This window comes from Clarias gariepinus, chromosome 25 (assembly GCF_024256425.1).
Source record: "Clarias gariepinus isolate MV-2021 ecotype Netherlands chromosome 25, CGAR_prim_01v2, whole genome shotgun sequence".
NCBI classification, from domain to species: domain Eukaryota; kingdom Metazoa; phylum Chordata; class Actinopteri; order Siluriformes; family Clariidae; genus Clarias; species Clarias gariepinus.
Window position 1 is genome coordinate 10,427,501 of NC_071124.1, and position 55,000 is coordinate 10,482,500.

General features: G+C 38.1%; 2 protein-coding genes across 2 annotated transcripts in view; one reads left to right on the forward strand and one right to left on the reverse strand.

The window, feature by feature from the left end:
* Positions 1 to 2,865: 2,865 nt before the first annotated feature.
* basp1 (brain abundant, membrane attached signal protein 1) lies at positions 2,866 to 30,712 on the reverse strand. The gene is made up of 2 exons (XM_053486930.1): positions 30,606 to 30,712; positions 2,866 to 5,083 (listed from the first exon to the last, which is right to left on the reverse strand). Exon 2 carries the CDS (start codon positions 5,067 to 5,069, stop codon positions 4,461 to 4,463), a length of 609 nt encoding a protein of 202 aa, XP_053342905.1. The 5' UTR covers positions 5,070 to 5,083; positions 30,606 to 30,712; the 3' UTR covers positions 2,866 to 4,460.
* A 17,129-nt stretch (positions 30,713 to 47,841) lies between these two features.
* The window catches only part of myo10 (myosin X), a 64,608-nt gene continuing 57,449 nt past the window's right edge, over positions 47,842 to 55,000 (forward strand). Inside the window, exon 1 of the mRNA XM_053486565.1 lies at positions 47,842 to 48,010. Coding sequence (XP_053342540.1) covers positions 47,990 to 48,010 — 21 coding nt within the window. The 5' untranslated portion in view covers positions 47,842 to 47,989. The remainder of the gene's footprint in view (positions 48,011 to 55,000) is intronic.

Consider the following 55,000-nt stretch of genomic DNA (forward strand, 5'->3'; position numbering starts at 1 on the left):
GTTGAATGTTGTATTCAATATTCTCTAATGATAGCATTACTGTAGTAATCATTTTGAATCATAAAGTCAAATTAAGTCAGAAGTCAAGTCACATCAAGTTTAAGACTATGTCTCAAACACAAAAGTGCAGAGAGACACAAAAACAGTGAAACATCCTTGGACTCGGGAAACTACTCAAGGTGCTCTGTTGTGGTCAGTCAAAACAATTACCTCTTCAGCTTCCTTAAATCAGTCACCACAAACACTCAGCACCAGTTTGTTAAGTTAGTATGTTGAAAATACCCTGATTTTTGGTTTGCATAAATAATAAACAAACATGTATTTGGTGCTGCTGGGATCATTCTCATCCATAAATATTAATAAATATTAAACACAGATGATGATGAATTGACATAGTATCATGATAAATATAATAGTTTGCATAAGTAGCAGTCAGTGAGTGGTACATGGGCAAAGTGTGAGCCGGACAGAGGCAGGGAGTAGGTGGTGCAGGGGTGGGTCAAGGCTGTGAATGGCAGTTTAGTAGAGATCAGTCTAAGCTTTTATAAGAATCACACCTGCCTCCAGCACACACATGCACACACAGCTGTGTTACCATAGAAATGCAGCCAACCAATGACAGGCACTGATTTTCCCCCCAGGGACTCTGTTGATCTTAGAGAGCCGGGGGTGGAGTTTTACCATTAAAACCAGCTTTAGTGACTCTGAAATGTAAATTATACCAATCTGGATTTACCATGGCTAATTTTACTCTCAAAGGTTAAAGATTGAGAGAGAGAGAGAGAGAGAGAGAGAGAGAGAGAGAGAGAGAGATGCAATGAGTAATGCATCTCTCAATGTGTGCTTGAACATGTGTGGTTGTGTGTGCATGCCTGTTTGTGTTTGTCTTGTCTGATGGGATTTAAAATCACCTTTGTATGTTTCAGGGTATTAATGTTTTTAGTTTTTTATACAGGTTGATATAGTTTGCTGCATTTACACACTTTCTCTCCTATTATGTCTGTGTTCAAGTGTGTTGCTAGGCAAAAATCGTAACTATGGTTAGCCTTCAAACAATCAGATCTTGTCGCACAGTACTTTTAATTAGTGTGTCTAAAATCTGTTGGTTGATCATATAGCTGTTCACTATATAACTGTGTGTGTATGTGTGAGAGAAAAAGCATGAGAGAGAGAGAGAGAGAGAGAGGTTCATGAAAGCACGACAGAATATACGTGATTAGCTTTAGCTTGAGTGTCTTCTTATGCAAGGATTAGAAAATTCGGCTTTGATTAGGGCTTTCATTCAAGACACTCATTCTGATTTTAATCAGGAATTGTTTTAATCAGGAATGAAGCAGAGAATAATTTCTAATCTGATTTAAATCAGTATTTGTTTTAATCAGGAATCAGAGTAAAGAATCAGTTCTGATCTGGCTTAAATCAGTAATCGCTTTAATTAGGAACTGGAGCATAATGAGAGAATCATTTTAAATCTGATGCTGTTAAGGATTATGGTTTTACATGACTGAGTTTACATGAATCACTGGATAGACTTAGATTAGACAGAAGACATTCAGGAGAGTGAAATAGAAATGATTTAAAGATGGTTTGGTTTGGTGGTGTAGGGCTTCGATTCCCGGCCAGGCTCGATTCCCATCTCTGTGTGCATGGAGTTTGCATGTTCTTGGTGGGTTTTCTCAGGGCACTCCGGTTTCTCCCACAGTCCAAAGATATGCAGGTTAGGCTAATTGGCGTTCCAAAATTGCCTGTAGTGTGTGAGTGTGTGTATGTGTGTGTGCTCTGCGATGGATTGGTCCAGGGTGTACCCCGCTTCGTGCCCTAGCCCTCCTGGGATAGGCTCCAGGTCACCATGACCCTGAATACAGGATAAAGTGGTATAGAAGGTGAATAAGTGAGTGGTTGGTTTGGTTTGCAATTAATGCCTAATTTCGTGTTTAGGTTATTTGCTTTGCATATACTGTATGATGTCTTTTTTATTCAAAATGATTTTTTTACTATTTACTATCATTGTGGCAGCCTGTGAATCCATTCAAGTGGTTTGATTTTTTACATTCTATAAAACATCCATCCATTCATTACTTTATACTGCTTATCCTGTATACGAGTCCCGGGGGGCCTGGAGCCTATCTCAGGGAGCTTAGGGCATAAGGGGGGGTATACCCTGGATAGGATAGGTTAGGGTTGGGTTAGGGTCCATCACAAGATACAAGCATACACTAAGGAAAATTTGGAATCACCTACACTACAGCCTGCAATGTATGTCTTTGGATAGTGGACGATAATCTGAGTAACCAAAGGAAACCCAAAACGCTCAAGGTGAAGATGCAAACTCCACTTACACAAACTAGAGCCAAGATCCAAACCCCAAACTTGGTGGTACAGTATGAGGCAACATATACAGATTACTACTAGTATACAGTATATATACAAAATATATCCTTCTTTTTTTATATAAGGTTAATAACACATTATTCACACTGGCCTGTTCTTTTCACCCAACTAATCTGATTTATCTGCATTAAACTGTGACCTTTTTTAGGCCATTTCAACTTTTTTAAACTATTACCTATACAATGTGTGCACATACATAATCTGCAAAAGATTGTAATTGGTTATGGTGTGTGTGTGTGTGTGTGTGTGTGTTTCAAAACAGCTTTACCTATCATAAACCCTCAGGATCTTGTGAGAAAATCATATTTAGAATGTAATATTGACCACATAAAGTACAGAATTTGCTGTATTTGTTAAACTGGCTAATGTAATGATGTGGTGGCCATAGCAAGATTAAAAGTCGATTTGTAGAATTGTAGTCATTGTTTTCTTAAACTAAAAAATACATTTAAAAGAAAGACATAATCACAGCGGTTGTCAATCAGTTTCTTACATTTTATTAGTTTTTCCATCTATACAAGAACATATAATTTCAAATCATCCAGCTTATGTTCTGCTTCATTTTGGCAAGGGATGTTAAGAGGAATAGACAGAAAGAGAGAGAGAGAGAGAGAGAGAAAGAGAGAGAGAGAGAGAGAGAGAGAGAGAGAGAGAGAGAGAAAGAGTGTCTGTTTTTTGTGTTCGTGCACTGTTAATGAAATAGAGTAATAGAATATCGTCAACATTATTTCCACAGCAACCAAAATACATTACAGGGCCACTCAACAACTGACATGCAAGAAGTCTGTTACAACACACTCACACACACGCTCTCTCACACACACACACACACACACACACATACATGCACAAAACCAGGTCATGTTGTATTGAGGGAAGTTATTTTGTCTAGTAATTGTTGGTGGATCACACTCCCAAATCCCTCTTTATCTCACACTCCTACTGTCCGTATATTCGCTCGTTCTCTCTCTCTATCTCTCTCTCTCTCCTGTCATGCATGGACACCATGTCAACTGCTGCTTAATCATTAAGTAGGCAGACTGGGTCCTTAGGCATGGCCACTTCAAAACTTACACACAGAGATACAGAGACACACACACACACACACACACACACACACTCGTACATGCACACATGCGCACAGGATTTAATTTGTACATATAATACCAATGAAGATTTAAACAAACACTGCGAATGTGTACGCACATTTAAATGCATCAATTCTTTTTAGCACAGACTCTCTCTCACTCTCACGCCCTCTCGCTGTGGTGTGTGTGAATGTGTGTTTTCTGGGTTTTTTTTCATTATTATTATTATTATTATTATTGTTATTATTATTCCATCAATATAAAGGATATCAATGAAAGGTATGGAAAGTTTAGGAAGGACTAGAGAACAAAGGCCAAAACACAACGTCAACCACTGCAAATGACCAAAGCACAAACCAGACGGCTGCAAAGAGAAGATACCCAATAGAATGTGAGACCACCATACAGACACACTCACGCACATCGGTCGCACTCCTCTCGAACAAGAGTGCAACGTAAAAAACAGACGGGTGAGGACTGTGTGTGTGTGTGTGTGTGTGTGGCCTGCAAATAAGCCAGTTTCAGACTTTCATTTCAGTCCCCTATTAAATAGAGGGTTAAATAAGGAGCGTGAGCTAGGTGGGAAGATAGAGAGAGTGAGAGAGAGAGAGAGAGAGACGTTAAGAGTTAGACTTTGGGGGCTGGTGGTAGATTCGGTCTTGTGTCAGTGTTTAAATAACAATAATAACTGTGACAACAGAAATCAACAGCACCAAGATTATCATCATCATCATCATCATCAATATTATTTTAGGTCATATTCTACTTATACATCATTAGTACCTCATAATTGCTCTCCGCTCATTAAAAACCCAAGAAAAAATTGCTGAGCAATGTTGTCAAAGTCAATATTATTATTCCAATTTTTTTATATTATAGTGGTTGTCATTTAAGAAGGGCTAATTTAATCTGATCTTATTTTAATTATTTATTTATTTATTTATTTATTTTCTCCTTTATTTGTTTGTTTGCCTCTGTTCGTTAATCTTGCACAGCAACTGTCTGCTCCTTACTGGGGGCAGGGCTGGTCTCCGTGGTTACAGGCTGTGCAGAAGCCGTCCCTTTGGCAGGTGGAGCTTCAGTCTTTTTAGCCTCAGCGTCGGCCTTGCTCTCCACCGCGGAGGCGGGCTCCTTAGCTGGGACAGGCTCTTTGACTGACTGGGCGGTATCTTTCGCTGGTTCTTTCTCATTGGCCGCTGCTGGAGTAGAGGCGGGCTTTTCTTCTGCCTTGGTGGGTGGGGCCTCGGGACTCTTAGCAGGTTCCACTTTGGTGGAGTCGGCGCTCTTGGCATTGGATGTGGAGGTGGCGCTAGGTGCTGATTTCTCTTCCTTGGCCGCTGGGGCACCACTCTTCTCCTCTTCTTTCGACACGGTTGCGCTGCTATCTGCAACAGGAGTGGCTTCCTTGGTAGCTGCCGCCGTGTCGTTGGCTGTCTCGGTGGTTTCCGTGCCAGTTGGTGCTTCCTCCTTGTTGTCTTTAGAAGCGTCGTTCTCCTCTGCTGATGCTCCCTCTGTTTTGGCCTCCTTTTCTTTTGCCTTCTCATCGTTCACATTGTATCCCTTCTTCTTCTTGCTCAGTTTTCCTCCCATGGTAACTTAGACCTCTAAAACACAATCGGAGAGATAAACAGACTATTAATGTATTTTGAGAGCAAATATAATATTACTTACTTTCATTCATTTCAAGTCATGTATTTCCAGATTCAATATGGTCACCAAAGTACTCATCAATATCATCTTTGAGTAATGTGTACAATCAGTCTCATCCCTGGTTCAAGTGTGTGTAATAATCTACCCGAAAAAGCATGATTCAATAAATATATAAGACTCCATTAAAATAAATTATAAAATTTTAATTATATTAAATTTTTTACTGCAGCAGGCTGCAAAGTACTTAAGATACAGTGCAATAAAAAAATGGTTGTTTATGTAACAACCTCAGCAGCAGCCTCATTTCCCCTCTCGTCTGTTCCAACCACTCAGCATTCAGCATCATCAGTATATTAATCACCGACCTGATCATCTGTCATCATCTACACCTGTTTCTCACTGGTGCATGCTTTAGCTGTTCGACTTTTTTGTGTGTGTTTAAGTGATTCATAAGTCACTGTGTGGCTTAACAAACAAAAAACTTACATACAGAGACTAACAGAAGTCTAAAACTTGCAAAAAAATAAGAGAGAATTTTTTTTTCCAGGAAACCTGGAGTACAAGAAAGTCTGAAGCAAAATATTTAGAAATAAGCAGTGGCTCAAGACTTTTGTGCAGAAATGTATGAAATATTTATATACAGCATGTTTTTTTACTCTATTTTAAACTACTACCATGAAGACCTATGACTGAAACTGTTTCCCCTGACAATGTGGTTTTTATGATTTTAAACGGTGGAAAAGTGAAATGTTGAAATCAGCAGCAGTTGTGTGAAAGCTGTATGCACACAGATGAAGATGTGTGACTCGCTGCATGACGTTATCCTAAACAGACTGCTCCAATCACAGTTTAACAGTTTAAAGCCCCTATAATAGAGCTGTGTGTCTGAAAGCGAAACTGGAGAGAGAATAAGAACATTTCGCTTGCCGAGGAGGCAGTAAAATATAAAAAAAAATATTAAAGATAATTCTGCCTTACTCTTACCTCTAAAAAGTTAGTGGAGGCATTGTGTGAAAGCAGCAATGCCACCTGTCAGTTTGCTGCACAATTATTTTAATGTGTGTGCCAGGAATGATGGCCACAACTGAGTGAATCCATGAATGCAGCTTGTCTTTGGTTGGTTTCACACTGCGTATGAATGTGCGCATGATCTGCAGTGCTGTAAGAGCAAAGCTTAATTAATTATTTCAGAGACTGTCAGCTGTGTCACTTTTTCAAAGCTGCATCTTATCTGTTACTAAAAACACTTACAGTATCAGTCACCTGGGGTGACAGCATACGACATGTTCGTTATTTGGAGCAGTTACATTCCACACCGAGTGATTAAAAGAAAAAGAAAAAAAAGCCTTCCATTTTTGTCCAAACGGATATTTTATGAGCTCTGTGATGATTTCCTATTTTAAGATTCTTGATAAATAGCTTTTACTCCTACTCCTAAAAGGTTTTTTTGGCCACTTAGGAGCGATTTCCTACTTTGAGACGCTTAGTAAATTTAGGCGCAGATCACGAATTATATACTTTAATAATAATAATAATAATAGTTTTGATTTGCTTAACACTATTCCCGGTCCCTGCTTTATTTAATGTCAACAAGTTTCATTTATAAACCTAATTTTTTTTTTCTTTGAACGCATTTATACAATAAATTTGAATGTAATTTATGCATGATCCTAGGCATATGTACATTTAATAATGATATCAATGGTATCATAAACCTTTAGTACATAAGCGCCTGTGTTTTCTTTTTTACCCTTTGAACAAATGTTTGTGATAGCTTTACTGTACATATAATAAATGTCTATGCAAGCCTAGTAAGCTGAAATGACCAGGTCATGCCTTGAGGTTTTTCTAATCATCATGCTTGTATTGCGCTTGCAGCCGTGAACATTATACCAGCGTGTGTAGACACAGCCAACAGAACCAGCGGACAGATTTCACTATATTTTTTGCATTCTTGCAGCAAAGATTGTGTGTCAGGGGACTGACCGCCAAGATAATAGCTGAGCTAGCTCGAGTAAAAGAATTTATTATTCATGGAGCACATTTACTTGTATTATAATACAGCAGACAGTCCCTTTTTAACTGAATGTAAAGTGTAACTGCTGTGCCTTGACATTATACATTTATACCGTGCAGCCTGAAAACAGAATGTAACGCAGTGTTAACTAGGGGATGTTGTATCAGTAAGACATGTCTGGATAAAGACTAAACCCCAGAAACCAAGACTCAGAATAGCAGTTACCATAGCAACCAGTCACATGACCTACTCACAATGAAAAGAACATGGACACACATGCACACACATACTGTACAGTTAAAATATACACATGCATGTGTATTTTATACATGCCCGTAAAAATGGTTTCTGTTTAGCGCTGTTGTGTGCGTGTGTGTGTGTGTGTGTGTGTGTGTGTGTGTGTGTGTTTCAGAAAACAATAGAGCCAGTCTCCCCCATCCCCATAGTAAGAATAATGTGCCATTCCTCTATCCAGCTCCAGTGAATATTTATGTCTGTATGCAATCCAAAAGCTGTATGCATCAAAAACATGATCAGTGAGCAAAATACAACATAGTGAGCGTCATGCCACATGGTTTTAATAACCACTGATACAATGTGGTACAACCAGCTCTGTACTAAATTCTAAAAGTGTACATTATAGTATACAAGTTATCAGCTTCATTTTAGCTTCATTATATCAAAGACTTTGGAATTATATAGATTGAATCTTGAACCTTTGGTAAATTTTCAGAAGTCCAAACCCTGCACACAGTGCAAGTCATAATGAATTAAATACACACTGCCTGGCCAAAGAAAAAAGTTGCATTTTCATTCATACTGCCATTACATAGTTTTTTATTTTATTTTATTAGCTTTCATTTGCCAAGGCCTTGCTTCATCATCCTTATGCACCATCACAGCTTTTATTTCTATTCAGAGTTGCATGACTTTTTAGCTGAGATCTCGTATTATTGAGAAACTGAGTAACTATGGATTACTCAATAAAAGTAACTATGGACCACTTTATAAAGTCTTCTCCAGCACATTCCATAAACCCTCAAAAGAGCTCGGATCAAAAAGATCCAAACCTTGTGATCAAAAATCAATCACTGCTTACAGTATGTGTGAAAATAATTCCTCATGCTGACAGAACCATTATTTCACAATTTGAGCCCATTGACTAGTGACATTGTTGTCCTGGAATATTCCTATGCCTTTAGGTAAGAACAACCCTGGTCAATCAGCTGACTTTATTTTATTACCCCATAATGTTGAGTCCAGCCCTGACCGATGGAAGCAACCCCAGATAATAACCCTGCCTCCAGAGGCTTGTACAGTGGGCACTATGCATGACTGGTGCTTGGTATCATGTGCTTTGCTTCTTACCCTGACACACACTGCTCTGGAATAGTGTCAATCCGCACTTTTTAGTTCACATGACCTTTTTTTTTAATTGCTAAAAATGTTTGTGCTCTCTAGCACAATGTACACATTTATAAACTGATAAGCCTCACCGACAAGTGGTTTTCATACGGGGATATTCAGCTGTTCCATACTGCAGTTCATTGAGTTTTGAGTTTTCCAATGTCATTGTGTGTAAGGAGATTCTTTTACTTTCAATATTAAACATAGCTGTGATTTCTACTGTCCATTTTCTAGATGCAACTCCTCATCAACAAGTATATCAACAACAGTCATTTATTCAGTCCTTTCAGCAATCTCCTTAGTTGTTTTCTTTGCTTGATGCAGGTCAATAATTTGAACATCTTTTCCACCACCACCGGATACATCTCCTAATATTGTTGTATAAAAAATAAGATTCTAGTCAATGCATCAGTTAGAGTTTAAAGGATTGCTGCATAAATTAAACATAATCACTTTAATTATATTTATATATATGATATTGCACACCTTATATATCCATGTATATGAAGCTAGAAGCTAATGGTTTATTGTGATAAAAAATGCTGCACTTCCCTAGTTTACATCAGAACTCATAAGCATACAATGCGACAATGCTCGGTTTACAGTTCTGCAAGGGCGAATGGTGTCGTTAGAGGACACTTGCACAGGTGTCTGCTTTCATACTTGCATGCCACGTGAGTACTTACTTGTCACGTGAATGTGTCCACTAGCGTACCAAAGTGTACAGAAAAGGAATCAGGGGGAAAAAAAGAATAGTTTCGGCAGCAATAATAATAATAATAATTATTAAAAAATAACATAAAATCTGTTATTTTTAAACAATATTGCATTCCCTTATTGAATACTAAAGTGGGATTAAAATTGTATTTTGTGCATTTTCGTTATGCTGTACTGTACATTTACAACTGTGGGTATGAAAAGGAATTTAGATTCAACTGTTATAATAAAATGGTATAAAAACACCATTAATAGAACGTGTTTTTCTGTGCAGTAGACTGTAATTACAGGCTGGAACACACAGCTGTAATAAAGCAAACTGCAAACTGGCCTAATACTATAATCCTGCCCTGTATAGTACCACAGCTGACAGTATGCCATCCAAATACTACACTTTCGCAAATCTTTCTGTTAGTATGAGAGTGAAATACAATACACTGACGCACACTGCTCTGTGATAATAGACGGAGACGGAGAGAGAGAGACACAGAGGCAGAGTGCTGCAGACTGTGATTCAGACAGAGAACAACAGACCCGAACCAAGACAAAGACAGAGTGACACAGAGAAATGTGAGGAAGAGTGAAAGCTTGTCATGGTTATTCTTTCAACTCCTGCCATGGTGTGTGTGTGTGTGTGTGTGTGTGTGTGTGTAAGAGAGAGAGTGAGAGATAGAGAGAGAGAGATCACATACAGTAAACAGGTTGAGCAACGCAATGACAAAGTTCTAGAAACAGTAATCAAGATCTTGTTTGTGTATGCATCTGTGTGTGTGTGTGTGTGTATGTGTGCATGTGAGTGAGTGAGGGAGGGAAAATAAAGCAGAAACCTTGGCCCATTCAAAAAATCATCTTATAAAAAAATACGAGAAGAGATGTCTAGAGTGGAGAGGAAAATTCAAACAGAATATGGGGTGCGGGAGGAAGCCCCACGTGGCAGAGGAGGGTGCCTAAGGGCCTTTTTAAGCCCTTATCCAGGAGTTTGTTGTTGTTGCTGAGGAGCCTAAGGTGCCTTGCTTTTCTCCAGGTGGAAGTGCCGACTTTAAAGTTATGAAGAAGACTATATCTATGTCTGGCTACTCAGTGTGGACAACCGAGAATCGTTTTCATAAAAAAGACGATGGAAAGTAGAACAAGGAGGAGCACACTTTAAAGTGAAAAAGGGTTCCTTGTAGCAGTTGCAGTTGAACATGGGTCCATTGATCCTGAGGAACGGACACAAGCTGAAAAAGAGTGGGGTTCAGATCCCGGAGTGACAGAGATAGACACCGTGAGGCGTCCAGTGCGGTAAGGCAAATGAACCCAGACATGCTGGCAGGGAACCTGGGAACGGTTCTCTTTTCTTTTTCGACAGGCAAAGCATTGGTTCACCCTGAGATTCAGTGGGTTCACCCTGAGGTTCAGTGGGTTCACCCTGAGGTTCAGTGGGTTCACCCTGAGATTCAGTGAGCTCTCACTGGCCCTTGAAAATTCGGGGGACAAGGTGTAATTCTAGATCCAGGCTGTACTCATATCAGCAGGTCTCCAGGATGAACATCCTCTGTCATGGGGCACAATGTAAGTAAGACAAGATCTGCAATTTACAGATAAGGATTGGCTTTAAGGACTGGGTCAGATGAGTCGGTGAGCAAAAATGTTGCATGTGGCTGGTCGGGAGGTCTGAGCCCAGGGCTTAAACAGTAGGATGATGGAGATTTCTACTGTTTTTACCTACTATCTAGTGAAACCACACCCAATGGAATTCAAGACCCTGTTAAGCTTGACTCCAGTTTGGCACTGTGAAAAAACATGAAGGTTGTGTAATAAGTGGAAGGAAAGATGCAAGGTGGAGCCTCCGTTTAGAGGACTTGTACAACAATTTCCACAGAATTTTGCTCGGATTGAGATCTTGAAAATTTCAAGGTTTTGTCAGGTGCCTTAAACCATTCCTGAACAAATTTTTTAAAGTGTGGTGGAGCTCATTATTCTGATGAAAGAGGTCGTTTCATTAGGGAGTAATGTACGGTTCCCATGTAGAAGTGGACATGGTAGTAGGTAGGTGGTATGTGTAAAAGTAACATCCACATAAATGGCAAGGCCCAAGATTTTCCCAGCAGAACACTGTCCAGCCATGACACTGCCTCCACTTACATGCCTTCTTTCCATAGTGCATCTCTTTCCCAGGTAACCATCCACACGATGTTAAAGAAAATGAGATTCATCAGGCCAAGCCACCTTCTTCCGTTGCTTAATGGTCCAGTGATGATGCTCATGTGCATGTTTTAGGTGCTTTCGGCAGTGGACAGAAGTCAGCATGGACACACTGACTGGTCCACACATACTGTACCTTTAAAGGTCTAGTGGAGTTCATGTCTTGATGGGTCAGGCCTGTTTGGGTACCAACAGGGGGACCGACGCAATAGTAGGTTCATAGATAGATAGTAGATCTATAGTAGATGGTCATAATGTTATGTACAGTATGGTGTGTGTGTCTGTGTGTGTTAAACTTGAAAAATGCAACCTTTGGCAGAGAACCTGACTTTTGTGTGCATTGGAAAAGATAGTCATAAAGTGAATAACCCTTTATATTGGGTTGCATATCCCTTGCTTGCAATAACCATATCACCAGTGATAAACTGCCATCACCAAACTGCTATGCTCTTGTTTTGTGATGCTTCTCTGTTCTTCAGTCTTGCATTTTCTTTACACTAGATGTTGCTTGTTTAAGGCTTTGTTCTCTCGTCACCTCTTCAGGAGCTGAAATTTGGGTTAAGGTCTGGTGATTTATTTGGCCAGTCTAAAACCTTTTAAACCTTTTCCCCCTGTTGCCGTCCTTTGTATCCTTTGACTTCATTCTGCTGTTACCTTTATGAATTACTGTACAGTACATCATCATTATCATGATGATTTGTGAGTCTGTTCGAGAAGCAACCATCCAAGCCCAAGCCATGACACTAAATCCACTGTGCTTAATAGATGAGTTTATATGGAATTTATTATTGGAATGAACATATCCTGTACAGTAAGGTTATTTTTTTCTTCAAAACTTTATACTTTGCACTACTGATTCTAAAAGCCAAGTGAAATACAACAACATGAGTTAACTGCCAGATGTTATCTATGTTTCTATCTCTCTCTCTCTCACACACACACACACACATACACAAAGTTGGCAAAGTGATGTAAAGCCTTAAACACAGAATGAATATTGATTGAAATAGCAGCCAAGAGGCCTATATACAAACCCGCTTGGAGGTCCATGTGAATTTAAACACGTTGTGGTAAACTCAGTCCTATTAATCTAACTGTTTTGTTTCTTTATTTGTCAGTTTGTATTACACATTAGCATAAAACCTCTCTGGAGTGACTTATTGTAAAAGGCTTGATTATAACGAACTTTAATTGAGGAAAGTTCCGGCTGCATTAAGTGTTCCCAGCCAACAGATTGCACCGGATTATGACCAAAAGTAGCACTGAATCCACTCCAGATCCACATAACTCAAGCAGCCAGGTGTCTTTTAGCACAATGGCCCAGTTTCAGTGTTATCAATTTATAGTGTGCCAGAAAGATTCACACCTTCCTAATAATTTAATTAGGGGTTTTGTTCATACTGAAAAATCTATTTTGGCCTAAACGTACAGGCGTAGACCTGACTCAGAACTCAGTGGGACCAAATTATCAAACATATGCATTAGAAAAAAAAAATTAATGATGAGAGTCAAGCAGCAAATTTATGCAAAATGTAATTTTTAACAGGGTTGAACAAGTGCCCTAATAGACCTAGTTGCATAATGCTCAACTCTTAATACTCAAACTGTCAGCCCCAAAATATGACTACCAATTGAATAAAAATGAAAAATAAAAACTTACACTAAACCAAACCATTAACTATAATATTGAGGAAAAGCTGTAGTTATATATAGTATATGGCATGGTTGCTAATGTTTCTACCACAATTTGGCGCATCATTTTATAGATGTGGCCCATATGCGCTGGCTGACTGAGTGCTCAGTACCATTAACAGATGCTTTGTCCGATTGCCAGGACTATTTTACGACTCTGATGGCCAGCCAACTCAAACATGATTGCTGTCAGAGTTGTTGCTGTTTCTAACAGAGCCATTCAGTAAATGAGATCTGTGGCAATTTTCGACCAATCTCACGATTGACCAATTTCAAGTTCTTACAAGTACAGTTTTTTTGTTGGATTTCTGATGTATTCTGTAACTGCGAGGAATGGCCTATTTTTTTTTCCTGTTGTTGTTATTATCGAAAGGATGTTGGATGGGTGTGCTCTGGGTTTTGGTGCTCGATTATATGCTTTCTTAGTGCCACATGTAAAATTATTAATTATGTGATGCATTTTTGGAGCCAGTTCCTGCATATTTCAAGAGCCTCAGAGGCACATTAATAATCCACTTCATTCCATGTGTATGATCACGGTGACCATAGCAATCCTTGTTTCAAAACTGTAATTCCTATTCATTCTGCTATTTAATGATTAGCTTTTATTGCTGGGCACACCTGGTCCACCTGTGTATACCCTGTCAAACAAGCACAAAAAATATGCACGTACTCTTGCACACACACATACACACACGCACACATACTCTTACACATGACGGATCTCTGCTCAAACACTGCTTCAGGTTAACTCAAAAGAGATCATGGTTATTGGAGTCAAAGCCAGCGTCAGAGGAAGAGAATTGTTTTTGTTTCCTTTATTTTACTATGTTTGCCCTGCTGATATAATCTCGGATTGGGTTACCGAGAGGGCAGTCGCATTATGGGCATGTGCGTGAGACTGCTATAAACACCAACTGATAAAAATCGTTAATGATTATTAAGGGTCCAAGCACTGGAGCACTGGTGATTTTCTTAGGATAATTATTTTATTTTAAAGCAAAAGCATATAAGATGGTGTCTTAGTGGTTAGCACTGTTGCACTTGCACCTCCAGGTTCCGGGTTCGATTCCTGCCTCAGGTCTGTGTTCATGTACTCCCGGGTACGCCGTTTTTTCCCCACAGTACAAAGATATGCAGATTAGTCTAACTGGTGTTCCCAAATTGCCTGTAGTATGTGCCTTGCAATGGATTGGCACCCCATCCAGGGTGTACCCTGCCTCGTGACCTACTGTACAGTAAGTCTCCTGGGATATGCTCCAAGCCCCTTTATACAGGATGTGAGGGAGTGAGCGAATGACTGAAGTATATCTTACACTATTAGTCAGGGACAAACATCTTCCTGCAGGGGATGTGGTGAAGAATTAAATGAGAAGAGGTGAGAGATGACAGAAAAGGAGGTGTTATGGTTTTAGCTTAAAACTAATGTGTCATACCTGAGCCCCATCTTCCTACAAATATTCATGTGATCTTTCTCTAAGTAGCGAGCTGAGCATGTGCGTGTCAGTGCACCGAGCAAAGCGGAAGTCGAGAAGATGAAAGTTATTTGATCCCCCATAAGTTTTACATATCTGTCTGTCAGCCGTTGCACACTCTTCCCTTGGCTTTGCTGTCAACACCTTTACAGTTATTTTTGCCTTTAGCTCTCGAAAATGTTCACTTTGACTGTCTAAATTATTAAACTCCTACGATCCTGAAATTATGCATGCTACACGTGCTAGCTGATGTGCAGCAGAGTAAGGATGGTGCAGAAGTTGTTAAAGCACTGGCAGCCGCTAGCGTTTTTTTTCGTGCTGTGCCCCTTCAGCAGGCTTTCAGCAAGAACACCAGCTTTTCCCGGCGATGTGTCAAGTTTGAAGCTCCAGAAACAAAGCCTGGTGCTCGAAGAAAAAGACACTTTTTTGTTTTTTCTTTATATATATATATATATATATATATATATATATATATATATATATATATATGTATATATATATATATATATATATATATATATATATATATATATATATATATATATATATACTGTATATATGCTTTCTCATTAAAAGAAGTTAATTTTCGAGTTGTAAAACAATTAATCTCTATTTTGCAAAATTTGGACTGAACCTGACAACGGTTATCAAATTGACTCTGACATTTAAAAGGGTTTACCGCTAATACAATAACAAAATAAGAAAACAATAAGTGTCCTTTGACCACGAGATAGTGCTATAACAATAAATGTGCCATAAACTGCAAAGGTCAGAGTCAATTCAAAGTATTTACAGTGGGGCAAAAAGTATTTAGTTTGCCACCAAAGTTGCAAGTTCTCCCACTTTAAAAGATGAGAGAGGCCTGTAATTTTCCTCCTAGGTATACCTTAACTATCAAAGACAAAATAAAATAAAAAAAAATCACAGAAAATCACATTGTAAAATTTTTAAAGAATTTATTTGCAAATGGTGGAAAATAAGTATTTGGCCAATAACAAAATTTCATCTCGATACTTTGAGGTTTAGAGGTTTTCTGTAAGTCTTCACAAGGTTTTCACACCCTGTTGCTGGTATTTTGGCCCGTTCCTCCATGCAGATCTCTTCTACAGCAGTGATGTTTTGGGGCTGTCGCTGGGCAACACAGACTTTCAACTCCCTCCAAAGATTTTCTATAGGGTTGAGATCTGGATACTGGCTAGGACAGTCCAGGACCTTGAAATGCTTCTTACGAAGCCACACGTTGCCTGGGCGTGTGTTTGGGATCATTGTCATGCTGAAAGACCCGGCCACATTTCATGTTCAATGCCCTTGCTAATGGAAGGAGGTTTTCACTCAAAATCTCACGATACATGGCCCCATTCATTCTGTCCTTTACACGAATCAGTCGTCCTGGTCTCTTTGCAGAAAAACAGCCCCAAAGCATGATTTTTCCACCCCCATGCTTCACAGTAGGTATGGTGTTCTTTGGATGCAACTCAGCATTCTTTCTCCATCAAACACGAAGTTCTATTTTGGTTTCATCTGACCATATGACATTCTTCCAATCCTCTTCTGGATCATCCAAATGCTCTCTAGCAAACTTCAGACGGGCCTGGACATGTACTGGCTTAAGCAGGGGGACACGTCTGGCACTGCAGGATTTGAGTCCCCGGTGACGCAGTGTGTTACTGATGGTAGCCTTTGTTACTTTAGTCCCAGCTCTCTGCAGATCATTCACTAGGTCCCCTCATGTGGTTCTGGGATTTTTTCTCACAGTTCTTGTGATCATTTTGACCCCACAGGGTGAGATTATGAGTGAAGCCCCAGATCGAGGGAGATTATCAGTGGTCTTGTAGGTCTTCTATTTTCTAATAATTGCTCTCAGAGTTTCTGTACACCAAGCTGCTTACCTATTGCAGATTCAGTCTTCCCAGCCTGGTGCAGGTCTACAAAGAGCTTTGACAGCTCTTTGGCCTTGGCCATAGTGGAGTTTGGAGGGTGACTGTTTGAGGTTGTGGACAAGTGTTTTTTGTAATGATAATTGATGTAATTAATACAGGTAACGAGTGGAGGACAGAAGAGCCTCTTAAAGAAGAAGTTACATGTCTGTGAGAGCCAGAAATCTTGCTTGCTTGTAGGTGACCAAATACTTATTTTACAGAGGAATTTACCAATTTAAATGCATTTAAAATACTACAATGTGATTTTCTGGATTTTTTATCATAGTTGAGGTATACCTATGATGAAAATTACAGGCCTCTTTTATCTTTTTAAGTGGAAAAACTTGCACAAAAGGTGGCTGACTAAATACGGTTTTGCCCCACTGTACATCTGCTTACTTCTATGTTGAATCAAACCCTTTACACAATTTTTTTGCTCATCTTTTTATGTTTTACTTCAAACATCGGATTTTTTTAACGGCGTCAGTAAAACATTTTAAGATGGCAAACTGGAAGGTGGGACAGACCTTACCATATCCTTTTGGGTATTTACAAACATCTTGGCACCTGTCTCAACATCATGATCCAAAGCCAGGAAATACAAGCTATGAATTTTGTATTCTTGGTAATTGAATTATAATTGTACCCTATTTTGATTTATTTTTTGTTCTAAAGGTAATGTGTATTCCTAATAATTACACTTCCTCCTAAAGTGACATGGAAAAAAAAATACATAGAACGAAAAAAAAAACATACTTCCTAAGCAATAATAGATGAGAATGATTTCTTGTACCCAGTCATAACACAGGCTAACATGTTCCCAATAATTCTTTTTCAACTATTAAAATAATCATAATCACACTTGCACAAAGTCAGGGATTTTGTCATATGTCTATGATTTACCAACTATACTGATTTGCCAATTATATTTATTATACCTTAGTGAGGAAAAGACAAATTATGGTACTATGGTGAGGTTCTGGAGGACAAAATTTGGGGGCAGCAACATACAAGGTAGTGACAGTATACTGCATAAGCAAGAGCCCTCCCAGGCAATGATTTCAAACCAGCTTGGGGTTCAGGATGTGCTGTTCAACCTCAAAGAAATGGCAATGTTTAGGACGATAGACGCAGTGGTCACCCAAGGAAACTTTATGCAGTAGATGAAAGACAAATCATGCTTACTTCCCTTTTTTCTCCCAGAACTGACATCAACAAAATGCTGGCAGAAACCAGTTGGTACATCCAGCAACCCAACTATGCATAATAATGTAGGAACTGGGGTGGAGAAAAAATATTTTAAGTAATCTGAAATAATCTGAATAATCTGAAATATACTGTATAGCAGTAGGCAGGTTGTTTGCTAAAAGGCTGTAAAACTGTGCTTTAATGAGAATCTAAATCTGACCAATTTAGTTCGAGATGTAGTCAGTCCTCATTTCTGTGAAATAAACACAGCTATTTATCCCTCATGCAATAAAATCAGGGAGGCATCTGAATGGCCCCAAATGTGTTCTACAGCAGAACAACAACCCCAAAGATACGGTCAATGTCATTAAGAATTATCTTCAGGGTAGAATAGAACAAGGAGTCTTGGAAGGGTGGTTTTGGTCTGTCTGGGATTACACGAGGGGACAAAGGGTTTAAAGCAGTCTACATCCACACAATTATCATAATCTGCATGTCTTCAGACTGTGGGAGGAAACTGGAGCGCCTAGAGGAAACCCAGCAAGCATGAGGACACGGTTTGTGTTACACAGCTTTAAATCCGCAACCCTGGAGGTGTGGGGCCACAGTGCTAACAGTGCCTCTACTAAGATTTATTAATTATTAAATGTTGTGCTAAACTGGGCTAAAAAACCTTTGTTCTGTAGGATTCTAATAGAAATTAGACAAGAACAAATTATTCTAACCAATCATGATTAAGAAGGTGAGATTTCTCAACCACACTCAGAGACTAGATAACAGTTTTAACAGACAAATTTTGTCATTTACTTTGCAAAGAGAATTTGTCGAGCAGTGAATCTTCCTAGCTTGACCTGGATAAACGCTCACCCATCTTGGCAAAAACCTTTTCTTTTCTCTGTTATGTCTCTCTTTTTTAATAATTTTTTTCTCTCGTGTGCTGTGGAGATACTGTTCATAAATATGTACATATCTTTATAACTACATATCTTCTTTGTACTTTTGCAATTACAGTAAGTTCCCAGCATACAAACAGGATCCATTCTGATATAATAAGTCCAACAAACATTGTCTAGGTACTAGGAAATACTAATACAATTGGCTATACATAGTATGAAACTATCACGTTCCAATATCTTGTCCTTGTTCTTTAGAATCGGACAGGCACAAACTTAAAAGTTTATAACTCGAATGCTTGTATGTAGGGGACGGTATTTTTTTCTAGAAAATGTAGAAGTAGTAAATACTATAAGGCCTAGAAGCTCTACATATAATGAAACAAAGATATCTCAAGGACTTTACACTTCAATTTTAAGCTACACAATCAGCAGGAGGTAAGCTGTCCAAAAATGGTCTGACCCTGCAAACTGCCAATCAAAATTTTGACAAATCATGTCAGATCCATGTTAAATGTGATATTGCACACATACCAAAAAAGTGAAACAATTATGATGTAAAATTTCAAACAGAGAGAGAGAGAGAAAGAAAGAGAAAGGAAAACCCTTACAATAAACGTAACTAACTCAAACCATGTGATGTTTCGGTTTGATTAAAACAAGGAACTTGTACTTGTAGCATGGTGGTGGTAGCATCATGCTCTAGAACTGTTTCTGCTTAGCTGGCACTGGGGCTCTAGTCAAGATAGAAAGCATTATGGAAAGGTCCAAATAAGAATCTAATGTCACACAAAACCTGCAGGTCTCTGTTAGGCAGGTGAAAGATGAAGAAAAAATTTACCTTCCTGCACCATAATGACACAAAGCACAAATCCGGGTCAACAAAGAAACGGCTTCGGAAGAAATAGGTCAGTGTTTTAAAATGAGCCAGCCGGAGCCGGGATCAACATCTACATCTAGACATTTGGCAGACGCCCTTATCCAGAGCGACTTTTGTATTTTATTATACTGTACATATGAGCAGTTGAGGGTTACGGGCCTTGCTCAAGGGCCCAACTGGGACAACTTAGGAGAGGACAGGAGATCCGCTCACAAATAGATAGATCCAATGCATTTTTTTTACAATGAAGGTAAAAATTGTCAAAATTAAAAGGATGAAGTTGGTAGACTCTTGCCTGAAAGACTGTGTTATGAGTAAAATGTGCATTAACAAAGTACTAGGTCAATGGTGTGCACTTATTCAACTAAAACCCTTTCCCTAAATAAATAAATAAATAAAATCTTTTTTTTTAATGCAATTCGTGATGCATTGTGTGTGTGTCTGTCCGTGTGCTTCCAAATCTGTGGAGCGTTTCCTAATATGTATGGACAGTGCCTGAGAAATTTGTCAACTGCGACATAGCAAAATCTTGTACACACACACACACACTGTCTCACAAAGAGAGGAGAGGAGAGAGAGAGAGAATCTCAGGCTAAATGTTTAGTAACAGAAACAACAGAGATCAGAATATAAACACCAGAAAAAACTCTCTCTCTTTCTCTCTCTCTCTCGCTCAGCAACAAGCACTTAAAGCAACATTTATGTAATTTGCTTTCATGAAGCATTCCAGAATTAAACGTAACCGGATTTATGAATGTATAGGTAAGATCTTGTAGGATTATGTACTGTATGTACTATAGCACTATTAACCATAAGTAGAACATCATGCTCAAACTAAACCTTAAGTATCCTCTTTATTGCTCCTGGTCTCTGAGAGTTACCAAACAAATAACACTGTATTACTACAATGACAATGAAGGACTTTTATCTTCAGGTACAGTTTATTTTTATAATAATAAAATATTATAGAGTACGACCTACAGTATAATGCAGTATAAAAATACATTTCCTTCCTGTGTGTGTGCAATGCAAAAACGTCCACAAATCCAGAGCTTGTGATGGAGCCCTGACCAAAATCGAACTATAGATAGGCTTTACTACCTTATCTGTTGCTAGGTGATGTGTTTTGGTTTTTTTGTGTATGAGCAATGTCAGATAGCCCCTCCAGCCTAAAAACTGTCAGGGTGAGTGACAGCTATCAAACACTGCTACTAGGCCTGTTTCACACATGGAATGATGGACAGTATGCAGTCATTCTGTAATAATAATAATAATAATAATAACAACTAAGATTCTACATTTAAAGATTTGTATGTTTCCTACGGGCTAAAAATCTTATGAAGAATGTGTTAAAGGAGCTGTGTGAACAGTACACTCCTATTGTGTGGAATCGTGGTCGTTCGTGTCATTTCTGCAAAAGTGATGGTCATCCGACGAAGCCAAAGAAATGCCAGTAGAAATGTCTCCTAATCTGGGTCATGCTACACAAGAAACCATGAATGTGCTAACTCAGAAAGTTTCTGGTTTATAACGTGTTTACTATTATTTATTATTATGTTTATTATTATTATTATTATTATAAGTTATCATTAGCCAAGTGAGCTATCATTTATCTTTTTGTTCACACCTATATAAAGATTAGACGTTTTCCTTTGCCTACAACAAATGACCTACAACATGATGCAAAATTTACTATTTCGTTACATATACTGTAGGCACTCAGTCTCTAATATGTGTGTACAAAAAAAAAAAATTTTTAAAGAAGAAAGCGAAAACATATAAAAATTTTTTGTATTGGCATGTGGTTTAAACAAGCCAATTAGATTTTCCCCTACTGTGAGCTCATATAAAAATAGCCCTTCCCCCAGCTTGTTGCTCAGCTCTGCTGTTCTCTGTAGGGGTGTGGCTCAGCGGTAGCTCATTTACATAAACACTGAAAAGTCGCATTTGGATCCTCTTATTCAAAGAAAATATATTTCCCTATATATTAACTGTCAGTATATTAAATGATTAGTGTTCTTATCTACGGTTAGTTAAATTGAAAAGATTTAATAATGTTAATATTCCTCGTCGCTACACTAACTGATACTAACTAATAATTAACAGAAAAAAATATTCACAATATACAGAATAATATATTGTATTAATTTACAAAAATTCATTGAAAATACATATTTTTAAATATTCAAATGTATACCTTAATGTATGTAATTTTATATTAAATAATATATTTTATAATATATTTAATTTTATTTAATATATATAATCTTTTTTTTTTACAATATGCCAAATGTATTTCAAACAAATTGGACTTCATAGGCATTAATAAGAGCACACTGACAAAATAAAAGTGTGTGTATAATTCTTAAACAAGCATAAAGTTTCAATAAAGTTTAAATATAATGGTATTTGTCTTTATTGCAATATATATCCATATGGTCCATTCATATATTGCAATATATTTAGAAAAATAAGCACTAGATTGCGTGATATGGAAATGTATTATTTTATATATATATATATATATATATATATATATATATATATATTATATATTATATTAGGAGGGAGAGTGAATTAGCGATCTCTGAGATCTGTTTAACTTGGTAAATAAATACTACAATATGGAATAATTTAATGTGTGTTACAGGTACAATATTATGTTTAGTTATTACATATTTATTATCACACAGCAGGGTATCTATAATTCAAGCCGTGATGATAGACGAGCTCCAGAGCAGTCGCAGTGACTCCGCTGTACAGAGAGAGATTTTTTCCAGCTCACCTTCAAGCCTGAAAAATGACCATGTTCAGAAAGTAATCTTCAAGCTGGCAATATCCAAAAGGAAGCAAGATGACTAAGTGTTCAAGTGGTAATATCTGACTGATTTGTGCTTTGGGGTTGGAGGCATGGTGCAAACAAATGATCCGTATTTCACGTGTTCATAAAAGAGCCTTCGAAAGACTACATTTCTTTGCTGCTTTTGTCATTGTTATACTGGCAAAATCTTTACATATCTAACTCAACTAAATGATTTAAAAAATACAAGAGAAACTATTTGTTCTTGACACTAAGCGACACCAACACCAACCTCCCCAAGACTGAACAAGCCTTATCTCAAAGAAACACTCACACACACATACATTATAAACACACATGCAAAGAGGCATCAGCGACATCATACTCAAATGCCTGGTAGACTGTTCAGTATCATAAAGATATTAGTTGTGTGACACTGTGGTGCATCCAATTATTGACTCATTTCACGCTCATGATGGTCCTCGTTTGTAGCATTAAATCATCGCCACTCAGTAACACACACACTCACACACTCACATGTCTGGCTTCGCAGTGAGTGACCATTAAAATAACTAGTTGTATATTATTGCTGATGTTTAATCTGTAGAGTTAAAGACAACACACACACAAACACACACTCACGCCTCTATGACTACTGATATAACCTAAAAATTAGGTTTAGCAATGAAATTAATTTTAGCTTGAATTTAGAAAATTCACTAAAAGCTTTTAGAACATTTTTAGTAAAGATAAATAGAGAAACAGATGGACAGACACCAGGTGGAAGCAACATCTCAAGTTGCATTATTAGATATAGACATATACACTTCCTAGAAAGCAAGAAGCAGCTTAATCACACTAGATCTGTTTGTTTCTGCTATGATACACTACGATACCCCAGTCTGAAGATGAGCAACTCCTTCTGGAGCTGTGTTGTTATTTATGAATATAGTGGCATACTGTTGGCTGTGATGCTCCAATTACTTAACTCTCAGTAAAACACATTTTACAAGAACACGTAGCATAAAGAAGCAACACGCCCCATTACAAGTGGTATTATTTGCTAATTAAATTCAAGGAAAATGATCAATATTAATATAGGATATAAAATTCAGCATGTTTTTAGAGCACATATTCATATTCGTTCAATAAACAAAATACATACACTTCAATGGAAGGGTTTAAGGATGATGATATATTTAGAGCATCTGTTAGATATGATGTCGATTAACCATTTGTATCTTCTTTTCCAACTAAAATGCAGGAATATCTCAGTTTGGATATACCCAAGAGAACACAGCATCTATTTTGAATATGTAACATAAGTTAGACAAGTTGAGCTGCATGAAGGATTGTTTTGTTTGTGGGTTTTGCATATCTGTTTTATTTTTAAATCTCACAATTTGTTGCTCAGCATGTTTTCATGGCCCATGCATTACTGTAGCGAATTCTTCAGCTCAGCAAACACCAGAAAATATTTTGCATTGCAGTTCTTAAATAAAACCTAACGTATATTTTTGTCTTGCTCATGCAGTCTCATTAAATGGTCTTGCCATTGTCTGGACACTTTTTGTCTTCAACAAAAGGTCTAAGCCCACACACACATACTGTACTGTATATACAGTACACACACACACACACATTCACATAAGAGTGGACGGACAGGTGGGGTCAGTGGGGCTCTGCTCACTCATTGGCTGTTGCCGTAGGAACCATAAGATAGCTGCCATGCTGGCTCATCATCCAGGTCATCATCATAACTGGGCAGAGAAAAATTCCATGATGACACACACCCTACAGCGTAGTATATCCCACTCCTGTTCATGCACACATGTCGGGAAGATCCACTGATTGAGGGCTAACTGTCCTTTTTGGTTCCTCGTTTTAAATTGACAAATGCACGCAGACAGCACTCTTCTCTACCAGGCTGTCTCTACCTGTCAGCACAACTCTAACTCTCACTGCCTCTCTCCAGTTCGCATCCTCTGATTCACTTTTGTTTTGACACATCAATCATACCCACAGCCCTTCTCTCTTCTGTACCTTCACCGCAATCTCGTTCGCAATTCTAGCAGCCGGAACTCACACTGAAATCACTGAACACATTTTACTTAAATGTAAGATAAAACCAAAAAAACCAACACCAATAATCTAATGTGAATTATGAATTAATATCATGCAGATTCTAATCTACAGGTTGTGTTTTTTCTGCCGAGGATGTGCAAAGACATTATGAGTCCGATTTGGCTGCACACTTGAAAATATAGTGAATTTTATAGAGTGCAAAAGATATTATTAACTATTACTGTGCAATATAAGGAATAGGCAACCATTTTATATTTAGTAATAAACCTCCTCAAGGGGAGTCATAGCAACCATTTCCAGGCATGCTGTGTGTGTGAGTGTGTGTGTGTGTGTGTGTGTGTGTGTGTGTGTGAGTGTGTGCGTGCGTGCGTGCGTGCGTGTGTGTGTGTGCGTGTGTGTGTGTGTGTGTGTGTGTGCGTGTGTGTGTGTGTGTGTGTGTGTTATCCTGTAGTGTAGTGTAGGTCTTCACTACCCCTCTTTTATTTAGTTTCATGAGAAGACTCAATCGGTGCGATGCATATTTTGCAAGAATGATTGTAATCCTGATGTATGGAGCCAGTAGTACTTTAGTGTTTTTGTATCTAGTATGGTTTAGAAGAAATTACGGCAGAATTCATGATGGCTAGACTTGTATAATTATATTTGGCACAAAACCCAAACTTAATTGTATGTTTATATGGGTCTAGGACTTCACACTGTAAGAGTGGATTTCTGCAAGAGCGGATTTAACACTAGCGTATTGCACAGCAAACAGAATATTTTAACCAGTTCCGTAAGCCTCAGCAGTCAGACTGCAAACTCAGACACTGGCCCGGTGTGGATTATCTGGAATGTTCTCTTCTGTACAAACTGACTGATCTGGATTGTCATTTAGTTTCCCTAAAGGCTCATATCTGTGTGAGATTCTGTGATCAGTGTTGCAAGAACTTAAGGTACTCTTTATTACATAAATCATACATATATGAAATGCAGTGAATATCATGCATATGCATAAAATCGTTACATGTTTAAATGTTGTTTTTATTAAAAAAAAGGTTGAGTGGTGTTAAGATTATGTTTCTGTGATAAAAATATGAATCACAAAAATGCGTACACCCTTTATGTAGCGTGCATGCAGTACATACCTAGCAATATATGTAAAACATTAGATTCAACACAATGCAAGATAAAGCTTCATTTTGTAGCAACACAATGTCTTGGTCACTAAAATGCTCCACCCGGAAATTAAAAAGAAAAACAGCATTTAACCGTCCAGTTTTTTATTTCTTGACCAGATCAGAAGAACAGAGCAGTGCAAGCGAAAAGCACTACAAACCATCCTCTTTAAAAATGTAGTATCCAACCGGTTAAAAAAAACACCATGCTTATAGACAAGGGCAGTCATCCTTTTAAATAGATAAAGAGCCCACAAACTAACACACAATTTCCCTAAAAAGAGTTTACTAGCAGATGGAGTAGACAAAGCCCAAACAGTTAGTCTTGTTCATTTCGTCTGTTATTTGTTCGTCACAAGGGGCCATAATATACCACATACTGTATATGTTTGTGAGGGATTAGATCAAATCAATAACTCCATATCTACTGGGGAATTAATTATATAATATCATATTAAATGTTTATTGTAGTCTTAACACCACACCAAGGAAAATGCTTAAAGAATGAATTTACAATATAATTGAGGACCATGTCGGGAGAGTTGTGGCCCATTCCATTTTCCCAGTTCCTACAACAATTGAAGGGACTAAATTGTTACTTATTTATAACCTGACCTCTATGGAGCTACTTCACAGAGCAGTTTCAGCGAAATAAATTTGAGAGATTTCTTTTAAGACCAGCACATATTGGCTTTTAAGGATGACAATTTTAACACCGCAAACCGTTTTAAACCCCGACTCTTCTGTTGTTTACTGATATCTTTCTCACTTTCTCTGTTCTTGTCCACCTTATCTCTTGTTATTTTCCCCACTGCAAGCATACATTAAAGAAACGTACTACAAATGTACCACACAGCTAAAGCAGCGAACATCTGATAACATTACTGCCCTCAACTAATGTTTCTGCGCCGAGCAAACTGATTTGGCTTGTAGAAGCATTTAACAAACTGCCAACTGCCCTCATAAAGATTCACATGTCTACACCGATCAGTCATAACCTTAAAACTCAAACCATTTACCATTACTGTGCAGGTCTCTCATAGGCTGCATGGGCAGCTCATGACTTCAGAAGACCTCTGGGGGTCTGGGGGTCTGGGACACCAGGACAGTGCCAATGGATCCTTTAGGTGCTGTGGTGGAGCCTCCATGGTTCGGACTTGTTTGTCCAGTGTATCCCTTGGAGGCTGGGGAAGCCTGTGTGAGGTGGAATGTGGTGCACTGGGTGATCTCTACCTTTCTATGGGCAGTATTTTTTTTATTCGCAGTGTGTGGTGAATTAGTTTTTTTCTGTAGGATTAGACCGGATGGGCTGGGCTTTAGTCCCTCAGACATGGATGAGCCAGTTTACTGGTATATAATTGATAATCAATGTTTCTGTGTTAATTTTATGGCTGAAGGGTGTAGTCATATTATCTTGGATAACCATTTATAAGCTATATCAGATGTTCATTGTATAACTTTTAAAAACAAGCCTGATATATATTTAATATTTATTATAAAGAATTTGACAAATGAAACGGTTAAATAAGGAATCCTGAAATGCCCTTACAACAGTACCACTATATGTACTTACACTATGATAAAAAGGCATTCTACAATTTCATGGGTTCTCTTTCAAACATTGCATGTTTGTTGTATTTTGTTCATTACTCCACACCATCAGTGTCCTGTGTACACTAATTTGTTCTCAGCTCATTCGTCCCAGGGTTTCATCGCAGACATACTGGATACACCACAGTATATAGACATGCAAGCAATAAATACCCATATATTCATGAAAAACTGTACGTATCATGTTTTGCCATTAATATGACTTTAATACGAGCTTGTTTTATATTTTAAGCACATCTTTAAGCATGCCTAGATGTGACAATTACAATTCTAATATTAATAGAATTATAGCTACATTTCAAGAAAAGGGTAAAACATCATTGAAGTCACAACCTGGTCTACCTGGACCTTCTAAAAAATTGATCTGTTGAGAAAAACCTTCGTAATCGATGTCTAGGGTAGTTGTTGCTCTTAAAGCCAGTAAAGAATAGGCAACAAAAACATATAATGTATTAATAGCTAAACTGTTCTTGCTTAAAAATATAACAATTTTGCTGCATACATTTTAGCATACACCTGTATGGTGTCTATTTACTTCTTGCATGTGTATATGTACTCTAATCAAGATAACGACCTTCTGCACAGACAGCAGTGTGCGAGAAATATCATAATATCATGACCCATTCACAACTCTTTTCTGATAAATACACAAACCTTTCATTTTGTTCATTTTCTCACAACATGTTAACTGAAGTGATGGTCTGGTAATTGGTAAAGATTTTCCAAACAAACACCCACTATTAACCCTTTTTAAATATTCTGACATCTTTTATACTATTTATAGTATTTTTAAAAAATTCTGTACATTTTTAAACGATTATTTGTTTTTACAGAAACATTACACTTACCTCAAATGTGGACAAGATATGATTGGTGTTCAAATTTTACATCTGTAGTTTTGCATAAGATTAGGTAAATTGCTCTGTTCATAATAATAAAACATGTGATGCAAGCTCATTCTGAAATCATGCAAAGTATGATTGCTGCGCCCCACCATTCCTCCACTGGACATTTTTCACATTAGTAATATTTCTCTATACCTGAATACACTAATGTATTTACACTCACCAGTACTGGAGGTGTCTGCATGCACCCATTTGTTTGTGATTCGCTGATAAACACAAAAAAAAAAGATTGCAAGGGAGTGGACATTTGTGCTTTGCTTAATAGTATAGATTTTTTGGGGGAAATGTCAAGAGCGACCCTTTCTAGTTTAGCAGGTATGGCAATGTAGTTCTGAGGATCTAATCATCAGGGTTTTGGAGTAGATTGACCATGTTGATGAAATTGCATTCCAAACAGTGGTCCACTTCCATGTTTCGGTACAGATACCATTTTTATTTGATTGGACCTGTGCCTGAGTACATTGTACCACGCACAAGACCACATTTAAAATGGACTAGTGCACTTGGGCACAGTTCGATTACATTGTACCATGTATAAAAATTTTGTATTGCAATTTGTATAATAATCATAAACGTTCATGAAAGCTAAGGCAAATTCTGGACACCAAGCACATCTTGGCTGTTCAAACAGCTATATAAAAACCTACAGTAAATTAAGAACAGTAATTCCACATTAAATATCTAGCCTTAATAAATAATTATTCATCCCTAAAAGGTTTTTTTTTTTAATGATGTGCAAAGTGATCTTGGTTTCTTTGGATCACAGGCACATAGACAATTTTCTTTTTTTACAACTGGAAGCTGGAGATCAGTGTCAATGTTTTTTTGGGGGGGGGTTTTCCCCCAGACACGCACATGCATATCACATTACTTTAACCAAACCATAATCATAATGTTTTTTCTTTATTTTCTGCATAACTCTTGAGCAACGTGCAAAAGTCGCCATTTTGCCTACCAACTGTTGATTTGTGCGTCTGATTCGCCATTTCACTTTCTTTAAAGCGCCATGAAGCGCCGCTTTATCAGAATGCAACACGCGTAAAGCCACATGACACACAATCCACTTTTATTTTCTGCTGCTGGCTTTGCTGTCGCAGCCAAAAGCTGCACACGTCAAAATGCCCGAAGTCTGACTGACAGTGTACCAAACAAATGCATTAATTTCCAGGAATGTCTTTGATTACAATGTATCGCGTTGCATTTAAGCGCGTGCAGGTCGACGCTCATGGAGATTTCTCTCACATTGATGTGCTTCTGGACGAAGAACAATCGCGCTTTATTTCCATTATTTTAATCAGCTGTATTTGACCTAAAACGTCACGTCAACTGCAAATGCACGGACGCTTTACTTGTTTTCATAGCGGTTTATGCTCTATGTGGGTTTTGCTGCAAGTGAGCGCGCGCGCGCACGGGGATGTGCAGTGCACCCTCCTCGAGAGCCTCCATCGCGTGCAGCATCTCTTTCACCTCAATAGGCTTCTCATGTCCGTTTTTTTTTGTTGTTGTTGTTTATTAATTATTTTTTTTTACGTAACCATAAATTGATGCATACATTAAAGCTTTAACCGTGCTGGTTAAAAACACTCTATCCACACCCCATCTGTACTGCGCATGCGTGCCGTTGAGACAAAGGAGCGGGCAATTACTGGTGTATTCGACAGGGGGGAAAATATCAATTATGCAGCAAAACACAAAGAAACATCAGCCTCGTGGAACGTGCTCGTGTAGAATGATTGCCAGGATTCACATGCATTTTTTTGTCTAGTCAAAAAATGCATGTGAATCTTTTTTTTCCCCACAAATATAATACACTGCATAAGATCTAACCAGAATGTAGTACCGGATAAACACAACACATATTCCTTGCATATATGTGTCATGCATGTTTAAGTGTGTGTGCGTGTGTGTGTGTGTGTGTGCTTAGACAGAGCGCTGCACACCTCTACTCCAGGATAAAGGGGTGTGGTAAAGATGATCAATCATATTTGTTTAAACACTTAGAACTTTCATTATTTTATAACATTTTTTCAACTAGAATATAAAACAATGCTCTGCAAATAAGTGAACTTATCTTTACATTATGTAATTTCGCATACATATTCAAACATAACATGCTCATTTAAAAAAAAATCGCTATTAATTTTAAGATTACTTTCTTTTTTTAAAAATAAAAAGAGAAAGCGAAGAAATAGAATGAATTGAAAGTCTGCTTAAGCCCGGTCCGAGGCGCGAGCCTGCGCTCTGTACACGCCCCTCTCAGTTTATCTACTTGAATTTGGAGCGCTTTGCATTGCATCCACCTTTAATTCGAAATAACGCAACAAAACAAAATCTACTTATTTCAGATGTTCATCAGGCAGGCGTTTTATGAATGAGCGTTTTTGATAAATGCACATCACAGTTCGGTGGCGCGCGCTTCAAATGGGTTAGCGGGCGAATGAATGTTTAAATCCCTAAAGATTACCTCATTAAAAAATATTAATTGCACGGAAAATGAAATACTAGAGAGCTGTTATAGTCGACTAACTGGTTTGCAGGTGCCTTACCGACGGCAGGAGTTTCTCTAGAAGATCCTTTCTGAAGTGTGTGCGTGTCTCTCCGGCGCGCGCGCGGCGAATCTGCGCTGATTCCGGCTGTCCAGTCTGGAGCTCGCGCTGCATTCCTCTTTCCTTCAGAGGCGGGAGAGGGGGGGGGAGTAAAAAAAAAGGGGGGGGGGGTTAATAGACATCTCACACACACACACAGTCCTATGTCTTATAGAACACTTCTGATCCACATCACTTGAAGGCATTATGAATGGTAAAGTGGTTTAATTTTGTTCTGCTTTGACATGATGCGACACAACAGCACAAAACGGTAAGACCAGCATTTTACACTGCTTTAAATCTAACTCTAATCCCTCCCTTCAGATTTAAAATGTCAGATCTGGAAAGTGCCAAAGATCTCTGCTTCATTCTCTATTTGACTTCTTCCAAACCACAACAGTTTTCCATAATTGCACCATGAATATAATACACTAATCCTAATTTGACATGCTATTTAGCTGCTGTAGTGTGAGATGTTGGGCAGAGTCTGTGTGCTGTGTGTGTTTGTCTGTCTAGTCTCGCCTCCTGGCGGCTCAGACACCGTGCTACACTAATGAACCGAATGACCCGCATACTGAGGAGGGGCTGTGTGTGTGTGTGTGTGTGTGTGTGTGTGGACAAGGACACAGGGGAGCAGAGCCAGAGAAAGGGGGAAAAAAAAGTGGGGAGGAATCTAAAGGATGTACAGAGAGACATGATGAAGCTGACCATGTAGTCAATTGTCCATAAGTATGATTTCAGAAATGTATTCAATTCTTTTTTTTTTTTTTTGTATAGCGCTTTTAACAGTGTTCAAAGCAGCTTTCGAGAATCAGAAGAAAATTATGTGTATGAAACGTGTGAGAAAATATGCATGAATCAAAAGGATCAGATTGGTCCCAATTGACCCTGATGAGCAGGCTGAGGGTGACGGTGGCAGGGGAAAACCTTCCAAGATGGCAATAGAAACCTTGAGAGAAACCAAACTCAACAGGGAACTCATCCTCATTTGGGGAATAATGAATAGCATGGATTGTTTTGCAGTCATACTGTGTGTTAAGTGGCTGGAAGTTTAATAAAACAGATGATGTGTTTTAACTGATATGAGGTCCAGTTCCTTATTTGAGGCTTCAGGTACAAAACTGTAGGAAATTCTACTTTAAGTCCTCTGAGAACAGCTGTCTTCATCAGACAAGGTCAGGACTGTTTTCATGGTTAAATAGAACCCTACACTGTCACCACATGCATCCCAAACATACTATACTTCTATGCAACATCATCTCCAACTAGAAGCAGAGCACCAGGATGAGTCAGACAGGTGCAGAGGGTAGAGGGGGTGTGGATCACTGGTGGCTCAGGAGGGGCATGTGTAGCTCTACAGAGACAGAGAGAGAGAGAGAGAGAGAGAGAGAGAGAAGAGAAGAAATAACTAACTAGAATCTCTCAGAGAAGTATTCAGTTCGGCTAAGGCACACCATGCATCCTGTTTGCTTAGATTATGTTGAGATGTCTACTGTACAGTCTTAAAGTGTGTTCAGAACTTGACTGAAGTCCATCTTAAGCAAACTAATTTAATTGTACATGATTTATTAAATCACACACCCTCATATATAGCATGGTTCCAAACAAACTACCAAGCCATAACGTCAAAAGAACTCTCCCCAGGCCAATGTGATCAAATTGTGATGACATACACTTGAGCAAAGGACAAATATTTCTAAAGCTTTAAACAATGGATGTTTATAGGAACACAATAGTCTCCATCACTGTAAAAAGAAAGAACCCTTGCAGCCACTCTAGCACACAGCTCTCCTTGGAGATTAGAAAACCTTCCAGAAGGACAACTATTTCAGAATTTCTCTATAAATCAGGCTCTTATTGTAGAGTGGCTAGATGGAAGTAATGGAAGTTACTTCTAGCTATAAAGCATATGTCATGAACTTAAATGACTCACATAAAACATCTGGAGAGAAACCTGACGATAGCAGGTCACAGATGCTCCCCATCCAATCTGATTTGGGTTGAGAGGATGTTCCAGGACAAGTAGGAAAAACTGCCCGAATCCAGGTGTGTAAAGTTTATATAGACTTACCCAGGATAACTCAAAGCTGTAATTGCGTGAACAAAAGTGCAGTACTGTAGAAGCCTTAAAAATATAAAATATGCCCTTAATTTAATATTACCATACAATGTAAATAACTTATTTGCAAATACCAGCCTTATACTGTAGGAACCTTGGGTGGCCTATATCAAGGGGGAAACTGTAAAAAGACCTCTGGCTTGAACCTTTAACTTACGTATTACACACCACTGCTTAAAGTAAAAAGAAAATCTAATTAAAACATTACTGCTATGTTTCTTCAGTACTTGGACTAATCCACCCTCCACCCAAAAAAATAAATAAATAAATAAATAAGTATCCTTTTCCAACTGCGTTTGTCTGATGGCACTTAATCAGTAACCTAGTAACCCAGTGTACAGTAAGTATCTATCCAATGACGGAAACTTTAAAGCACTTTTTGTAAGTAGCTCTGGATAGGAGCATCTGCCAAATGCCTAAATGTAAATGTAAATTCTGTTGGCACCTGTAGTCCAGCAGAGACCATTCCCAACTACACTTCCTGGCCCAAAAAAAAGAACAAATTCTAACATTTTATTGGGCCACCTTTTGCTTTGATTACACAATGCATTCACCCTGGAATCATTTTAATAAGCTTATACAATGTCACAAGATTTATTTTAGTCCAGAGTTACATTCATTTCTCTCCAAGATCTTGTATTGATGATGGGAGAGACAGATAGCTCTGTACATCCCAATTGGGTTAAAGCCTGCACTCTGTGGTGGCCAATCCATGTGTGAAAATGATAGCTCATGCTCCCTGAACCACTGTTTCACAAATTGAGACAGATGAATCCTGGCATTGTCATCTTGGAATTAGCCTGTGCCATTAGGGAAAAAAAAAACATTGATGGAAAAACCTGGTCATACGGTTGACCTCATTACTTGGGCACATAACATTGAACCTAGACATGACCAACAGAAGCAGACACTAGAATTTTGGGTGCATCATTACTCTGGACGCTGCTACTTCTCTCCATGTCAATGAGCAAACCTGTAGAACTCATTTAATACACTTAATAAAACCTTAAAAAATTTTCTGTCAGAGAACATCTCAGAACATGTGACAGGTTTTTTACTGCAAAATGAGTCTCTGTTGTGCTAGTTTAAAAAAAAAATAGTTTTGGCAAAAGTTGGTTTAAAGGCCAAATTAAAGGTATTTAAAGGCAGGTATTTTTAATGTCAAAATTGTTTTGGGCTAATCTGAGTGAAGTTTGTATTATTGTATTAAATGTTTTGTCAAAAGAAAAAAAAAGCCTGCAGTTATGTTTTTGCATGCGAAACCTTTTCAATTTCTAACATTATTCATCCTGAATATTTAGAGAGACGATGCATCCTTAAGATTTAAGATGCTTCTTCAGGTGGCACAGTCTGAATAAATCACTGGCAGATACTGATTTTCACAGATAGAACTTAATTATGTTATTATGTTTTTATGTAATGATTATGTTTCCTAAAAATATGTCAGTAGTTGCATCATCATTGATGCTAGCATGCTATAAAGTGTGACTGATTTTCTATTACTATTAAATTTACTGAGCAGCAGGATGAAGAAATGTGATACACATAAACAACATGTGATGCAAAAAATAAACTGCATGATTTTTGTAAAATTATGTTCTTAATAACATGTTGATGGGGTGAAGTTATATTTAACATTATAGAGCTAAAACTTTGCTAGGGTTAAGGGCCTTGCTCAAGGGCCCAACAATGGCAACCTGGCTGAGTTGGGGATCAAACTGCTGATCAATCTTCCACACAGCCAACAGAGGGTTAAGGTACCTAAGCAACTTGTAGAAAGGTCTTCATTAGTGAACCTAATGGAGGGGGGTTCGAACCCATGAGGGCACGTTAAGAGGGATGCCCTAAGAGAGATCTTAACCGCTCGCCCATTCTAGTGGGATTGACCCTTTTCATGTAAAATGCGTTGCATCCTTCCCGTAAATTAGTATGGGATTTCAAAATGACCGTCTATATAACTTTGGAGAGACACAGAGGAGATTTATATCTCATGTGGACAGTACAGTATGTGCTTTAATAGATGAACCACTTTATGCTGCTAAATACGGTTGAGTGAAACTCTTCAAAATCATTTTGCCATTTTTGTTTTCTGTAAATTCTGGATTCATCCATGTGACACAGCCTTTAGTGTACATACAAATATGCGGGTATGAAGGTAAACACAGAAACGTGCATCAGTGCTTGTGACTGAAGATGTGCAGGCTCAGGAGGAACCAGGCCTGTAGTAATGTGACACAGTTATGAGTCTAAATAACCACTAGATGGAGCCATTATACCATTTCTAGGTTAGATTACACACACTCTGCATTACATTCTTCCCTGATTATGTGTGATCATATCTTTTAAATATAGAATTTATTTTGGATTATTTAATTTAATTTAATTTAATTTAATTCAATTTAATTTTAGATTATTTAAAATTAGAATTTGAAGTCAGTGGCATGTGTCAAACTGTTAGAGCTCTTAAAAACTAACGCAAACCAACACATAGCAGGGACTTGCAATAACAACAATAACACAACAATACGTTTTTTACGTTGTTGTTTTTACTTTGTGACTGAGGTCTTTTGTCGGTCTTGTGATCCTCGCAGTAAGATGCCAAGCAGATCATGCACGAGGCTCTATTTCCGTTTCCGCTGATTCCTCCGGCTCAGCTTGACTCGACTCGGCCTTAATCTGTGGATCGATGTCTTTTTCAATTGTTTCGCCATGTCGGCCAGCATTGTGTACCTGAGGCCTGGGAGTGATCATTTATATATAAAAAAAAATAAAAAATTAAACACCATTAAGTCTTCATTTTGTTCAGTAAACTAATGACTAGTAAGCAGCAATAAAAAACTGAACAACAAACAGTTTTCCCTCAATAAAGAGAAGCATACATTTTGTGCATGACATTCTGTTGTCTTTAGAATCTTTTTCAAGTTGCAGCTACATGAGACTGCATATCAATAAGTGTTTATTCAAACTTAAGAATGTCAGCATCTGACGGGGTGGATGTTGCAGGAATAAACAGAAAGGATATCGCCAGATTTGATAGTGTGGGAAAATGTTCCTCATTTGCCCTCCACCACATGAGAGTGTTTGCTTTTTTTATATTGCTGGTTCTGCTAAGTACATCTGAACCTCGTTTCTCACGATTTGGATCTGGTGGTCCTTCTGGGTTTCATCTTTCATCTCACTCTTACTGTCTGTGTTAGATTTAAGGAGGTTATCTAGTACAGATTTTTCACCCTAAATATTGACCTTCTGCTGTTGCTTGGAGTCACAGCCATGTATCCCAGTCACTTTTGCTTCTTTGAAAGCTTGGACTTTAACTGTCGCGTGCCATCTTCAGCTGCCAGGAACTTACGGTAAGCTTTTGATATCTTGCGTCAGTGGCTGCTGCAAGAACAAGTGGGTTATCTCTCTCCGTTTAGAAGGTATTCAGACTCCTTCATCTCTAGGTTGTCCTTTTCCCTGCACTGGCAAGAAAGGCTTTTCTTGAGCTTGTCTCAAAATGGCTTTGCTGTAAGAACAGTTGCACATGGTCATGGTCAATTTTTTTTTCTATCACCTTCTCCATTTATGTCATGATGTTTGCAGTAATATGCCTCTCCTCCACAGGTTTGATGGCATGGTTTAATGTCTTTATTTGCCAATCTCCAGTGATGAAATGGCAAAACACTTCAAGATATGCATTCGTGGCACATCTGATTCACACGTCAGCTGTCAGTGTGAGATGGCTGTTGACGTCTTTTATTCACTGATTTTATTTTTCTATATTATAGATTTAATACAGAAAAACTTCTGAAGTTTATGCAACATGGAAGTGACCGATCTTGCTTCCCTAAAAATTTCAATTTGGTAACTTGTTTACACTGTCTCGCTTCAAACACAGTAATTTTAAATGCATTAAAATTTTTATTGATGAGTATCAATGAGTGTTGATACTAAAATTGGTGTAAGCTTCTTGAAGCATATTATTGTACCTGTAAAGAATGTTACTTAAATTGTTTTTTGGTAAAAAGATTGAAAATGCAAAAAATCTGTAGTGTCTGTAACCATGACAAATTCATATTGCGATATTTTAAGAATTTAGCATTTTAGAATAATACACTTTTTCAGGTTTATGTCTTTTCATGTAAAGTCTTAATTAGCTAGGTTACATTTGAATAACAATTAAGATCATTGAAAGATGTGAATTAAAAAAATGAATGGACACTAAATATAAAGGCATAAAATTGTATTTAGCAAATGTGTTCTTTTTTGTCTGATAAAAAATAAATATATGTGTAAAATTGGTGTTACATGAGCATATCTAAAAAAATTGACTTTTTCTTCTGGATAAGACACGTTTTAGCACCAATACCAAGTTTTGGCCCACAGTAAACTTTTAATTAGTTTGAAACCCCTCATCATTCACCATGCAGAGGTTCTTATGTCAGTGACTAGCATTACAGATCTGTATCGACTCAGTGAGTACATGTCTGCATATTTTTTTAGAAAGCCATCCGTGGAAAGCCATAGTTAAACTGGTCATGTTCCACAAACACACCCACCTGCGCCATGTCAAAATATTACACTCACCTGCTCCGAGGTGGCCAGGTGACAGTCTTGTGTTAAAATTGGTTCCCCCATCGGAATGTGTTTCTCTTAGCCCCGCCCCCTGAAAAAAAAAATGTGCAAGGAGCCAGAGTTACCAATTCCACTTATAATCTGCTTATAAATATTGCTTGCCACACGGCTATCAGTTCAATAGACCACTTGAGGGAACTGGTAGGTTCAGCCTTTGATAAGTACAAAAATATGCAGCCCTTATCTGCAATGCCATTGCTCCCCACTGAACAAAAATGTTTCAACATTTTTAAGATTGGTAATTTTGAAGGAAGAAATGGCTAAAGCAATAGCTTCAACACTGACTCAGTAGTATCGGTGTTCATGAAGTGTGTAGGCATTGGTACAGACCGTTGCATTGCATTGGTTGGACAGAAAAACTCTGTCTATGCCCACATGTTTAAAAAGAACGATACACTTCAATCTTGCAATCTTGAATTTTTTTATTTCACACACATATGCTAAAATCTACCAGTCTATTAATACAGGTGTAATGCCACTGACACTGGTGCAGCTTTAAGCAAAGAAATGGCTCTCCATGGCTCTCCATTTATGACTGCTGTGTTCGTGTATTAGAACAGTGGAACGAGTTAAAGTTCCATTTCCATATGTCCGAGGATGCAAAACAATCTTACGTCCCCAAAATGCTCTACCAGATGTTCTGTGATCCAGTGAACAACTGTATCTGCAGTTTCTCATACTCATCTTGCACAAATTTTATCACAGAGCAAACCAGTCACTATATCCATGCTCAAAATATACACAGGTGATCTTGGGGTCTTGGATGCACAGTATCTAGCAGGCAATCAACTTCCAGGAGTGTGAAACTAAGGATGATGGTTAAGCAGAACAATTCTGGGCTGAAGTTCTGAACTACAAGAACAGCAGTAGGAAGCCGGTTATTAATGATCTGGCCCTGTTTGTGCTATGCCTCCTTACAATGCCTCTGAGTAATGCTGATGTTGAAAGGGTTTTTTCACAGATGAACCATGTGAAATTAAAATTGCGGAACAGAATGTCCCTGAACACTCTCAGTAGCATACTGTGCATTCGCTACGGCATTCGCTACAGCCTTAGAACACTGGGGATTAGCTGTAAGGACTTCATTCCAAGCAAGGACATGCTGCAGCGATTTAATATTGGGATGTACAGAGATGGGCAGGAGACAGGGGAGTATGTACAGTACAGTATGTATGTTGGTACTGTAGATGGTGCAGGGGAGGAAAGGGATGTCCTTGTCTATTCTGCTCCCTTGTGTCTGTTCTTCCACTAGAAAAAAATATTACTGATTTTTCATAGAGCTAAATAAATAAACCTGTTTTAATTTAAAATACTTAGTTATTATCACTTAATATGTTGTTAACTCTTTGTTTAACTGTTGTTTAACTTACAGTATATTTATTAGTATGTATAGCCCTATTGGGCTTATTTTGGGTTTGTTAATGAGGGTGTGGTTGCTTATTTGTCTCGGCAGAGTTGGCACCCATGCAAGGAGCGCAAATTCAGAAAAAGGCTCACCCGCGAGAGGTTGTGCACGTGCTACTGGGCTTATATTAAAAGTGTTATAGCCTGAAATTAATATTGTTATGTTTTTTTATCCCTGAAGTGAAAGTGAAGCCTTGAAAAATATCTGCAGGAGGAGGCACCTTGGTTTATTAGAATAAACCAAATGACACAAACAAATAATAGTAACTATTTGAACTATTAGAAAAATAGAATGTAGAATGTTACAAGATGGTTGTTCTTTTGGAAGGTTCTGCTCTCCACAGTGAAACGCTGGAGCTCTTCCAGAGTGACTATCGGGTTCCTGGTCACCTCCCTGACTAGGGCACTTCCCTAATCACTCAGTTTGGCCATGGTGGCCTGCTATAGAAAGGGTATTGATGGTTCCAAACTTCTTCCATTTACGAATGATGGAAGCCACTGAGCTCATTGGAACCTGTAATGCTGCAGAAATTTGTTTTGGTTTGTGCTCTAACAAACCAAACCAACCTTATATAGACAGGTGTGCACCTTTCCAAATCATGTCCAATAACCGAACTTACCACTGGTGGACTCCAGTGGTGGACTGCAGGATCAGTGGAAACAGGATGCACCTGAGCTCAATGTTGAGTGTCATGGCAAAGACTGTGAATACTTCTGTACATGTGATTTCTTTTTTTATATATATATAAATTTTTAAAGACTTTAGACAAACTTCTTTTTTGTGTTCATAATAGGGTATTGTTTTTTTTAATTTTGAGGAAAACAATAAATTTCTGAATGGACTTCTAAGTCTTCGAGGTTAGGCTCCAGGCCCCCCGTGACCCAGTTACTGAATAAATTAGTATAGATGATGCGTGAGTGAGTGGAAAGGTAGGTAGGGTAAATAGGAACCAGCGAGATAAAAAGAAAAACTTACTATGAATGGTATGGTATGGTTATGCAAGGAAGGAAAATTCATTTTTGCCATTATTTGATTGAACAATTAATTTTATTATTAATTCATGAATATAATGTGCTTTACAGCATAATATATTTTAGGAGGTGCTGCATGTTGTTAAAAAGGTGCAAAAGGTAGGTTGAGATCATTTAGCAATTTTTTGCAAGCGGATGCTTGTAACAGTCTGAAATTTCATTTGGAGAGAGCAAAGTGCAGAAAATTGCAAAATTGGTAAGCAATAAAAAGAAACAAAAACATTTATTGATTTATTTTATTTAAATAACACTGAAGCTAAAAATGTTTCTACAGCTGGCAAAGATGTTTATAGTTTGTAGTCTGCCTTGCCTTGCCTTTTGAGTTCTTGCGCTTACTGTATGCACATTGCTATACTTTTGGTGAAATAGTGGCTGCGCTGTCACCTTCCCACTCTGACCAGTGCCAATGTCACCATTTGTGGTGCTTTAATTTACATGATCAAGATAAGCTTTAAATTTTCGAGGAAGGTCTCACACCTTCTTTTAATTCATTTTTTTTGTGTAGAAACCATAGCAGAAATAACCTGATCATAGCGGCTCTTAGTGTTAGGTACTGTAAGTATAACCTCAGACAAACAACAACATATTGTTATGGGTGCCGTGTGTGGGCCTTTGGCGAGGCATAATGGCAGAGGTGAATACTTAAAAATCTGAACAGGAACTTTATACATCAGGAGCTAACGTAACCGGCATGACATCAAAAACACAGAAGATTCACAACCACTTAACCAAACAGGACAGGAGCTGGACAGAACAGGAGCAAACAAAACCCAAACCTGAACTGAACAGAACAGAACAGGAGCTATGGAACTCGGCTTGACGCTGAAAAACACGGGATAAACACAACAACCTTTTACCTAAACAGAACAGATGCCAGACCCAAGATCAACTGAACAAACTACTTTTTATAATGAACCTAATGAGCTACCTTGGTTCAGGTGAGCGCTCCCATCACCTGACCGTGGTGCATTCTGGGAAATGCAGTTCAAGAACACAAAATACAAAAACCACGACAGAGGAGTCTTTGGGTGCACGGCGCCCTCTATGGGTTATCCCTGACACATATAACTTTAACATATACATATATGTTTTTTTTGGGTTTTTTTTGTATTTCTCTGAGCATTACTCTGAGGGAGATCCACTCCTTGGAAGATTGACAACTGTCTTAATTTTCATTTCTGCTTTTTTTCAATTAATCGGGGGCTGATGATTAGCAGCACCTGGCAGCAATTTACCCTCTTAAATCCTGTGGAAGCTTTAGGGGTTAGTTAGTATTGGCAGATGTTTTTGTTGTTGTTTTTTGGCTTTATTTTTGTTAAATCAATAATGACAGTGAAAATGTAATATGTTGTTGCTCATCTGAGGTTGTTTTTGCCTAATACAAAGACCCACTCTGATCAGATGATTTTTTTTTTGTTTTGTTTTTACTCAAAAAACATAGAATTAAAGGAGGGGCCAGTACCTTTTAAACATAATTGTTGGTGACCCCATTATCTCTGCAGCTACTCTATTGTACACACTGCACGCTTTAAAAAGCAAAAACATCTCCCTCGTATATGTACAGTATGTGCTGTATTAGTGCTTTAACCCACTTCTATTATTACACCATTAACAAACAAAATAATTAACTTTTTTTTGGACATGTCCACCACAATGCTCTCTTATGTTTTTATTAGAAAGTACAAAGATATTTTGATTAACAATAAAACTAACAACTTTCTACAGCCAGACGTCATTCTGCTTCCCCAGTTCGTTTATCAGAGCCACCATCCATGCATTCTTGTAGACATTCATGTAAATGTACTGTACAAACCTATACTGTACAGTAGCACCACATTTTAAGATATACTGTAATGTCCTTCATTGTTTGGATGTTTTTCTATGTTTCAGATCAAATCAGTTCATGCATGTATTTGAAGTATTTACAGTAGGTGTAGTTCCCTGGATCTGAGCTGGATATGAATCAGGTATCTACTGTTATTATTACAAAAAGGCAGCTCTGCCATAAGCCACTCTTATCACCCAGTTTGCTCTAAAAAGTCCATGAATGTACTGAATCTTGGCCTATTGAGCAGCACTGAATGTGAAGTGAGAATACATATTTCTGTATTTCTACTCAAGAAATCTTAGCCACTTTAAGCATAAAAAACACATACAGTAAGTGGTTAACATAAACATTAACATTCACTACCAGTCAAAAGTTTGGACACAATTTCCAATTCCATGGTCTTTTCTGACTTCTATTTCTTCCTAAATTGTAAAACAATGCTGATGGCATGAAAAATATGGCTTTGATCTCCATTGAACAGATAATATTGACATGCTCTGTAAAGCCCTCACAATGAGTCTCATCTGAGGTGATGTTACCTGGTGATTGCTGAGGCTGGTAACTCTAAAAGTTACCAGCTAAACTTCTCTGCAGCAGAGGTAAATTTTGATCTTGCCTTCCTGGGAGAGTCTTTGTGAGAGTTAGATTTATCATGGGGCTTGATGGGTTTTGCAAATGCACTTGACAATACTGTTCTTGCAAGAAGTATTCTAGAACAGCTGACCTTTATGTCGTAGCCTTAAAGCATTTTAGCCATTATTCGTATTATTTGTTTTGGTGTTTTTTTTATGAACTTATACAGTATTGCGCTCAGTGACGTATAATTTTTTTAGCACAAAATAAGCAATGTAATGAATCAAATTTTTGTTTATTTTAACTGACTACCCCAAACATGACCGAGCGAGAAATTAGAAACTGGGTCACAAAGGCAAAGAAATAGCACAAACACACACAATCACAAGTTTATTGTTGTTGTTGTTTTTATGACCAAAATAATAATAATGTGCTCATTTTATGAGTTATACTTTTTTGCAACTTAATTAAATATACTATTAGTGGTAAAATTTACCCTTTATAAAAGTAACAATAACTTTTTGTTTAAACTGACATATCCAAAAACCCAAATACACCGTTGGAAGTCTGAAGCCTCCCCTTTAACATACTCCAGAGAGGCTTCTATATAAGCACATACTGTACGTCTTTTAATCATCATTGACCTTCTGTATGCTGAGTTTCCCACACGTATCTGTGCTGCTTGAGTTTTAAGGGTTAAAAATAACAACTGACTATGTTATCATTTTATAGTTTTGAAAAAAAAAAAATCCAGTATAGTTCTTGAATGTAGAACATGTGTCCGAATTTTTGACTGGTATTGTAATCTTTGGACATAAATTGCTGTAAAGTTGGGTAAGAGTTTGGTGTTTATAGTTAAATACTTAATAAATGATTCATACACTGTGTCAATGTTATTTCTACCACTGTAGATTAATATAAAATCTGTAATTCAAACATCCTTTGCAGTCCATAACATTTTGTGCACTCTAGTTTATTAAAGGGATGGAAAGAATTGTACAGATCACAACAATACGCCTAACTACACTCCCTGATAGAGCACTCATTCAAACACAACCACTCTGCACTACATTAAAACATGCACTAGTGGTCACAAAGATACTGAAAACATTTAAACATACAAAGAATATTGTTATAGACCCCATTATATCCATTTGTGGTGGTTGATAAAAAAGCACCAGCGTGTCCAAGGTGTCCTCTTTGCTCATTAATACATGGTAATTTTTGTTCTGTCATCATGGGGCACACTGGACCCTCTAAAAGGTTAAAAGTTTTTTTAATTTTATTGTATCCACCAGGACGTAGCTGCAGCTGTTAGCTGCAGACTTAAATTTCTCCATATGTGCTACATGGTCCTTGTCTCCCATGATGCACTTGTAGCAGACATTTGTTTTTGTAGCATGTGTTCATGCCATCAGACATGCTCCACAGGACAACAAAGGGTTAGCATTATATAACTAGCTAAACATACATATTTCAAGTAAACAAAGTATTCTTATGGATGTGCTCCTCTGATCTGACTACTGGGTTTGTAGTCCACCAGTGCAGTTCAGATCATATCAATCTGCAAAGTTTTTACATTAACTTTTTAAAATTTAATTAATTTGAAAGTTTGAAAATACTGTAAATGAAATTAATAACTTTTTTTTTTTAAACATCCCAAAATGATGTTTGTCCTTTTCTTTCCCTCTTGCACTCTTACACTTCCTGTGGAAGAATTAAATCTTTATCAGGCATCTGAAGCCAAAGGAAATGTTGATGTTCCTGTTCCTGTGCTCAGATGCTCTTTGAATCTGGGATGTGTGTGAGTGTGTGTGTGCATGCAGTGGAAGTTTACTGAAGCAAGGAGATTTTTTTTTTAACATCCTGTAGCTTAAAAGAGGTCACCTCATGCTGAGTGTATGAATATAAAAGAAAGAGCTTCAACATTGTTTCTCAAGTTATCTCAGCCAACTTTTGTGGACATCTGACCATCAAATCCAAATGTTCTTGTTGGACACACTGTTCAGGATTTAGCCATCCTTTCCTGTCCTAAAACTTACACTCGTCTAAAAAGTCTTTTTACTAGATTTTGCAGTGTCTGTGGGTATTTAACTATTTAACTACTTAGCTTGCAAGAACATTTACACATTAAGCTTAACACTACAATAAATCCAGGCACTGGTGTTACATTTGGTGTTCCGGCTCATTGCAGTGGTGTCAGTATGGTTGAGGTCTGGGCTAGGGGTAGACTACTCGAGTTCTTCTTCTTCCATGGCAAACCATGTCTCCACGGACCTTGCTTCATGCACATTGTCATGCTGGAACAGGTTTGGGCCTCCTAGTTGCAGTGAAGGAAATTCTTCATGCTACTGCATACAAGACATTCTGAAAATGCTGAGAATAAAGTATAGAGCTCTGCAGAAAATGTTTCATACACTACAACAATAGCAGTCGAGGAATTTGGTACATTATTTCTCATAAACAAATTCAGACATTAGCATATTCTATATTATACTATCTCAGTGAGTATAATATGAGAATAATAAGTTCTACCATTGCAAATAACTATGCAGCTTTTTGTAATCAGTTTCTGACACAATCATGTACATTCTTTTCAAACAAAATATGAGCAACTTGACCAGTACTCTGCTCCAGGATATGAGTCAAAGGTCAACACTCTCTAGAAAGTCACTCACCCTCCAGTGACATTTGCAAAGAGATGTGTGTGTACAGTATGTCTGTGTAGATGTGTGTTTTTTAAAAACATACTAACTAAACCAGTCTTCATGACCACTAAGGCATCCATTATAGTCAAAACACAATGTAGATAGCTCTTACCAGGAAGTGAGATTATGGCAGTGAGAGGAAGGTGTCATGGCCAGACCATTGGCAGCCCAAGGCTGGGCTTTAGAGATAATATTAGTTTAATGGTGATAAGAGTATATGGGTATCATGTCTCTGTCTCACAATGTAAGGACATCTCCCTAGTTACCTTTCACTAAATTACTGGTTCAAAGTAACATTTACTGCTGCCATACATAAGCTAAAAAAAACAACAAAAAAAAATATATGCAGATCTGCAATTAAGCACCACCGATCCTAATCAGATTGGGGATCTGCTTTACAAAAGGAGAATAATTTAACATGGTTTTAAAGTTAAGTAGGTCCTGATTGTCTGAAAATGCTGATATGCTTTTTAGTGTAATAAAAATAGACATCCTTAAAAACACACACACACACACACACACACAAACTAGACCCCATGCCTAGGGTCTAAAATGTTATGAAATGGGCCAAGAAAACTATTCATAACGGTGCTCTGAACTTTTAGAAATCCCTAATTCCTATCCAGCTGATCTCTGTAGGATGTACAGTATGTAAGGAATCAAACATAACAGTGCATGCTGTTACAGAAAAATAAGCAAGAATCTTGGAAAAATGTGGCTTCACAAAAAAAGAACAGTAATGCCAGAGTTAAATATTTTCCAGAAACAACACACATTATCATGGTGTAATCCACATCAATTATACAATTATAACTTTCAAAAAAAAAATTTTTTTTTGTTCTTAGAATAAAATAAATGAATAAAATAAACTTAAAAAAAAAATTGCTTACACTCTGATTACAGTTAAACACTCACTTCTTCTAAACACTAATGAGGACAGGTTTGAAAGGGATACTAAAACTACAATTAATTTTTTTTGTACTGTAATGAAGCATGATATTAGCTATTTGGAATATTATATTTATTATATGTATTATCGTATGTATACTTTAAAATGTTTGTTAAAAATGCACTTGTGTTATCAATTTCCAATATGTTTTTTTGTCATATTGGGTAAACATACCATAATGTAATAAAAATACATAACTGTCCAGATCACTGTTTATTCCTTTTCCAGTCACAGTGTGGTGGGGGTCCCCCCCATTTCTACATCACTGTGGACTGTGGTCTACAACATATACCTCCAGGACACTTGAGGGTCAAGTCGGTCAACCTCAGACAATCTTTTAAAAACTCCTGGCCATGCAGCAAGGAGTCTGGGGGCAGCTCCCTGTTGAGTCTGGTTCCTCTCAAGGTTTCTTCCTACTACCAACTCAGGGAATTTTTCCTTGCCACTGTCGCCGTCGTCCTCAGCTTGCTTATCAGGGACAGTCTTATCATTTTGATTCATACACATTCACATTTCATACAACCTTCAATAATTCTTTTGATTGTGTAATGCTGCCTTGCCACAATGTCAATTGTTAAAAGCGCTATACAAATAAAATTGAATTGAATTAACAGAATAGAGAGGAAGTAAGCTGGATTGTTTTCTCTCACTCATAGAGCACAGCCAATAACAATTTCCAAACAACTGAGTGAAATCTTTTTTTTTGCAGTTTCTGGGACAAATTCTAACTTTTGACCATACCACTGAATCTTCTACAACATGATACAAATGAGTTTGGATTCAAATTATAGGTTCAGCAGGAGCAGGTCTACAAAGTGGGCAGGGTGCCTAGCCCCGAGGTCATCTTTAGAACATCTAAAATACTCAAGAGATCTTAAATTATCTTCAAGATAACTTTATTATGAGGACTTTAGATAAAGATTCATGGATTTGTCAAATCTACCTTACGATGAAATGTTTTTTTCTGCATATCCCAATTAGAAATGTGGGGTTAGAACACAGGATCAGCCAGGACAGAGCACCCCTGGAGCAAGTAGAGTTACTCAAGGTGCAGATACTGGCAACTTCTTGGTGCTGGCACTTGAGCTGTTTGAGTCACCTTAACCGTTTTAGTCACTACTGCCCCTTTAGCAATTTATTCCTGAAGACGTCTGTGGTTTAAATGTTTTTAAAGGCCTTAATGGGTCCTAAAGACATCCCCAATTGGTCTCCAGTACTGGAGAAGTTCTGAACTCCTACCATTGCCCACTGGGGATCATTTACTTTAGTTTAAACTATCAGGTATGGGCAAATCACTTTGCTAACCTATTAAAGTATTCACACACCAGTTTAATGTAATGATTGTTTTTTTGTTTTTTTTTTACAAACCAGTCATTTATACTTTAGTTTATTACAATAAATAATAATGACTTTCTAATCAATTAGCTCAACTCCTTTAAAACTGCAACTGTTGCACTTCTTTGAACTGGACACACAGGTACTGTTTACCTAAATAACACATCACGTGGTGTTTTAACTATATATAGCTAAATATTGCTAGAAATACCTGTATTACCCAGGCATGCTCTGTGTCACGGGAAAACGTGTACAGATAATCAGGACAGCTCAGTGTTAGTACGAGGAGCGACGCAGGAACATTTCTAACGACTTCATTCAAGTCCGATAAAGCTGCTTAAGGTGCCTCACCGTGAAACAGCAGGAGGAGCGCGCGAGGCTACCGTTTTTGTTTTTTTCCCTTCTCCCTTCTCATTCAAACTGAATGCAGGGCGGAGCTACAGAGCGCGAGAGCAAGAGAGAGAGAGAGACCGCGAGCTCGGCTGTTTACCGATGCACGCGCGTCACCACGCCGCTCAGAGTGGACGGAGATTTACAGCGCTCGTGAACGCGGACTCTTCTGTTATCTCGCGCGCGTCTCGTGGACATCTGTAACCTCTGAAACAAAGAAGTGTCCAGTTCTCGTGTGTGAGGAGACTGCGATCTGGAACTTGAGCCACTGAAATGGAGTGAGGATTTAACATCTGTAATTAGAGCAGTGAGCGGAAAAGAGAGCAGAAAGTGGCCTGACCGGGCGCGCGACGTGCATGAAGTCCGCCTGGACTTTTGGCAATAAGAAGGAACATGGATAACTTTTTCACAGAGGTGAGTTTATTGTGAGATGTGATTAATTCATGTGCATTATGCAGAAGACACTGCGGCAGGCTGGGGCAAGAGCGCAACTGTTCAAGTTTAATTGCGAGAGAGAGAAAAAAAGATGATTTTCCCTGTGTTTTAAGTTTTTTTCCCTTCTTCTTTTCATTTCTTCATCCTTCATTACGTCCTTTTCTCATTTATTTCGTAGAGACACTGTTTGCGCAGACGGTTGCCGGTTTGACCGGGGTTAAAGAGTTTGGAGCGCTTCCCGGAGGAATTCTCTGGCATTTCCTTACCTTTCCTCCCGTTTCCTCTCTCCCGTCCAGGCGCTATTATTAGAAGTTGCACACACTCTTGCGTCTGAATCCCAAACCTCCCGCAATGTGCTCAAGCTCCTGCACAGTCCGATATATTAACAATTGAAAAGTTGCTCATGAACTTCAGTCCACCCTATATGCTAGGCTTGGGGTGCCAATAGAAATGAATATCTTTAGGCTTTATATACATGTACAGTATACTGCATATGGCAAAATAATATTTATACAGTATATATGGCAAAATTATTGTTTTTGATTGATTCATTAATATGCAAACGGTATCTAAAATGTAACCAATCCTGCTGTAATACTGTATATTTCATATATATATAATTAATTTCACTATTAGCTTATAATCCTTGGTGCATGCCATGAAATCATTAAATCTGTCAACATGCTCCATTAAAGACAGTGGGTGGAATCTAATGTCGGATTGGATCAACTAGACCGCAGTTCCAACTAATTAAAAGGTTACTAAAGCTCAGTTGGAGTCAGGAATACCATTTCAAACAGTTTAAAGCATAAACGATAAGAAGGGATTAAGGAAATAAATGTTACTTTTAAAAGTAATAAATATATTTTGTTTTATTATTATAATATAATAATATTTTGAAGCAGTGATTATGGGTGTCAAAGCTTCCCTGCCAGTAGCGCCTTGGAGAATTTATGTAAGGTTAAATAAAATACTAGAGGGAGACTGAATGGATAAATTTATCATCGTAACTCTCAACTTGACAAGGGATCACTGCGAAAGCGTTATTTGATTGTTGTAGCGCTGCTTTTTGAAATATAGGAATTATAATAGGTGGGGATTCCACAAAGTCACAGACCGTCCAAGTGTCTAAAATAGTAATGAATAATTATTGAGGAGATCTGCCCTTTGAACCATTTTATTGTTGTATATGGTCTATTTGTTTATAATCTGACACACTAAGCATACCAAGATACAGCGATAAAATTTCCAAATTAGGATTATATTCTGCCGGAGGTAAAAAGTTGTTGTCCTTGTCCAAGTTTTCTATTTTTTTTTTTTTCGTTTCTAGTCTACACAAATCATTCAATAAAAAAAGTGGAAGATTTCACCAATATTACAGTGTATAGGATTTCTAAATATATTTTTACAAATTAAAATTTATTGAGTTTGGAGTTAAAAACAATTTGATATTCCTGAGCTGCCGTGAGTCACCCAAACCATTCAGCAGTAGTAATCGCCAAAGCTGCTTCAGGGGTGTCAGTTCAGAACGGATAAGAAATTTGTGCATATGTGTCATACACAAGCTCAGATATGTCAAAATGTCATCAGCCAAACTAAAGCATTAAATTCAGACTAGACAATTACTGGTAAGAGCCAGCTACCAAATGGAGAAAAAGTGTCACCGAACATGTCAATGTTAACAAAGTAAGTGAGAGTAAGGAAAAAGCGTTCAGGAATGTTTGAGTTTTAGTTTTTTTTTCAAACAGGTAAAAACAGGTAGAGGCCACTGCTTAAAATACAATTGCGGTCATGCATAATGCTCAACATGGCAGCTGTGCGCCTTAAGCCCCACCCCTCAGTAAAAAAAAAATTCAAGTGCCTGTCTTATTCCTTCACTTACACTCATACAGATATAGTATGCCTTGCTCCATTAATTACAGAGACACACACACACACATACACAATAGCCAGAGCAATTGTTTTTCATTGTTGGAGACGAAGACCATAAATTATTATGCCATTTTATCAATCTGTTACTGATATACAAGACTTTCCGTTTGTAGAAATAGAAACCTGGATATACAGGTACAGTATTAGACTGTAAGAACAGATTTTTTTGTATCTCAGTTGAGAAATTATTGAACTGGAGAACTCATGAAAACCAGCTAGTGATTATTGAGTGATGTTGGTCTATTTATTTGTACAAAGGAGTGTTCAAGTCAAATTGGGACTTGTGATGAAATTCGTAGTTAAGGAAGGCGTAAAAGTGATTACTATTAGCAGAAGACTTCAAGCACAGGACGATAATGAGATTCTTAGCCGCAGTAAAACATTTGAATGATGCAAACATTTTAAAGAAGGCTGTGAATGATAATCCCGGCCGGAGGGCACTGCGTTCATTTCCATGGACATTCAGCAATTAGAACATCTGAACCATTAAAAACAGATAGATCGACAAATAACTTATTGACAACTTGTGCAAGAGATGTTTCTATCTGTGGGAACTGTACATACAAGCATTCATGAACACCACTTGCACAGTTATTGCCACATCTTTTGTAAAATTCGGACTTGTTTGGTCCACTGAAGGAGTTCCAAGGAGTCTAGCGTTTCAGACGTGAAGCAGCGAGTCCGATCATGGCTGCAGAAATATTTCTGCCTTGATGGTATACAAGCACCAGGAAAACACTGGGATAAATGCATTAGTATTACATCAAGATAAAAAATACCTGTGTTCTGTTATTCTGCATCGAAAGTCCCGGTTTGACATGAACACCCCTTATGTTTCACATTTTAAACTTGAGCACTTTTCTGATCTGATCTGATCTGTACTGTCCTAATCCATGGTAAGGGCTTTAGCTAGCATTTTAACCCTAATGATTGGATAATGCGGTAGACAGAGAACACACAAAGCAGTAGATGCTATAGTTTTGTTCTCTACACTATATTTAAGCTGGATAGCTAGGATTAGCTTCATCTGTACAGACCCTTCGGGAAAGCGGATACATTTAGCCTCTGCTCTGTGAGAAGAGTACAAGTTTGGCTCTTATATCTTAGCTAGCTACCTAAAGTTACGGCTCACGCTAGCTGAAAAACAAGCTTTTTTTCTTCTCCTACTTAGGTTCTTAAAGTAGAAGTTATTTTATTCATATGTATGTATTCTCTTCTGTGATATTGTGTCTGTGTGGGAGAAGGATATAACACCTCATCATTAAACGCAATAGAGAAGAAGGCAAAAACATTCTGTAGCTTTAAGATTCTTTACCTTTTTATCATTTTTTAAAAAATAATTTATTGTGCTTTTAAATGTGGGCAGCTTTTCCACTGATAGTGTAATGTATAGCTGCAACACTGACTAACTGCTCTCTTGTGAATGATCAGTGAATAAAAAGGTGTGCCGCAGTGATGTCAACACTGGGAGAGTTCCCCTGAGTCACCTGTGAGTTTGACGAAACCATGACGTGTTAGAACTAATTTCCCAATCCTCTCAAGTCCTGCCTACAGTATCTATGACTGATTTCTCTTACCTAGAGCTGAAACGTGGCCAAAAAACGAAGCTATAATCCTAATTTCTGTTCGCTTGTCCTTTGATGAGTGGCGAAATAGCTAGTGTGCACCCTGGCTTCGCTAGCTAGTGTCAAATATCATTAGGCTGCTGCCTATCTGCTAAACACAAAGGAGCCTTTAGAGGCTATAAGTGAAAGGGCAAGGCATGCGGAAGCTCGTCGCTCACAGGCATGTGCGTTTATATATTGTGTGAATGAGAACTGTCTAGGGTAGCGGTTCTCAAAGTGGTGTACAGAGACCCCCAGGGGCCTATAAAAAAAAGAGGTAATAAAATAAAATTTTCGGAGTGCAAACACTTGTCATTTCAGTTGTTTCCTGAGGAATATGTAGCGCGCTTTCTCCTTAGAAAGTGAATAAAGTGTGCATAAGTTTTGGTTTTGCATTATATTATACATTTAAGAGTATATTTATATTATTTGTACCTTGAGGAATGTTCCTATACATTCATGTGCATCATATTCTTATTCTTTACAGTAATATAACAGTGGAGATCTCTATTAATTATGATTCCTAAACATTAAATCTTTATTATATTTTTTTACTTTGACAGAATCGCTAAAAATTTACTTTGAGAAAGAGATTCATGTATTAATCGTGAGCATTGCTGTCGTCATTCAAAATACATCTATTCATTTAAATTCGTTTTACTACAAAATAACCAGCATAAACATTTGCTTTCATTTGAATTTGTTCTGTAGTTATTTATTGATTTTATTGATTTTTTTTTTTACCTCCCGGCTTGGTGGGTTTCCGCATGGTTTCCTCCCACAGTCCAAAGACATGCAGTGTAGTCTGATTAGCATTCACAGATTACTCACATTGTAAGGTTACACAGGGTAGGAGATATAGATAGTGGATGGATGGATGGATGGATGGATGGATGGATGGATGGTTTTTGACTACGAATATGAAGAAAAAGAGGAAGGCAGTAAAATTGAGATGAGAGGAGGAGTTTTCCTATGGACTTCTCCAAGAATAATCTCGCTGTCAAGTTGTGACAAATGTAAATGGCTTAACGCTGTATCTATTTATTCCTGCTTGAACACCTCCAAAAGTAAAAAAAATAATAATAATTATAAAAAGCAACTCCCAGCTGCACGCCCAGCAGGTGTGCTCGCCTGGAGAACTACTGGTCGAGCGGTATTTCTGTTTGTGCTTGTACCGCTGCATGTAAGCACCTGCATTTTTCGAAAAATCGCTCTGTGTGTGCATTCACGTATGCGCATGTGTGTGTGTCTAATAGAACTGATTCATCACAGTCAGGAACTGCGTGTGTCTCCAGACGTTAAGGGCGATACCCTGCGTCCTTTAACTGTCGTGGCTCGGTTACGGTTACCTGCAGGCAGCCAATCAGAACGCGAGAGTAGTTTGACAGACAGCCGCTATCAAGTGAGGTAGAATGATGGTGAACACCTACTGTAGGTCACTGCCAGCTCCAAGCCCAAGATTTTAATCCTTTCTTTTACTTCTGAGATCCTCGCGGTTATTGTTTGCTAAAAAGGTGGAGGTTTGTAGTAACTGATCCGCAGCACTAAACTCTGAAATAACCTTCTGCCTTGTAGAGGCGTGTTTGAGTTTTAGAAGCGTACAATCGTGCACTGTTTAAAGTATTGAATATTCAAAGCATGCACCGTGTGTTTGGTAGAAGAAGAAGAGGAAAAAACAACTTAAAGATCTCCATAGATGAACTGAATGATGAGTAGGTGATGAGGGGAAAAACACACTTCTATATGAAAAGAATCAAATCTGAAGTGTGTTCATTCTTACTTAATGCATTATTAGCTGTTGAGATTAAGATTGTCATTAGACATACTGTCATTTAGTACCCAAGTCAGCAAGAATTATTCCACAAACATAGTAATACAAGACGTGTGTGTGTGTGTGTGTGTGTGTGTGTGTGTGTATGAGAGAGAGAGAGAGATATGCCTAATCCTGTATCTCTGCAGACAGATAGTGAGTGTCACTGTGTCAGTGTGCCACTTAGACCTTGTCTGTGTGTGTGTGTGTGTGTGTGTGTGTGTGTTGCCTTCATGCGCCTGAGCCAACAAGAGCTAATGTGTAAATCAGTCAGTGAAGCTGCGTGTGTTTGCCTGGACGCTGTAACAGGCGAAGTTGTAGTGCTGTAATACATTTGTCATGATAGACAGCGCTGGCCGGAGCGACTCTCACTGAATCTACAAGTCAGCGAAAAACAGAGAAACATTCGTTCTTTTCCATCATTTTTCTTCTCTCTCTCTCTCTCTTACTCTCCCACCCGCTCTCTCACTTCCTGCAGAGCTGCTGTTAACATTTCAAGAGTCTCTGAAACTGCTGTTCAGCCATGGCGCACACACACATATACACACACACACACACGCGCGCACACACACACACTTACATAGACTGACAGAGTAGAGGATTTAGTTCCTATAATACCTGCAATACCCCATACTCAGGCATGAAACATAATCCCTCTTGTTATCCTTCCATGCTTGGTGAGCAAAGTAAAACACACACACACACACACACACACACACACATCTGTAACCTAGCTCTTTTTTCGCTGCCCCTTCTAATCTTTTTAACTTCAGGATATGTGTGCGCACACACACACACACACACACACACACACACACACACACACACGCATAATGAAATTAAGGGATGGCAATGGAGAGAACCTGCGGTCACATTGCACTGAACACTCTTACCCTATCTTGCTGTGAGAAATTCGTAGCTATGGTTTGTTTTATTGAATGATTATATTGAGGACAGCCGTCAAAGTTAACTTTGTTACAATGTGACAACGATGCACAGCCATGCTACTTTGTTAACATTGCTGTAGCCTGTGATGATTTGGACCAAACCCAGCTTATGCGTATGATGCCGCTGCTGCAACGTGGAACGCCAAACGTCAGTTTTTAGCTCAAATATTAAAACAAAAATATTGATAACATTAATTTTCCATACTGCTTAAACTGAGTAGAGTTGCAGGGGAACCTGTGTGTCTCAGGGAGCCCAAGGCAGGATGGGCACTCTGGATGGACAGGGCACAAGCACACACACACTTATTCCCCCCCCCGATCACACACTACAGGTGATTTGGAAATGATCTGATAAGATGTGCATTTACAGGCTCCAAGTATGTAATCAGAACATAACATGTGCAAAGTGTGAAGCGTTTAATCTGAAAATGTAACAGAAGAAGGGAAAGAAGAAGTACCCAGGTCAGGTTACGGTTCCCATCTTTTTTAACAAATCCCGCCATCTACTCTAGGTTATGATTGGTTACTCAAATCCATTCTCATCTATGATTGGCTTTTCTGCTTATTAAATGTTGAGCCAATCAATGTCCCTTTCTCATCCATAGACCCAGTGAAAGACTGGAGCGAAAGAAGGCTGAGTTTACTAATCAGTAATGGAAGCTTAAATTTCCTTCCA

Excerpts from the sequence above, each read along its gene's own strand:
- basp1 (XM_053486930.1), bottom strand. The coding sequence starts at position 5,069 with ATGGGAGGAAAACTGAGCAAGAAGAAGAAGGGATACAATGTGAACGAT.